The sequence below is a fragment of the Urocitellus parryii genome, chromosome 3 (genome assembly GCF_045843805.1).
Source record: "Urocitellus parryii isolate mUroPar1 chromosome 3, mUroPar1.hap1, whole genome shotgun sequence".
In the NCBI taxonomy this organism is placed as follows: Eukaryota; Metazoa; Chordata; class Mammalia; order Rodentia; family Sciuridae; genus Urocitellus; species Urocitellus parryii.
This window is the reverse complement of record NC_135533.1, coordinates 196,327,853-196,399,941: the sequence shown is the minus strand read 5'-3', so window position 1 is coordinate 196,399,941 and position 72,089 is coordinate 196,327,853. Positions and strand designations below refer to the sequence as shown.

Below are 72,089 nucleotides of genomic sequence, written 5' to 3'. Positions count from 1 at the left end.
AAGTAATCGCCTAACATTTCAAAATTGATATTCAGTACTGACTCACTCCCAAAACAAATCACAATTCCAGTTTCAACCAGAACACAAATATTGCAAAATCGTGAGGCACACACACAAAAAAAAAAATGTGAACAAACCAAGATCATTTACACAGATGAGGAAACTTGAGCTCAAAGTTACTCAGTAATTTGCTGTAGATCACAGAGCCCCTTGAGTATGGGTCCAGGATACAAACTCAGGTCATCTGTACCCAAATCCACTGACATTGCCACTCTTCCATGTTGCTATGTCACACAGAGTGGCTCAGTTCTTCAATGTAACTCCATTTTGTGGTGAAAACTGATTCTTGTAATGTGGAAAAATCAAGACTGTATCATGATTGCTGCAGCTGGGGAGAGCATCAAGTTTATTAAAACAAAGACTGAAAGAGGTAGGGGTATGTGTGTGTGTGTGTGTGTGTGTGTGTGTGTGTATTTGTGTGTGTAGGAGAGAGAGAGAGGTATCTCCACGTGAAAGGATCGCTGTCTGATTCATTCTCCTTATGGGGTTTTCCCCCTTCAGACCTATTAATCTCTGGTCCCCCGGCCAAAACACACACACAAACCTGAATAATTCAAGAACATTATGTCCTAAGAAAACCAGAGAGAAAAGTCATTGTAAAAAGAGACGCAGCAACCCAGGGGCGTGTTGCTCTGTCCTGAAGGCCATATGGGAGGGACAAAAGCCAGCTGAAGACTCTGTCCAGATAAGCCCAGGTGGCCTCCAGTCAAAGAACACACCTGTCCCCAGGGCTGTTCTGTTTTCACCGATCACTTAGGTAACAGCTTATCGAGAATCTGTTCCTTTCATTAGAATGAGCCAGGGATCAGGAAGCAAGAAGTCCCCTCTCAGCCCCATCTGCCACTGCCTGGCCAGGCTACAGTGTGTTTCTCCTCTCTTGTCCCTTCCCCAGCCCCTCACAGGAGGTCCAAGTGGCTCCCTGCTTGGCTCTCCTTGCAGGGCTGCAATCAGGCTTCCAATAACAACAGCTAGCTGCTGCTCTCACTGCACCAGAGGCTGAACAGGGTGATCTCACTCCACCAGCACCTTGTGCAGTAGTGACTATTCTCATGGCACAACACACAGCTGGCAGCAGGACGTTGGTCTGCACCTGGATCTACCTGCCTGCAAAACCATGCTGGCTGCTTGCTCAATGGTCTCTTCTCCAAAAAGCAATGGGCCTGTGGAAGACTGCAATTCATTACCACCTCTTCTGCCTTCTTGTTCCTTTCTCCATTCACCCCCACCCCAACTCCCAACCCCAGGGGGATGTTTAATGTGGAAATCTGGGAACTGAGACCGAAATTTGGGGAGCCAAGCCCATCAGGCCCTGGTTCATCCCATAGTGAGTTTCAGGGACCATGTGATTATTTATTTTTAAGTGATGCCCCTGTTTTCTGCTAAGGCATCAATTGGAAAGGATTCAGAAAAGGATTTCCAGAGCATGTTGGTCATGTTTTGTTGTTTCCACAGAGTGTTAGCTCTGTATCACTGTGACAAAAAAAACTGACCAGAATAACCTGAAGGGGAAAAGTTTGGTTTCAGAGGTTTAGTCCCTGGTTGGCTGACGCTCTAGCTCTGGGCCCAAGGTGAGGCAGAACATTATGGCAGAAGGAAGTGGTAGAGGAAAGTAGCTCAATTCATGACCACCAGGAAGAGAGAGAGAGAGAGAGAGAGAGAGCGCGCTCCACCCACCAGGGACAAAATATAAACCCCAAAGACATGCTCCCAGTGACTACCTCCTCTATCCACACCCTATCTGCCCAAGTTACCACCCAACACAGTAGTCTTTCAAAATGACTAATACATCCAATAAATTAATCCACGATTAGGTTACAGCTCTCACAATCTAATCACATCACCTCTGAACACTCTTGTGATGTCTCATACATGAGCTTTTGGGGACAACTCATATCCTAACCATTTCACATGGCATGCAGAATTAAGAAACCAGTCCCCATCTCAAAGTACTTTCATTTCTTTCTCCTCCCAGCTACAGGTTCCTATGACACAAAAGTGCCCTGCCAGAATACATGCTCCTTGGAATATTTGCAAAATAGGGTGATGGAGGAAGAACATCCTGGCCTCAGCAGCCATAAAGCACCAGAGTCTGGAATACCCAGCACAGCTGCAGGTTGCCACCCTCTTCTATGCTCTTTCTGGTACCAGATTGCTATGGAGATCTTCCTCACCTGCTCTTGGGATCTTCAAAAGTGAGTTATTTCATCTCAGTGATACCATTTGCATCAAACTCCCCATTCCCAGGACACACAAGAGCCTCCCATTTTTAAGTGTAAATTCTGTTAGGTTTCATGATACAAAGTGGCTCAAAACACTCTTACATTACCATCACACTTACCGGTTTGGGCCTGAATCAAACAAGCCCCTGAGTCCAGGGCAATTGGTGAACATAAATGGTACTTAGGAAAGGGCTAAGTATTTGCGGGACACAAACCGCAAAGATCTTCTCAAAGTCTGTGGCATCATGAAAAGATTTCTTTTTATGCTGCTCCTTGTACCCCCTGACTACCATGTGAACTCACCTATAAAGGAGAAAATTCTAGGAGTTACACTTATCTGGAGTTGAGGCCCTTCGTTGTCATTTAATACCAGAAATCTGTGTAGTGACTTATGACAAGCAGGGAGTGGGTGGTGAGAAGAAAAAAAGTCAGCATACTGATAAGAAATAGAATTTGTTTATGTGAGGAGTAGTCATTCATCCATGCAAAACCAAAGGAATTTGATTCTCATAATGATGTGTAATATTTAAATTGGTTTAGAATAAAACAAATGACAATAAAGCAAAAACAAGTTACAACCCATGCTGGAAGCCCTTGCCCACCAACATTCCATCATCAGGATTCTCCAGAGGAACAGAATGTATACTGTCACTCATGGCTTAACACATGGCAGTCTGGGAAACACGTCACGAGGTGGTTTTGTCAATGGGTAAACATCCTCGAGTGTACTTACACACACTCTTCTGTGGTATAGGGTCAGTCCCCCAGTGTGGCCTCTCAATTCAGTCAAGAGACAGTAAACACGAGATACAGGAGATTGCTGCCAGCAGAACAGGGTGACTATTTTATAGTCAACTTTTTTTTGTAAGTAGGAGTATATTCCAAAATACCAATTAAAAGTATAGTAAGTACACAAACCAATGACATAATCATTTATTATCAAGTATTATGTACTGTACATAATTATATGTGCTCTACCTTTAACACCTGGCAAGGCGTTCATCTACACCAGCATCACCACAAACACATGCTACACTACATGACAATGTAGTGGCTAGCATGTCCCTCAGCAAAAGAAATTTTTCAGCTCCATTATAATCTTAAAGGATCACCATTATACAAGTGACCCTTCATTGACATTGACTGAAATCTCACTATGCATTACATGATTATGTGCTTACATGTACATGCGTATATATAAATACACACACACACACACACACACACGTATACACACAACATACAGAGAGAGAATGAGATCTTAAGAAATTGTCTCACAGTGTTTGTGGAGGCTTACCAAGTACAAAATCAGGCTGTGTAAGCTGGCAGGCTGGAGACCCAGGAAGAGTTGTAGTTTTGAGTCCAAAGGGGGTTTTTCTGCCAGAATTTCCCCTTCTCCTGGGGAACATAAGTCTTTTCTAAGACCAACAAAACTACATTCATTCTCTCTCCCAGCCATGTCCTTCATGCAGAATCAGACTACATTTTCATCTTTGACAGAGCCAAAGGACCCCAGTAGAGAAAAGGACCCTGCTGATATGGAGCAGGTGCCTGAGACTGAAGTGCCCAGAATGTGATTAAAAAGGGGAAATTTGGGAATGAGGACGATCTGAGGAATAACAGAACATAGAGGTCAAATTGGGATATAGGGCCAACCAGAAACCTAGACAGTGAGAGCTCATGCCTTGAACTAGACAAAAAGTACATCATCCAATACACACCAGTGTTTTATATACATGGTGTCGTGTTATGTACATACCATTATAACCACAATCTAGATCAGTTGACACCCACAGATGTGCATGAACCCAGCTCACATCAGCAGAACCACCTCGCCAAGTATCCCACGTGCAACAGCAATAAATGCTCAGGACCACACACTTCTGCAGCTTTGCGACTGTTATGCAGCATTTTTTTGTGTGTGTGGCCATAGATAACTGATATACCTACCTTCCAAGCCAAGGACTGAGGTGACAAATTGAAATGCCAACAGGGAAAGGCAGGCAATGTAATCCAGTGAAGAGGCAGAGTGGAGTCTTTATTGCACTGGAAAAACACATGCCCAAACTCAGTTCCAACCATATGCCATATGGAAATGTTGGTTCAATGCTGCCAAATTAATTTTTCAAGAGAGATGGAAATCCCAGTTTTTATATGAAGTGTATTGTTGTACATATTGTCCTTACATTTTTTAATTTTCTTTGGAAAGTTGGGCAATAATAAAAGAAATACAAATTAAAACTACATTGGGATGCAATTTCTCACCCATCCAAAGATTAGAAGAATCCAGATGTTCAATAGTATATTCTGTTGGTGAAGCTGGAAAAAAAAAATAGGGCACTGTTGTGTTCATTGCTAGAAGGAATGAAAAATGGTATAATCCCTGTGAAGGAGAATTTGAAGGTATCTAGTAAAATTACATATTCATTAGTCTTTTAACTCAATGATCATACTTGTAGGAAGTGACCCTAAATATGTACTGGTAAAACCTCGAAGGAGATATATGTACAAGGTCCCTAGTTGCAGCACTAATTATTATGACAGCTAAGACAGAATCCAAGTGTCACAATTGGGACTGGTTAAATGAATTATGATACGTTCACGTGGAAGAGCTCTATACAACTATGGTAAGGAATGTAGCTAGGAGTGGTGGTGTACATTAATCCCAGCGACTCCGAAGGCTGAGATGGAAAGATCTCAAGTTCAAGGGCAGCAATTTAGTGATATCCTGCCCTGAAATACAATAAAAAGGGTTGGGAATATAGCTCAGTTGTAGAGTGCTTGCCTAATATACATGAAGCCCTGGGTTTGATGTCATTACTGCAAATCATAATAATAACAACAAGGAAGAATGAATATCTCCATCTTCTATGGAGCAATATCCAAGCACCATTGCTAAAATGATTTTTAAAATACAGCACATGTTAATGGGATTGTAAATTAGTACAACTCTATGGAAATCAGTAGGAGGTTCCTCAAAAGACTAGGCATGGAACCACCATATGATCCAGCTATCCCACTTTTTGTATTTATCCTGAAGAATTAAAGGCTTCTTACTACAGTGATACATGCCTACCCATGTTTATAGCAGCACAATTCATAGCAGCCAAACTACAGAACTAGCCGAAGTGTCATTCATTATTAAATGACTGTGTAATTTTACAAAAGATGAATTGGTAAAGAAAATGTGGTATGTATACACAATGGAGTTTTATTCAGCCATAAAGAAAAATTATGTTATTTTCAGGAATATGGATTGAACTTGAGACCATCATGTTAAGCAAAATAAGTCAAATTCAGAAGAACAAGAGTTGTATGTTTCTTCTCATATATAGAAGCTAGAGAGGAAAAAAGAAAAGAAATGTGAAGAGAGAGTCTCCATGAAAATCAAATGGAGAGTAAAGGGATTGGGAGAGGGAGGAGGAGAAGGAAAAGGAAAATATTGGGAAATTATATTGACCAAATTATATTGTTATATTATGTGCATGTATGAATACGCAACAACATACCCCACCATTATGTACAAGAATAATGCACCAATAAAAAATGGAAAAAATTTAAAACAAAAAATACAATGCAATTGTGTATTACATTCTACTTTTTATGATATAAAAGGGAAGATATAGATAGATAGATAGATACAGATTTAATTCTATTTTTTAATGGAAGAAAGAATCAAAGATTTTTAATGGCTATCTATATGGGAAAGGAAAGAATAGAATGGATGAGACAGGTCTAAAAGATAAACTTACTTAAATTTATTTTTTTAGATATGACTTTGATACCATGTAATTATTTTACATAATTTAAAGACAAAATTAAATATTAAAATATTAATCCCAAAATACACACACACATACACACACACAAGATTAACAAACTTCACAGCATATTCATTTTATGGTGCAATGACAGAAGTCATAGAAATTTGCACAACCCTAATGGAATGTGTCTTAAGTGTAAAAAGAACTGCAAAAATAATAACAACAAAACAATAGCTTTCAGTAATAATATGGCTGGTGGTAGTGGCTGGTTTTACTATTCTAAGATTGGCTGTATTGTAACATGAGAGAAAACTACCTGTAATTATGTGATATTCTATCATCCAGGTTGTTTTTGAGAACAAAGATTGGGGCTATGGGAAGAAGGAAATGCGATTAAGACAGAAGAGCTTAAATAAAAATTAGATAATCCTGAAAATGGAAAGGAAACCTTGATTCAAATTCATAATGTATTTTTATAAGACAAATATTTCCGAGTTGTATTCTCTCAAAATAACTAGGTACAGGGAAAAATGTCAATAACAGTGAGCATTTTAGCACTCATATTGGGATCTCCATGTACCATTTCATTAAAAGAAACCAAAACTTCTAGGAGAAATAGCTAATTCAAGGTCAGGTATAGGAAATACACAGAAGAGCTGGAAACATCTAATTGTATCAAGTGTGGGATTAAGCCAATTTGGAAAAACTCCTTTTAGCCAAAGATGGGACAATTTAAGCATCAGAAATAATATGAATTATATTAATAACAAATAATAATCATTATGATAAATTAGAATATATCACCTATGCCTAAGATATTCTATAAAACTAAGAAATCTAGGAATGAGAATGGCAATTGAGGTGTGTTTTGAAAAGAGTCCTTGTATTTTAGAGATGTACACAAGTAATCTTCATTACTCACAGATTCTGTATTAGTGAATTCACCAATTCACTAAAATTTATTTGTAATCTCAGAATCAGTGTTCATAGAACTTTCATGGTCATTTACAGTCACATGCAGAGTGGCAAAGTTTTTGAGTGGCGTGGTGTGCCCATTCCCACCTGAGGGTGAACAGGAGGCTCTCTGCCTCCTCCTTCCCAACTCCCATCACTGTAAGCAAGAATCCTTCTCACATTCTATTGACACTTTTTACATCTTTGCACTTTTTTGTTAGTGACCTCACTGTTTCAGAAAGCCCCAAGAGTAGTGCTGAGTGCTGTCTAGTATTCCCAACACCAAGAAAGCTGTGGTGTGCTCTACAGAGAAAAAATGCGTATTAGGTAAATTTCATAGAGGCATTAGTTACAGAGCTGTTGGCCCTGAGTTCAATGTTAATGAATCAATAATATAAATATACTATTGATTTATATTTATTATTGATTTATATATATATATATATATATATATAATAAGGTATCTTTAAATGGAAATAGACATCCAACAAGATAATGCATTGACTAATTGGTGAGATGTGACCAGGGGCCCCCAGGACTGTAATCCTATATTTTCCCTAGGATCAATGGTTCAGTATTTTCTAATCCATTGTTCCCAGTAACTTTACAGAACACATCTATCACAAATAACAAGATTCAACTGTGCCAAAATGGTTATAGAATACATGGGAGGAATACCATGCAAAGTGAATATAATACTTCTGCTGGCCTGGATTTGTCCCATAGGACCCAATTTTGTGTGTGTGTGTGTCTGGTCTACACCATTCCCTTAACTATTGCACAGCACAGAATTTTTTTTTTTTTCAGTTTTTCAGTCATTCCTCTGTTGATAGCCATTTGAGTTGCTTCTAGCTTTTTACTATCGTGATCCAGTGCAGAGTGAACCACTGCATACGTGCATACGTTTCTCTTGAGAAGATGTAGAGAAGGGTAATTGCTGAATCACAGGGTAGGCACTTTTACATTTTAATAGATGCTGCCAAATTGCCTTCAAAGTGGCTGAACCAATTAATACTCCCACGGCAGTGTGTTCACGTTTGGATTTCCCCACACTCTTGCCAACACTTAACAAGTATTTTTGGAATCTGAATCCTCTGGGTGAGAGACACTAATGAGGTGATAGGGGCAGAGAGGAGACAGTATAGGAAGGAAGCTCCATGGGGCAGGGCCCTGAGGCCCAGCACAAGACCACCAAGACCCACGGAACAGCATGCCAGAAACCAAAACAAAGCAAAAGACTTTCAAGTCTTATCCAGTGGCCAGCGTACCCTACACAAAAATCCATGGAAGGTAACTAATTCGCTTCAGAGCACTAATATGGGCTAAGATATAAACAACATTTCTCTCCTAAGACTGTGACAAGGCAAACCCTGTTTAATTTTCAAAATGAATCACACTTTTCCTTATTGTAGACAGATATATATTTGGCTACATGTATCCCAAAAAAGGTGTTAAAACATTCAGATAATAATAACGAAGCAATTCTTCTCTACATATATCCTAGGGAAACTTTTTAAAACTCAAATAAGTTTAAGCACATGGATGCCCATTTGTTGTCTAATATGTACACCCCAGATATGAACTGCCCAAGAAGCCAAAAGTTTGGGGAATGAGTTAAATGTATCAAACAATTGCAAACTGTTGATTCAATAAAGTATTAAATAAAGTGAACTATTAGGGACTATATGCAACAATCAGAAATTATTTCTTGTTATAGAAAGACATTTGGAAAGTAGTACTATTTAAAAAAATTTTAAAGAAAGCAAAAGCAAGAGGAAAAACAGAATCCAATATGTATCCATCCGGTCATTCACTCACTAAATATCTAGCACTCACTGTGTGTCAGGCCCTGTACTGGGCTCAGGGGTCAAAATCACAATATCACAATGTAGACTGTCTTCCCCCCCACACTTACCTGCTTTATAAACTGCATGGATGGGTGTTGCCAGCCTGGATCTGAGCAAACTACTAATTCATTTTTCATTAAATGTTTGTGATTTCACAACCACTGCTAGATTGCTTCTGATTCTTACACCTTGAATGATCATATACTCCACTTGGTTAAAGTGTCTTCTTTCCATTATCGTATTTAGACAAGTGGAAAGAAAGTTTACCTTATCCACAGAATCCGCAGAATTGATTACCCTTTCCCAACACAGTTCTCTGAAGGAAGGCATTTATAATAGTGGAAGTGCTGTGGGTGAGATCTCAAATGGTCCAAAATAGGCTGAGAGCCTGTTTTGCTTCCTCTGCACCTAACAAAACCACCCAGAATCAGTATGCCTCTCTATAAGATGAGCATTGCAGAGTTCATATCAAATGAAATCACAACTACACAGCACTAAGACAATGACTGGCACACAGCAGGAACTCTCTAGACATTACTTTTCTTCTGGCTTTCTGTCCTCTTGACAAATCTTAGTTTGGTTTCTTCTACAGAAATCACTGGTATGAAAGGAATGGAAACAGGACTTTGGCCGGGATGTTCCTTTTCTGTTTGCCTCATAACTTTGAGGAAAATAATGGTCTGACTCATGCAAAGAGTCTCTGAAAATGTTCGCCAATATTGTCTGATGGTTAACACATAATTCAATTTTAGAGCTAGAGATAAATTCAAGGTTTCTCCCTTTCAACAAATAGACAGATGCACAAGCACAAGCATCTGTCTTTATCTGCTTCCAAAACACAATTCCCTCATCCTTGCTTCCACTCTTTCTGGTATATGCAACCAGAGTGTGCAGGGGAAGTAGAATGGGAAGGTACAGAAGAGGATCTGAAAGAGAACCACAGGCACATGACAATCAGACCATTCTCTTCACCTGGATTCAGAGAATGCTCAGAGATGTGCAAGTCAGTCCAGTGACTTGCAATTCTAACACTTTCTTGAACTACCAACAAAAACAAGTTCTTTTCTTTTTGCTAGGTTGGTTCAGCTGGAAGAATATAAGCCCGGGAGCCACTGTGTTGAGTCTTTCGAAGGATAAAGCAGAACCAAGTAGTAGGAAAACATGGATCATCTAGTGATATTGTATGAGTCCTCTGACTTGGCCCACCCTACGTGAAACACTATGCCTGGACTCCAGTTATATGAGGCTAAAGCTAAATATCTGCCTAGAAAAATCTGTATACCTCTCTCACACACTGGAGGATCCCCCTAAAGAAGCATCTAAAATAAGGATTCATATGCATAGCGTTTAGTTGAGAAGTGATCCCACAGGGAATTCCCACAGGGGAATGGGAAAGGGAGACAGAGAGGAGAAGGCAGCCAATAAGAGATGCACTACTGAGCAGAGGACAGCTGAAGAGCAACTTGGGCTCCATACTACTTGGGAACTCCAGGAGACCTTGTGGAGCACCCATTTTGGAGTGATGTCATCCAAGGGGGAAAGGGAGCCAGGGTGCTAGGGTATTGACCACCTCTCCTGACTGTGGTTATATCAGGTTGCCCCCAGGGCTCACTGGTACCCCACTTCCTTTCTGGCTTGCCATGAGCATGGGTGAAGCAGGGTCCTGGGCAGAGTCACAGGAACTTGGCAATCTGTAGTCAAGCTGGTATGCACAGCATCCAGGGGAAAGGGGTGGGATACTCCTACTTTGTATTGTTTTAATTTTGTGTAGAAGATGGATGATTAGGCTAGGCTTTCTGCCATTTTCAAAGGAAAAAAACATCCTGACTAATATAAGTGAGACTTCCACCCAAGTGAGGGGTCAGACTAGGGAGCCTCAAACTATTTCTGGAATAAAATAGCCCTGGATTTCTTCCACAATCTAACCCATCCCAAACATGACACCATCTTGGCTTCGGGAAAAATCCTATCAAATGTCTTTTGTGCCTTGCACCCACCCTGGTCACAGTCGGTTGGATCATCCACGAGGCATCCCAGAGTGGGAGAGGTGGTCAGGCCTGGAGTCTCCCAGTGTTGGCTTGTTCTCCAGGAAATCAGCACCACTTTCTATGGTTCCCTGTCCCATTTAAGGCCGTGTGACCCAGGCTCTGCTCTGGGGTAGGATGACTGCTTGCAGAATCTCATAGGACTACCAGCAGATCCAACAGCCTCCTGGGAGCTGCCCAGAGCTTATATTTTCAATGGATCTTGGAAGAAGCATAAGATTCCCACCCAGTGAGCCAAGGAAACCCTGGTCCCAGTCCTCTCATGGCAAAGGTATGGGGCATAAGGGCCCAGAATCCACACTGCAGCCATAGTAATTCTTCTCCCCACCCCAGGAGGATGTCTGGACAGAGGAAAGAAAGGCCTCACATACGTCTTCTCCTAGGAGTTTGCTTCGAGGTGATAAATATCTTTCGTTTCTATTGTGAATGAGATCTTTCTTTTCCATTATTTTTTCTAAGTGGTTACTGTTGGAAATAGGAAAGGTATTGATTTTGGTACATTTATTTTGTAACTGACTGCCTTACTGAACTCTCATTATTTCTAATAGTTTTTCAGTTCAATTCTCCCAAAGGGTGGGGAGTTGGGGGGCTCAGGTGATGTGACAAAACTGACAAAAACCACATGAAATCATCTACCCCTGGTTCTGTGTGTTCTGAGAAGTATACAGAATCAAGACAGAGGTCAAATCCACCTGTGCTACATGCACATGTTCCCACTCCCCACCCCCCTAGCATTTTAATGCCCTTCCAGCTCACAACACACCCGGGCGGAAGACTACTCTCCAAAATTGTAAAGAAAGTATTTGAAGGGCTAGGGGTGCAGCTCAGCAGTAGAACACCTGCCTGGAATGTATGAAATCCTGGGTTCAACCCTCAACACAGGAAAAAAAAATAAAGTCTTTGAGACTCAGAATAGGACTGTTAGGGACCCATGGCCAAAACTCCAGCTGGACTATCAGGCCCAGGCAGGGTCCATGGCTATCAGAGCCTCTGAACAGTGGCTGTTCTCTAAATCTGACCCCAGCCTGTCATCCATAGCTCCAGTCCATCTCCCAATATCCAATGCCTCACTCTCCAAACAGCCCTCCAGCCTAACTGAGCACCTACAATGTGCAGGTCTGGAAATGGGAGAATACAAAAACAGTCCCTTCCTCAGATGACTTCTAAGCATAGAACATTCTTGCAGATATGCCGGACCTTGTTTTACCAGACTCAGCCTAGACTCTCTCCAGTATATGCTTTTCAGCCGACTCAGACTTTTCTTTGTGGAATGTAGCAGCAGTCAACTCTCTGCCCAGACACCTTCTAGTCCCTTTTATAGATGCTATGTGGCCTTCCCCTGGGCTTCTGTGTGATCTTGCTTCAGCCACCTGCACCTGCAGCTCCTGTTGGAGAATGATCCTCAGGGGCGAGAGCTGCTGTGCTCACACCTGCAGAGCCTGGAAATGCCTGAAAACCAGTGTCCCCTCAAGGCAGCCCTTGGCCAATGATTGATAGATGCAGGTGCATCAGACTCTGAGCTGTAACTTGCACTCCATAGCTCCCCTACAGGATCAGGATGAAGCCACCCACTGAGGGATTTTGCACTCTCATCCTGCCCTTACTGATGCCTCAAGGGAGCACATCTCAATGCATTCTCCTCCTTGCAGGTTTTGCTTCTGGGAAAACTGACCTAAGACACAGAAGGAACATCAACCCTCCCACCACCCTAGTTCCCCATTTGTCTGGTTGGCATAATGAGAAAGTCTCCTGAGAAAAGGATTCTGATTCTGTTATGGACTGAATCATGCCCCCTTCCACACAACTTGAATTCATATGTTGAAGCCTTAAATCCAATCGGCCTACAAGGAGGTGATCAAGGTTAAAGGACATCATAAGGGTGGGGCCCTGATCTGATGGGATTAGTGTCCTTGTAAGAGGTAGAGGATGCACATTCCCTCTCCCCCATTTCTCTCTCTGCTAGCACACAAAGAAGGTCATATGACCACACAGCAAGACTGTGGCATCTATAAGCTAAGGGTACCTTCATCATGGATCTCCAGTCTCCAGAACTGTGAGAAAATACATTTCTGTTGTTTAAACCACCCAGTCTGTGGTATCTGTATAGCCGCCCAAGCCGACTAGTACAGATTCCTCTACCTGCTCTCTGGCAGGAGTCCTGGAACTGCCTCCTCTGCAGCATTCAAGTGGCCACTCACCAGGATCCTGTTCCACAAAACAAAATGACCATGGCTCTGGGAACAACTCCATCTCACTCCACAGGAAATAAAATTGAAGGTCTAGCCCAGGGGTTGGCAAACTTTGCCTGTAAAGGGCCAGATCGTAAATATCTTAAACTTTGCAGGTCTTAGGTACAGTCTGTGTTGCAACTGCTCAACTCCACTGAGGACAGGCAGAGGCGGTCATAGACAATACCTAAATGAATGAATAAGCAGGGCCGGGCTACCGTAAAGCCCTGTTTTTTAAAAAAAGGTCTCTGTGGGCAATCAGTTGCTGACCCTTGCCACAGACTCTGAGCTGGAGGGGAGTTTAGCAAACCTCAGATCCTCTGCTGATGACAAGGACAAGTATGTCCTGCCCAGCCTCACAGGAAGTTGGTTGCAGTCAGACTGGAATGAATGAACCCCCCACCTCCCACCCCCGTTTCTAATCTGTTGTTCAAATCCAATGTGACTGTAGAGACAGGGCTTACAAGGAGGTGATTAAGGTTAAATGACATCATAAGGGTGGGGCCCTGATCTGGTGGGATTAGTGTCCTTTTAAGAGGTAGAGGACACAAGCTCATTCCCCCTCCCCCATTTCTCTCTCTGCTGAAGCCAAAGTGGGAGGGGCTGAATCCAAGAGGCTTCCTTGAATAATGAGAATAGAGGGTGACGTGATGCTCCAGGAGGAGAAGGGAAAGGCAGAGTCAGGGAGAAGCCAGGCAGCCATCAGCATTCCAACCTGAGGATCAGCCCCGAGTGGGCAGAGTGAGAGGCACAGCCCCCTCCTGGACATCTAGGGGGCAGGGAGATGACCCTGTTGCTCTTCAAAGGAAGGTGGGGGGCTGTCCCCTCCCGCTGCTGAAGACCAAGGGAAGGAACCCCCGGGGAATGAGTCCAGGAGCTGAGCTCTATGGGAGGATGGGAGGATGGGAGATGAGGGACCCTCAATCACACCAACACCGGGACTGTAACACTCACCTGCACAGGTGTGGTGGATTCACGCTCTCACAGGCCTTTGCTCCAGGCATGAAGCTGGGAGCCTATTTTGAGCCACCAGCTGCACAAACTCCAACCAGTGGCTTCATGTTCACAGACTCAGCTTAGGGCTTTCAGCCTCTGGCCCCAGGAGAGGATAAAGGAGACTTAGCAGTTGCCAGGACCTGTGATCTCTTCTCTCTCTCTCTCTCTCTCTCTCTCTCTCTCTCTCTCTCTCTCTCTCTCTTCCTCTCTCTCCATAGCTACAGACCACCAGGCTCAGACAAGAGCTACTCACAAATACCAGGAAGAGAACAGCTGTTCACAGCAGTGACTCTCCGAGAGCTTCCAGATTCCTCACCACCCCCACCCCCACCCCCAGGGATTCCCTAGCGTCCCTTCAGTCATCTGGGCTCACCCCCATTAAAATCTCCCAAGACCTAGTCTCACATTTTGCATTTTAAAGGAAGAAATTTGCAGATATGAAAAGAAAAACGGAAGGGGGACATTGGGACCCTAGTGGCACTGATAACCTGGGACTGATTCTATTAGGGCTTCTGTTTGACCACCTCAGTGCCAAGGAAAAAAAAAATGAACCAAACATATCATCAGCACCCTGGAAACAGACTTTAAAAAAAAAAAATCTTCATATCAACAAAATTTCGGTTTTCAATTAAACATTTCCAATTAAACAAAACCTCAGCAGCAGGAGTGATTGTAGATAAAGAAAGGAGAATGGGGAGGAGGGAAAGAGCTCCATATCACGTGACTTTTATGCTGCAGAAACTTAATGAGAAACACACCACATTTCCAGAACCCTCTTTCTAGTCAGGGCTCCTGCTGAGATAAAAGGTCACAAGAAGAGAAGAAGGGAGAGGGCAGGAGCTGCGTGGAGCTGGGAAGCACTTTTACTGGAAAGTCGGCCCAAATTTCACAGGAGCTGCTATCAGGCCTGATAGTCTAGACTGATTATTTTCTTTGAATGCCAGATGTGAAGGGCTTTCATAAAGGAACCTCAAACATCACCCATTTAAAAACAAATCGACCCAAGCTGCATTCACTGCGCCAAGGAGAACTTTCCATTCAGACTGCAGGGAGAGCCAAGCAGCTGGCCTGGATGGGCCTTGGCCCCCCGGCTGCACGTTTCACTGCTGCCCCCTGCAGGCCAAGAGCCCCAGGCAGCTGGAAAGCAAGCCAAGGTCCAGGCTGCACCATTGATCTCCTCCAAACCCCTGGAAACTTCCTGTCCATGTGGCCCAGGCTGTGAGAGAATGCTATTCTGCAAGGTGCTGGCTCATGGCTGTGGGGACAGAACTGGGTCTGGGCCTCAGCGCTACACAGTCTCATTCAATTTTTATCTCCGCCAGGTGGAGACCTCAATCCCTTTCACAGAAGAGAATCACAGGTCCTGAGAATTGAGTGATTGGTCTACTGGATGCAACTGGCCTGTCCAGGATTTGCATTTGACACCAATGCCCCTTCCATGGCCCTCTGTGCTCTGACCATCAACAACCAGGATTCCCATCTCAGGGAAGAAGGGATGGTGTAACTAGAGCTCCAATATCCAAACCTGACCAGAGCTGCAAGGAGGAAACAGCTAGTGAGGCTCATGGGGCAGGCTGGGAGGCCCTCTCTCTTGGACTGCGAATCTCCCTCTCGTCTCTAGCTGAGAGTTGTCCTGGACTGAGGATGTTACCTCTGCTATGGGGCTGGGGAGGATTGATTGACACAACCCAGGCTCCTCAGCTAGAGCTCAGGGAGGATTTGCAGAGCCATGAATGTCTTGGGCTCTCTCTGGCCTCTGGTACCTCCTGATGGCCCAGCATTTCTCCTCCTGCCCTGCAAGTTTGGGGCTGCACACCCTTCCCTAAGGACTGACTTTAAATGTTATGCCAACATGAGCCCTGGCCAGAAGAGGGGATAACCCCAGCCCTGCTCTGTGTCCTCTGGCCTGCCTGGTCCTGTTTGGTCCTCCAGAGAGCATTTGGTTTTCTGCCAGTGTTGTTGACTTAACTCTTGGGTGTTCCTTCCTAAGTGGCCCACTCACTTCGCTGACTTCCTCCCACCTCAGGGCTCCTTGCCCAGCAAGAAAAAGCAACTGCCCATTCTCGGTTGGTTGCCTCTGGGCCTTTACACAAGCTGCTTCTCTACCTGGAGGATCTTCTGCTGCTTCCTCACTTGGCTGACTGTGCCCTGTCAGCCAAGCATCAGCACTCCTCCAGACAACTCTCCTCCCTTCTCCCCACAGCCTGAGCCCCCACTGTGCCCCACCCATGCATTCCTCTGATGTCAACCTCCCCATGTAGTCATTTCACCACTGGCCTGTCTTCCTGCATAAAGTCCTTCTAGGAAGCACTTAGCAAATATTGGGCTGGTTCCTTTATCACTTTGCATCAGCACATGAAGGCCCCTGTGTTCAGGGACCACATCTGCTGCACTGGAAATGGGACTCGAGACCTGAATCATAGGACTAAATATTTGCCTTTCCAATAGGCCCAGGAGAAGAGGTTTCCCTTGGGACTCATTCCCTCCCCAGGGCACCCAGAGAGAGAAGCCCATTTTATCATTCCAATATAAGTTGGCCAGAATTGACTCTGGGGCCCAGGAGGGTGTGGCTGACCCAGGTTGGTGTCACCCAGTCATGGCTCCAGCTGCTACAGCAACCTCCTCCTGGAAGAGTTGGCTGAAGTCCACATGTACACCTGGAAGGTGGAGGAGGGCATTCCCTCTGCAGTTCTGCTCTGGTTTCTTTCTAGAACTGTCCTCTAGAGAATCAGGCTGAGGAAGGTCTTATTTACAGCTCCAGTGGAAAATGCAAGAAGAGCAGTCAATGAACATTATCAGTCACTATCTCCTTAATGAAAACAAACATAGAGAATCCCATCTTTGAATCTCCAAACCTTAGGACCAAAGGGGTCCTTAATTTCCAGAGCCCTTTCTTGTCCAGTTGGTTTCAATCCTTTCATTCAATGCTGGCACTAGAGCTTGCTACCTTCACAAAATACATCTACCCCTCTCCTTCTCACAACCTCCCTGCCCTTTCCTAAGCAATTCGGATTCCCAACACTAACCATGAACTTGTGAAAACACACATTGTACAAAAACTGGAAAGGTACCAGGTCCAGTGTCTCTGTAGTAGAGATTCTCCACCATCTCCTGGATGAAGCTCTCTGACCTGAGAGGCTCTGACTGCCTTAGGCTGTGTGAGAGAGGGGAAGGGAAGGAGGATGCACCAGGAGCCACCTCGCCAGCCCAAGGTGGGAGGTACTAGCTCTCAGATGGAAGAGGAGGCTGCCACCCCCAAGGAGTCTCCTGTTTTCTAATTCTGCATGCCCAGCATGGCTCCAGTCAACAGGGTGGGGATAAGTCAATGGCAAAATGTTACTATCCCTCACAGAATCAAATGGTGCCTGAGGTTGGCAGGAGATGTCTCTCACCTCTTCCTCATTCCTGCAAGGGCAACTCCTACCCTACAGCTGTGCAGCAGGACACAGAAAGTGGGGCACCCCCTTTCTGCTTTTCCAGCTCTCTCCATCCACCTAGCTCCTCTCTTCCGCTCCATTCCAGCAGAGAGGAGTAGAGGAGAGTGGGAACAGCTGAGCCCAAGGAAGAGCCTTGAGGCTGGAGGCAAGTATAAAAGAAAGTGAGACCCACAGGGAGAACTGCTTTTAAGCCTCCATCTGTTCATATATGAAAATGTGAAAAGCAAGGCACATGGTTTTCCATGGCAGCAATGAATGCATCTTTGATCGGGAGAGACCAACCAGGGTAGTAGTGAGGCCCCAGATTTCAAAGTTCTAAAGCCACAAGTCTGGGTTTGAAGCACCCTGTGCCTCTAACTAGCCTGGTGGGGATATAGATGCACATGGCTTACAGGGTCTGAGATTTTTGAATGATGAAGCACATAGACCCACACCTGGCACACAATCAACGCTATCTAGAAGGACACATAAATAGCATAACAAAAGTCTCGGCACCATAGGTATACCCTCAATAAGCACTTTATGGAGCACTTTACAATTTTCAAATATATTTGAGTTCTCTTCTCTTGTGTGATGCTCTCAGCAGCCCTTGGAGGTACAAGCTGTCCCCACATCACAGATGAGAAAAGTGAGGTTTTTAAGTGCCAAGAGGTTTGCTTGTCATCTACATGGAATTCCCAAGGGACATCAAACCAGGGCATCAGAACAAGAGATGATATCTGATGGACCAAATCAGAATTTAGCCATTAAAAAAAATCTAGAAAAAGACACTCCTTGACGGTTGGCATGTTGGGTCTTGTGGGCACAGTGATGTGTACTTATATATGGGGGAGGGTAACAGTACCATAATCTCTCCAAATCCACCTGTTACCATCCCCCCCCCCCCACATACACACAGGTAAATGCATTTATGGATCCAGGATGAGAGCCCGGGTTCCTACTTCCAACTTCTCTACAAGTTTCCAGTGCCCACAGACATCAGGGGACCAACAAGGATGTTCAGTCCAGAGTTTACAAATGAACCACCGCAGATCTTGGAGATAGTCATCCTGTGTGTGTCCAAAGCCACCTGACTCCATCACGGTGTTCCTCAGAGATACCAGGACATTCATCTACTCTGTGCAAGCTAGCCTCTGCCAAGTGCTCCACTGCTGGTTTATTCCTGTATCTGAGCGCCACCTATTGGCATATTTGAGGGTATGGCATCCAAATATGCATTTTCTTTCAGGACCAACTCCTTACATTTAGAGACATTCCACGTAAAATGGACACTTTTGACTCAGCACACATATGACCTTGACCCTTTGAGATCCTTTCCACATAACATTCTCCGAACCAGTCCCTTAGCTTTATCCATGCCATAAACCTGAAGGCACTAACCTGGCCAGTTGTAAACCTGGTCAGAAAACAACTTGGAACATGCGTCCTCTCTCCCTTAAAGCCCTTGGGGCTCTGATGTCCCAAATCCTTGTCCAAGACTGAGCTAGTAGCTCCATAGCACAGGGTAAAGAATACAAAAGTAGGTATAGAAGGACCTGAGGGTCCACTGGAGGCTTAGATGGACTTGGATCAATCCTCCAAGTGCTCCAAATACACCTGTCTCTCCCCTCCTGTAAAATAGAGAAAACAATACCCATCCCTGATGACATTGGATCATGTTTTGGTGACAGCAAATAAGCAATACTTCTTAGCAAAAATCCAGCATAAAAGCCAAGAGAATTTAAGAAATTGGTAGCAATCTGCCCTGGTCCTATTTGCCTTTGCATATGCTGTGGGTTTCTCTTCCCAGGATGCCCTCCTCTCCACTCATCCTGCTAACCTCAGTCATCATCCCCTCCCTCAACCCACCTCCAGTTGGGAACCCCCACCTCTGGACACCATGACATTTGTTTCGGGTCTCATCACACTTTGTTGTAATCATTTGCTCCTTGTCTGTTCCCCCAATTAAAATGAAAGCTCTTTGAGAACAAGGACTGTGTCGTTTTACTCTTGTATCCATGCTGCCCAGTACAGAACCCCGTATACAGTAGGCACTCAATCCCATTTGATGTTGAATGACTCAAAAATGAACTACATAAAAGAATATTCCAAGGACCTGAAATGTTCTCCTCTGTATTTTTCCAGAGACCTGCCTGTTTCTGATCTGCAGTCCACTGTGATTGATTCTTGCACGGGTGTGAGGCTTTTCCCATACAGTTGACCTTTTATTTAAAAGATGGGCCTTTCCCCCACTCCACTGCAGTGTCAACTTTGTCATATAGGTAAGTTTCTGCACTATGCATTCTGTCAGATTGGTCGCTTCATCACCCAGCTTCCTGAAGCACAGACCTTGTATGCTTACCTATGCACACAAATAACAAAACTTAAGCCAGCAATGATTCGGAGCAGTGCCGTACCCACTTGAGAGCCTGAGCCATGACAGTCAGAGGAGGTTTCCAGGCTGTGAGCTCAACGGGTGAGCCGGAATCCAAGGGTGCTAACCAGAAGGCTACCCAGGAAGGGCAAGTCACAGGCAGCTCTGAAAGTCTTTTCACCTCTTAGGACTGCACAAGGGGTGAACTGTCACAGGAATGAAGGTGGAAGCCGAAAGGCAAGCCAAAGAGTCAAATCAGGAGGAATTCAGGCATTGCCTGAAATCTGTGACTGGAGTCAAGGGGACTGTGCACATCCCGGAGCTATGTCCTCTGGTACCTACCTACCTCCACAGCACCTGGCTCTCAGCCCTACTGGCAGCTCTTCGGGGGAAGCTCCCCTGCTGAGCAATTCAGGGCATCAAGTGGCTTCTGACAGCTGGGGCAGGGAAATCAGGGAGAGGAAGATGCTGAGAAATGCCTCCCTCCGTTCCTCTGTGCCCCCGCTGGGAAGCACACGTGTGTAAAGGGGCCCCAGGTGGGGACTGTGAGATGTGGACAACACATGGCCCTCCTAAAAGGACAGCTGTTGCTCAGCACCAGCCAAGTGCTTCCACATAGGAATGGGGCCCAGAGTTGCCAGCTTCTAGTTTTCAGAGAGAAGCTGCAAATTCAAATGTGCATGCAAGATTTTCAATTATCATCGGTCAATTTATTTTTAATTCTAAGCACATGAAACCTATCTATAGAAATATCTGACCATATCCGATTTAATATAGGATTGGTATCTTTGAAATCAATAAAGGAAAGGGAAATTTTTCTATCCTTGAGTGTCCTGGGTGAATCTACAGCACTGTTCAGATATTACAAGAAGAATGTGGAGGGAGTGTCTGTCCCCTAGACCCTGAGAAAATCCATTGTGAAAATGATTGAGAAAATAAACACGGCCCCCTGTTGGGTTACTTTTCTGAATATAATTGCATTTTAATAATCTGGGGTTGATCCTGGAGGTAATAATTGTTTGATTTCTCACATTGGGTTTGTGTTGATTATTTTGGAAAATGTGTGGAAACTTATTTTATTTTCCAATCTTGTATGACTTTAATGGAAATTCATTACCAACAGAGCTTTCTGAACTGGAAAGGAAGAAATTGAAAATACACATCTATATAGAAATAAAAAGGCTAAATAAATACATTCTTTTTAGATGAGATATCTGGCTTATCCTGATGAAAAATAAATATGGTGTTATTTCAGCTTTAGAAATAGAACACAATACTATGGAAATAGTAAGTAAATGAAATTATCTGATTTGAAGGATCATTTGGAATAACTGTGGCATGGGATGAAAAGCATTAGGTTTAGAAATGTAAGATCTGTTTAAGTCTAGATTACTCCCTTTAGGGTAAGTGTGCTAACCTCCTCATGATAGCATCACATTTCCTGTCCATTGGGGTCATTGCTTTGGCCAATGAAAATGAGCAGAAGTGCATACATTACTCCCCAGGTGTAGCTTCCAGGGCTGTTGTAAGCCTTGCTGTGCTGTCTCTGCCTCCTGCCACAGAGATCAGCAGCATTCCAGGTGGTGGATACAGTTAGCCAGTAATGGAAACATGGATGCAGAACAGAGTACAGAAGAATCCTGAAATATGGTGGACCTTGTACTGCAGTATCGCCTAGCCCATCTCAACTGATAAGACTCCATCAATTCCAGATCCCTTTTTTTTTTTTTTTTTTGTACTGGAGAGTGAACCCAGAGGCACTTTAACATTGAGCTACATCCCAGCCCTATTTATTTACTTATTTACTTATTTATTATTTTTAATTTTGAGACAGGGCCTCACTAAGTTGCACAAGACTGGCCTCCAACTTGCAATCCTCCTGCTTCAGCTTCCTGAGTAGCTAGGATTACAGCCACGCACCACACCAGGCCAGATTTCTTATCTTAAAATGCAACTTACAAATACCTACCTTATAGCATAGTAGTACCTGTTATTTCACCTATCAATTATATATTGAATTACTCACTTATCTACATCTATCATGGACCTCATAACCTCTTTTCCTCATTTTAGATTTTTACATATAATAAAATATTGACGTTTATTCTATTCAGGATTTCTCTTAAGACAAGAACCTGTCTTTTCATCTATACATCTTAAATAACAGGAACAAACAAGCCAACAAACAAGATACGATTCTCTTGAAAGGAAAACAAAATTTGAACAGGTTGCGTAACTAGTTAAAACAGGTTTATCCCTCATTAGTCATCAAAGAAATGCAAATTAAAAACCACAATGAGACATAATTCCATGCCAATCAGAGAGGAAAACCAAAAAGACTGGAAATACGAAATGCTGTTGAGAATGCAGAGCGAGTGGAACCCTCGTGTACTGCTGGAGGGGGTGCAAACATACACCCACTTGAACAAGAGGTTGGCAGTTCCCACCCCAGTTATTCCACTCTTAGATCTTTATCCAAGAGAAATAAAAACATGTGCCCACTGTATTAGCTAACAGTTCTGAGTAATATCACCACACACTTCGCAGCTTTAAAGAGCACCCATGGATTACCTCAGTTTCTGTGGATGAGGATCCTCATGGCTGAGCTGGGTCCTGTGCTTCAGAATCTCTCATAAGACTTAGGTTTAGAATCATAAGATCTAACCTGGTCAGGGTGTTGGCCAAGGCTCAGGGCTCGTTTGAGGATCAATTAGGGAAGGAACCATTTCCTAACCCGTGTGGTTGTTGGCAGGATTCAGTTTCTCATAGACTCTCAACTGAGGAACATTCTAGGGCGATGACAATGTTCTATATCTTCTCAATTTCTTATTGGCTATTGACCGGAGGGTACCCCAGTTCCTTGCCATCTGCACCTCTTCATCAAAGTCTGCAAAAGAGTCTACAGCATCTGCCAACAAGACAGGAGGAACAAGCATTTGTAACATAATCATGCCTTTGCCATATTCTGTTGGTCAGAGGAAGTCTCCAGTCTCACCCTCACAATAGTGTAAATACCCAGAGGCAGGGATCACTGGGAGCCATTTAGAGTCTCTTGCCACACTTGTGCAAAGACCTGTACACAAATGTTCATTGCAACTTCATCCAGAATTGTCCCAAACTGGACACAACCCAAATGCCCATCAACAAGTAAGTGAATAAACAGATTGTATGACTATTCATCAGAATACTACTTGGCAATAAAAGGGAATGGACTATAGATACATATAACATGAATGAATCTCACAGACATGACGATAAGTTTAAAAAAAATTAGACCCCAAAACACTCCTACCGTAGCTATTTAATTTTCAAGAGCAGGCAGAGGGCTGGAGGTGCAGGTCTATGGTAAAGCATGTGTGCAGTCCTGAGTTCAGTCTCTAGCACTGTGGAAAAAATAAAATAAATAAAAATTTTAAAAGGCACGACTGTTTTATGGTGTTAGAATCAGAATACTGGCTATCTCAGAGAGGTGGGTATTGGCTGGAGGGGACAGGAAGAATATTTCAGAACCATGGAAGTGCTCTCTATCTTGTATGAGTGATGACACATGGGTGTACACAATTGTCAAAACTTCTCCATAGTTTAAGATATGTGTTCATTGTATGCCAATTATATTTCAATTAAGCTAGGCTTAGTCTCTTTCCATCGTAGTATCTTTGTTTTGTTTGTTGGTTTCTTTGTTTTGCTTGAGGAACATTTATTCTGTTCACCAGCTAGAACAATTCTAATTTAAAATTTTTCATTTCTATGGAGAGGGGATTGATAAAATTCATAACAACACAGGAGGGGAATATTAACAGAACAGAACATTCACGAAGACACTTAGCAATATAACCCACAGATCTTTCTGAATATTATTGAAAGATAATAGCCAAGGGGGAGGGTTTTGCTCAAAGATGGCTATAACACTGTAAGGGTTTTTTTTTTTTTTCCTATTATTATTATCATATTCAGATAGCATTTCAAGTTGGTATGGGTTTTTGCACCCAAAGCAAAATACATCATTCAAGACATGATAAGCAAGACATCCTAAGCTCACATTGCTGCTACAGAAAGAGACAGCATTTGGTGGGGGCTGGAGAGAGTCCAATCGCTGAACAGCCGTGCAGAACCACAGCCCAGCTTGAAGGGCCAGATGCGAAGGGGAGACCAAAATGAAAGCTATCAACAGAATAAAAGAACACACAGGCAGGAAAACAGCAGGAGGGCTGCAGAAATAGAGGAAAGCACAGGGAAATATACCAAGAACATGAAATGTGCTGTTACTGATTTGCATGCCAAGTTGTGTCAATACATACCATATTTTGGGATAGAAACCTAAAATGGAAAAGAATTTTTTTTTCTAATGAACAAGAAAAGACAGTAGGCAGGCATCTTCGCAGTAACCTTGGAATGAGACCAATCTCTTCTAGTCAAAATCAAATTTTTTTAAAAAAATGTTTAATTCCAACAGAAAGGGAATGGGGATGTGGATAAAGATGCATTGTAAATGAAGAGATGAAAAGGTATTTGGGGATCGAAAGATACTGTGTGTCCTAAGAATGGTCAGTTGGATATTTAATCATAATAAATACACTGAGAATAGAGGCTTCTTAAGGTGTGTGGCTCAGAGGCAGAAAACTAGTACCAAAGAGCAGAAGCAAGTAGAAAATGGTGCTTTTCCATCCAAGCCCCCCGCCCCCTGGTTGTTATCACTCCTTTGTTCCACATACTTTTAGAGTCCCAACTAAGTACTTTGGCATCTCTCCTCTCCCTCAGTCTCCATGCCTTTGCCTCCCCCAACACCTACCTGCTGCTTGGTCCTCAGCCACAGGCTGGCCCCAATCCTCAGTGTTCCTGACTTAACCCAGGCCAGAGTCCCCAACATCCATCCCCACTACACTAGGTCAGAGTTTTCATACTGATTCCTTTAATATGTAAGGATGTAGCATCTTTTAAAACTCCTTATCTTTTAGACTTACTTACCGAAATATTTATGAATGAAATGGCCTGCTGTCTGGGATTTGCTTCAAAATAACATTGGGGACCATTACACAACCACGAAAAAGTGTGTGACAATAAGGATGAATTCACAAACAGCATTGAGCAAAGACACTGGACGCTGAAAAGAATACATACATAGGATCCCAGTATTTGAAGATCAAAAATAGACACAAGTGTTTTTGAAATGCAAGTTATTGTTCAATAGCCACCTCACAGGAAAAGATGGTGACAGAAATCAGCAGTGGCCGTCTCTGCGTGGTATTGATGTGAAGGGGACAAGAGGGAACTTTCTAGGTCGGTGGGAATGCTCCATATCTTGTTTTGCTGGTGGTCAGTCCCTCATGTCCAAACTCATCAAATGCTCAAGATACGCACATCTCATTGTGTGTGTTTATTATATTTCAATTAAAACTAGGTTTAGTCTCTGGCCATCGTAGTAGTTATTTATCTTGAAGCACACTTAATATTGTTCATTGTATCCTTTATCACAAATGCTATGGAGACTTTCTGGGTACATAAATCTTTGTGTAAACCCACATGTATCAATTCTCTTTGCCACAATGTAGGTGAGTGAAAATAACTGTTCTGTTATTCACCTGTGAGAATAACTTCATCCTGCGGCCACAGATACTTAGAAAAGGCCGGTAGAACTTTGTTACTGACAAACTACTTAATTTTAGTACTTCTAAAATTGGAAGTCTTTTGAATCACCACTTCTTCATATGGGGTCTGTCAAGGAACCATACCACCCAGAACCAGTGAGTATAGAACACATGTTCCTTTTAGAAAGGAGACATACTATATGCATGAGCCAGAGGAAGCCCAAGTCCAGTCATGCCCGTGAAGCCAGAAGGCATGGGAGGGGCAGAGGGCACCTGTGACTTGTCTACCTTCTTCACAAGTCTAGGAATTCTTCATTGATAACAATGCTTCTCCCCTGGAAAGACTCATAGCCTCAGAAATCAAGTTTAATTAGTAAAGAAACAGTCAGTCACTCAACAGAGAAACGAAGGGATTTCCCAATCCTGAGAAGGGAGGAAGACTGTAGGGCCACCCTAGTCAAGGTCTACCTGGCTTTGAGGAGCAGGAGAATCTGGCCTGAGGACATATCAGGCTCTAGTCTCAGCTTGAATTTATTCTTCCTTTCTTTGATGTTGTTTATAACTATTTAAAATTGTCTGGCAGCTCTCACCCAACTGGTTTGTCAACTATAAAATAAGACATCACAACATTGCTTGTGTTGTACAGCTATCTCACCTGCTAAGGACAATTTAGTAGAATTACCACAACTTGATTCAGGTCTCACCCCATGCCCCCGTCTTTATTTTAGGTAGGTATATATCATCTGTATTTTTAAATTAGGGTGATGTTTCAGGAAAGAATAAGTTAAAGTTTGGTGAGAAACATATTTACGCACACTCAAAATGTCTCCCATAAAAATGCTTATTAATTACAAAAGAAGAAATGGTAATTTACTGATGGAGAAAGATGATAAGACATTACATTAGCCAAGGGATCATTATTCACATCATTGATAATGGAACATCTAAAGATATGATACATTAAGAAGGATACTACTTTAGCCCATTTTCTGTTGCTATAACAAAATACCCGAGACTGCGGATCTTATGAAGAAAAATGTATCATAAATAAATAAAATTTATTATAAATAAATAAAATTATAAATAAAAATTTATTATAGCTCACAGTTTGGGAGGCTGAAAGTCAAGATCAGTAGCTCCCTGAGGGCCCTCCTGGCTACATATCATGGCAAACGGCATCACAGTGAGAGTTCATGTAAGAAGAAGAGAACAATCACGTGGCAGGACAGAAAGCCAGGGTTGGGAGGTCGGTCTTGCCCTTTTTATAACTTGCTCTCATAATAACTCATTCCTTGAGGTCAGCGTTAATACCTTCAGAAAGTAGTGCGCCCCCCACCGCCCCGTGACCTAGCCACCTCTTACCAGGCCTCACCTCATAGAGCTTTCGCTACCTCCCAGGTCTCCACACTGGGAACCAAGCCTCCAACACGTGAAACAGGAGGGGTGCACTTAAACCATATCCAGGCCCCAGCACATACACGTTCCTTATGGCCAAAATGTGTAACCTCAACCCAGAAAAGAGAAAGCATCAGGCAAAACCAGTTAGATGATGTTAGAATCATGAAAAGACAAAATTAAAAAAAATCCTGAGGATGTGTTTCAAATTACAGGAAATTAAAGAGACGTGAAAGCCAGATGCCATGGGTGATCTGGATTATAAATAAAAACAGCTGTAAAGGACCTTAATGGGGCAACTGGTGAAATTGGAATATAGACTCTAAATTAGAAGACAGCATTTTGTTTAATGTTAAGTTTCCTGAACTTGATAACTATATTGAGGTACATAAATAAGAAAATGTTCCTGCTCTTTCAATAGTATTTAGGGGTGAAGGTATGTGATATGGGCAACCATTCTCAAAAGATTCAGGGGAAAGGGCTGGGGTTGTGGCTCAGTAGCAGAGCACTTGCCTAGCAAGTGTGAGGCACTGGGTTCAATCCTCAGCACCACATAAAAATAAATACATAAAATAAAGGTATTATATCCATCTACAACTAAAAAAAAAATTTTTAAAGATTCAGGGGGAAAATAACTTGTCAGTGTGTATGTAAAAAGAAAAAAGGAGAGAGGAAAAAAATTTGTGTGAATCTTGTTTCAAAGAAGGTGAAAATGAGGAAAGAGATCTAAAGGAGATTTAATCCTCTCTGGATTATTAACACCCCCAAAAAATCAGAAAAAAACTCTCAGTCAGTGTCTCAATAGGAACAAATTGAACTATTGGGAGGCTCTGTGTGTGTCTGGCTGGATGAATGGGAACGGCTCAGATCTTCTGTCTTTTCCCTTTGTTACCATGACGGATGCTGCACTGTCACATAACACCTGTCAATTTAAGAACAAAAGACACTCTAGCTCACCACCACTTTTCTTAGAAATGTTATTTTCTCAAAAATCTGGGCACTGGCAAAATAGAGCTATAAATAATGCCAAATTTTGCCCCCCTCTCCACTAATAAGGAAAAACTAAAGTTGCTGATTCTCAGATTATTCACTTTCCTTTTGCTAGTGACAAATATCTACCTACCAATATTGCATTTAATTTTTGAGATATTTTTGTGCATGTCCTTAAGTAATCCTATAATTGTGGGAGTAGTTTCTCCAATTTATTAAAAAAAAAAAACCTAGGTTCTGTAGAAATTATTTGTATTTTAATCAATAGTGAGGTCTGTTTTATAATTTATCACTCATGAATCTCTATTTATTTACTACTTAATCTTCTGGTGACATCAAGCTGCAGCCTGAATTATGAGAAAAGCAATAACTATTTATACAAAGATGCTTTTGTAATTTATTTAAAAGGCACTTATCGAAAGCCTTCAATATGCCAACCACTCCATTAGTTATCTGGAAATCAGATAGTTGTATAAATTAGATATGTCACCCAATCATAAATTATTTACTCTTTTTTTTTTTTTACAGTAAAAAACCCTCAATGCCTATAGGTTCAGATGAGAACTGACAGTTTATGCACCAAGATCACAGAGACCTATCTGGGAGTCATTTCAGTTTGAGTTTTCACAAGAAGCTAGAATTGAAGGGACAGAGAAATGTCCAACAGCCCACACTTGTGATCTAGACTGAATACATCAAATCCCAGCCTCAAACAATCCATATCCATATTCAAGATAACACAGTATCTGGTTCCAACTCTGATTCTAACTACCATCCCTCATACCAGGGCTCCTTAAAGAAATGGTTGATTCCAGGGCTGAGGTAAAGAAGGAATAGCTAAGCAAGGAACATCATGTTGTGCCAGAAAGCACAAAATGCTTAAAAACTACTGATGACAAGATGGAAGAACTCGGGATTTGAAATAAAAAGGATCCCAGTAACCCAATTGGGGCAACTTAAGAATATCAGGAGCCAAGGACTTGAACAGACACTTCTCAGAGGAGGACATACAATCAATCAACAAGTACACGGAAAATGTTCACCATCTCTAGCAGTCAGAGAAATGCAAATTAAAACCACCCTAAGATACCATCTCACTCCAGTAAGATTGGCAGCCATTATGAAGTCAAACAACAACAAGTGCTGGCGAGGATGTGGGGAAAAGGGTACACTTGTACACTGCTGGTGGGGCTGCAAATTGGTGTGGCCCATTTGGAAAGCAGTATGGAGATTTCTTGGAAAGCTGGGAATGGAACCACCATTTGACCCAGCTATTCCCCTTCTCGGACTATTCCCCAAAGACCTTAAAAGAGCGTATTATAGGGATACAGCTATATCGATGTTCATAGCAGCACAATTCACAATAGCTAGACTGTGGAACCAACCTAGATGCCCTTCAAGAGATGAATGGATTAAAAAATGTGGCATTTATACACAATGGAGTATTACTTAGCACTAAAATGACAAAATCATGGCATTTGCAGGGAAATGGATGGCATTAGAGCAGATTATGCTAAGTGAAGCTAGCCAATCCCTAAAAAAACAAATGCCAAATGTCTTCTTTGATATAAGGAGGGCAACTCAGAACAGAGCAGGGAGGAAGAGCATGAGAAGAAGATCACCATTAAACAGGGACGAGAGGTGGGAGGGAAAGGGAGAGAGAAGGGAAATTGCATGGAAATGGAAGGAGACCCTCATTGTTATACATAATTACATATAAGAGGAAGTGAGGGGAAAGGGAAAAAAAAACAAGGGGGAGAAATGAATTACAGTAGATGGGGTAGAGAGAGAAGACGGGAGGGGAGGGGAGGGGGGATAATAGAGGATAGGAAAGGCAACAGAACACAACAGACACTAGTATGACAAGTATGTAAAAACGTGGATGTGTAACTGATGTGATTCTGCAATCTGTATACGGGGTAAAAATGGGAGTTCATAACCCATTTGAATCAAATGTATGAAATATGATATGTCAAGAACTATGTAATGTTTTGAACAACTAATAATAAAAAAAAGAATATCAGGAAGCTGAGGCAGGAGAAACACGAGTTCAAAGCCAGCCTTAGCAACTTAGCAAGGTGCTAAGCAACTCAGTGAGACCTTGTCTCTAAATAAAATATAAAAAAGGGCTGGGGATGTGGTTCAGTGGTTAAGTGCCCCTGAGTTCAATCTCTGGTACCTCCCCCCTCAAAAAAATGAAAGAATAAGAATAATGACTGAAATGGATTATAACGTTGAATAATAATTTTTTTACAAACACGAGTTCACAGTGATACTCAAAGTGAAAGGGGATAAAAAGACTTTTACCAAAGAATATTGGTTAATAAAAGTAGAAGGAATAATAGAATTGGAAAATAATTCTTTCAACCTCCAAACATTGATTCAGACAAGGATCTGAAATGTCCTCCAAAGCCTTGTATTTAAAGACTTGGTTCCTCAATGCAGCAATGTTCAGAGGTAGGGCTTTTGGTAAATGACCTTGAGGGCTTTCACCTCATCAGTAGACTAATCCATTTTATGAATTAAGAGTTTGAATGAACTACTGGGAAGTGGTGGAAACTGTTGGCAGGTGGAGCACAACTGGAGGAAGTACATCACTGGGGACATGCCTTTGGGGACTATATCTTGTCCCTGACCCTTCCTTCCTCTCTCTCTCTGCCTCCTGGCTGCAATGAGCTGAGCGGCTTTCTTCCACCATGCCCTTCACCATGACGTTCTGCCCCACCTCAGGCTCAAAGCAATGAAGCCAGGCAACCATAGACTGAACCCTCTGAAAACATGAGCCAAAATAAATATGTCCTCCTGTTTATGTCAGGTATTTTGGTCACAGTGCTAAAATGCTAACACAATCATTGATGGATATAAAACCATTAGATGAAAGATTGTTGGGGAATAAGAAATTACCGTAATGTTAAACTGTTACACTATAAATCACATAATTTTAAAGAGGAAAAACCTTCCTTTACAGTGGAAAGATCTAGTGGCCACCATCTTAACCGAGTGACCAAATTTAGCATTAATGACAGTAGGACATCCTGGCATCAATTGAGTCCCCATAGGAAGCTACATAAATGATACAGCATCTGGGCTGGGTCTGGGACTCAGTGGCAGAGCACTTACCTAGCATGCATGAGGCACTGGGTTCCATCCTCAGCACCACATACAAATAAACAAATAAAATAAAGGCATTTTGTCCATCTACAACTACAAAAAAAATTTTTTTTTAATGATACAGCATCACCATGAAATGTTTTTACCAGAAATGTCTAAAAAGAACCTAATCAAATCTCAAGACACTCTTCAAGTGTATAGGAGACACAAAGAAGAAAGAAACAAGTTAACAAGATCCATCAGAAGTAACCATATAAGTCATAATAAAGGACTTTTTTTTTTTTTACAAGACATCTCTTTCCAAAGTCAATATAAGCAGAACTTTCAAGATGGTGGAGTGTGTACAACCATACATTCACACTTCTCCAGGAAAGCAATGAAGATACTGACACGATTATTAAAATCAACCAAAGGTTTACAACAATCTAAAGAGGAGCTATTCAAAACCCAGTAATGACAGTGAGGTTTGTGGAGGTTTTTAATATATTTTTATTTGTAATTAATACATGGTGATTTTGTACATTTGCGAGATACAGTGTGATGTGTCAATACTTGTATACAACGAGTAAATGATCAGATCTGCGTGATTAACAAATCTATCACCTCAGACATTTATTTGTGTTGGAAACGTTCCAACTCCTTTCTAATTTTGAATTATTCTGTGAACTGTTGTCAATCGTAGTGGTCCTTCTCTTCTACAGAACATTCTAAATTATTCCTCCTATCCAAATGTCTCTCATACCCCATTAACCAGCCTCCTTCCATTCCTCCCTTCCAATTTATAGTATTTTACCTTGACTTATTCCCATAGCCTTCTTCCTAGTTCTAAGGAAAAGTCGAAAACCAACAGCCTTTGGGTTTGAGCTCTTCAAGAAGGCCTGTCCCCAGAATATGGCTGCTATTTTATTCTCACAGCTCTCTAGAAAACCCCATTGACAGGGCATTGTCATTATTTGCCCCAACTCAGAACTCGGCTCACTCCACAGGAAATGCCCGATTCCCAGGGCACTGGCAAAAACAATAAGTAGCAACGTTCAACATCACAGTTGCCTAAGGCTGCCATGTCAATAGGGGAAAATAAGAACCCAGTCAAAAATTAATAGGGCGGGAAAGAGTAGAATGAATTGGACATAACCTTCCTATGATCATAGATGAATACGTGGCCAGTGTAACTCCACATCATGCACCATCACAAGAATGGGATCCAAATTAGAATAAGTTATGCTCCATGTATGTATAATATGTCAAAATACATTCTACTGTCATGTATATCTAAAAAGAACAAAAAAATTAATAGATCTAGGGAACAGACATTTATAGAATGTGGAAAACTCTGATATATTTCTGGAGATCGATAAGGCTATGTACACATGCTGAACTGTAAGCATGCCCAGGAAAGATCCGGAAGGGTTCTAACCACTTACCGCTGGGTGAGCTTCAGGCCCTATAAGAGGAGGAAGAGAAGGCAGACTTGTAAACATGAAAATATGGCCCAACCTGCACACAGGACACCCTCAGTCAAGAATGGAAGACTGACTAACTAAAACATTTGAGGAAATATTTGACCAGTAATTAGCTGACTTCTAGCCAACCACAGGGGCTTTGGTGACTGCAAACTATAGTCACTGCAGACTCTTATGTTAACAAAATTAACAAGAAAAGTCAGTAAACAAAGTCAGCAACAGTAATAAATCATGTGGATAGAATCTAATGTACAGAGTTGCTAAATTGTGTTTTCTAAAATGTTCAGTTTTCAGATACAAAAAAAAATTATAAGACATTGTAAGAGAAAGAAAGAATGACTCAAAGACAGGGGGAAAAAAATAATAGTCAGTACAACCAATCCCTTATTAGACTAAGATTATAAATTAGCTTTCATCGATATGTTCAAAGAGTTAAGGAAGGGGCTGGGGATGTGGCTCAAGCGGTAGCGTGCTCTCCTGGCATGCGTGCGGCCCGGGTTCGATCCTCGGCACCACATACCAACAAAGATGTTGTGTCCCCCGAGAACTAAAAAAATAAATATTAAAAATTCTCTCTCTCTCTCTCTCTCTCTCTCTCTCTCTCTCTCTCTCTCTCTCTCACTCTCCTCTCTCACTCTCTCTTAAAAAAAAAAAAAAAGAGTTAAGGAAACCACATCCAAAAAAAATTAAAGTATGACAATATTGCCAAACCAAATAAAGGATATCAATACATAGAAATATAAAAAAATAACCAAATAAAAATTGTGAGCTGGGCACAGTGGTGCACACCTGTAATCCCAGCAGCTCAGGAGGCTGAGGCAGGAGGATTGTGAGTCCCAAGCCAGCCTCAGCAATTTAATGAGGCCCTAGCAACTCAGAAAGACCCTGTTTCTAAATAAAATGTATTTTTAAAAAGGTTTGGGGATGTGGCTCAGTGTTTAAGAGTCCCTGGGATCAATCCCTAGTACCAAAAATAAATAAATAAATAATAAAAGTTTCAATAAGAGATCCAGGGCTGGGGATGTGGCTCAAGCGGTAGCGCGCTCTCCTGGCATGCATGCGGCCCGGGTTCGATCCTCAGCACCACATACCAACAAAGATGTTGTGTCTGCCGAGAACTAAAAAATAAATATTAAAAATTATCTCTCTCACTCTCTCTTTAAAAAAAAAAAAAAAAGAGATCCACAGCATATTGAGTGTAGCAGAAGACCAAATTGTTAAACTAGATAGAGGTTATTAGTCTTAGAAATAGAAAGACAAATTATTAAGAAATTATTAAGAAAAATAAACAAATAAACAGAGCCTTAAAGACCCATAAATATCACCAAACACACTAATATCTGCATGATGAAAATCTCAGTTGACAAGAAGAAAGAGAAAAGGGTAAAAGAGAATTTGAAGAAATAATGGCCAAAAACCCCAAATCTGTTGGAAACCATTAATCTACATACCTAAAAATTCAATGTACCCCATTGTGTTAGTCAGCTTTCCATTAATATCATAAATGTTTGAGGCAATCAACGTATAAAGAAAAAAAAAGGTTTATTTTGGCTTTGGAGGTCAATCATGATCATTTGGCCCAATGGTTTGAGGCTGGGGTAAGGCAGCACATCATGGCAAGAGCATGTGGAAGAGAAAAATCACTTACCTCATGGGCAAGGAGCAAAACAAAGCAAAGAGAGATCTGGGCTCTCACCATGTCCTCCAAAGGCATGTCCCCAGTGACCTAAAGACCTCTTCTTGCTAGGCCTAGCTCTTAAAAGTCCCACTTCCAATATTGCCATCACAGGGACCAAGCTTTTTTTTGAGTTGTAGTTAGACACAATACCTTTATTTATTTATTTTTATGTAGTGCTGAGGATCAAACTCAGGGACTCACACATGCTAGATAAGTGTCCTACCACTGAGCCACAACCCCAGCCCAGGAACCAAGCTTTTAACAGATGAGCTTTTGGTGGTCATTTAAGATGCAAACTATAGAACTCACACAAGATTAAAAAAAAAATGTACCTACACTTGTCATAGTCAAATTTCAAAAGCCAAAGAGTGAACCTTGAAAGGAATAAGAGGAATAAGAACGCTGCATGTACAAGGAATCCTTAGTAAAATTAATAGATGACTTATCAAAAGAAATCATGGAGTTAGAAGGTAGAAGGAATTATTAAAGTGCTGAAAGAAAAAGACTGATAAACAAGAATTATACCCAGCAAACTATCCTTCAAATGAAAAGGAGAAATTAAGGCACTCCCAGATAAACATAGAGAGAATTTGCTTCTAGCAGATACATTCTACAGAAATATTTAATAAAGTCAGGATGAAAACTATATGATAACTCAAAGCTTCACAAGAAATTAATAGAATTGCTAAAGCTGACTACATAAGTGAATGTATAAGGTAAAAAGAAGCAATTTGTATGATAATAATAGCACAACAGATAGGGAAAGAATGGACACTACTTGAGTAAAGTTTATATATACACTGAAATTAAGATAGAATTCATCTGAATTATATTGTTTCAAGTTGTTATTGTAAAACCCAGGGCACTCTCTAAGAAAACAATTCCAAAAAAATACAGTAAATAAACAACAAAGAAATGTGAATGGTACATAAAAATATTATACAACATAAAATAAGGTAACAATAGAAGAACATAGGAACAAGAAAGACAATACAGACAACAAAGGGCAAAGTTGTAGACTAAATCCTAGCATGCTAGCTATTACATTAAATGTAAATGGATTAAATCTAATCATAAGGCAAAGATTAACAATATGAATCTTTTAAATTATCACAAATTAGAATCAGAGGCACAATTAGACTAAAAGTATGCAGAATAATAATAGGAGCTAAAATAGCTATGTTAATGTCAGAAAGATTTTTAACTGCTACTTTAATTTTTTAATTTAAATATTTTAAAAACACAATTCAGCCTGAAGAATGAATATGGGCAGATATGCACCCAAAAAAAACTTTTTAAATTCTTAAAACTAAAACTGGCAGAATTTTATGAAGAAAGAGACTATGGTCATTGGAGACTACAATACTCTACCCTCAATCACTGATAGAAAATTAGACATTAAGTCAGCAAGGATATAGAAGAATTGAACAACTCTATCAACCAACTTGATTGACCTCAAAGGCACGTAGCAATCAGTTTAATCAACAACAGCACAGTTCACATTCTTTTAAAATACACATGGGACATTCTCCATAATATACCACATTCTAGACTGTAAAACAAGTCTTTCAAGTGCTTCCCAAAATTATAATAACTTGTTCAATTATCTGCTCCACTGTCTGTCTCCCACTCAAGATTATAAGATTCAAGAGGGTAAAGACTTATTCACCACTATATCTCTATCCCAGTTCAGCGCCTAGAGCATAATGAGAATCCCCATAAATATTTTTAGGAGAAAAAAATGAATATATTTATTTACTGATCCACCAATATGTTGTTAACTATCATGTGTATCATTAGTTATTAGAACATATCATGTGTTAGTCTATCTTCCATGGCTATTCTAAAACACTTGAAGCTGGATAACTTATTAAAAAAAAAAAAACAGGCTTATTTATCTCACAGTTTTGGAGCAGCATGGTGCTGGCTCTTATATGAGCCCCTTGGCTGTATCAAAACATGGTGGGTAGCATCATAGCAAAAGCATGTGCAATAGGGAGAGATCAGATGATGAAACAGAAAGCCAGAGAGAGAGACTATCTGAGAAGGCCTGCTCTTTTATAGTAACTCTAAAGAACTAATAAATGTGGTCCCATGAGAGCCACATTTATTCCTTCTGAGGGAAACTCCTAATGACCTAAAGACCTCCTCCTAGGTTCCATCCCTTAAAGGTCCCACCATGTCTTCATATTGCTGCACTAGAGACCAAGCTTCCAACATACAAACCATCAGGGGACACGCTGAAACCATATCCAAACCGTACATACATAGCACTTCATTTTAGAATAGGTTTGTCTCTAAGGCACAGTTATCATTTTAGATTCAGGTCTGCTAAGTTCCCTGGAAGTCTCTGCCAGCCTGTTTTCATTATCTCCACAGTTTTGAGGTGGGAGGAAAATCAAACAGAATTAGCATTAGTAGTCATTTGGGAGGGGAAATACGTTGCAAAGAACAGAGTAAATCAGTCAAGGGTGAGGCAGAAAACATCACAAAGAGGATCGTCTGTTGGGTTGTACCAGTGAGTACTATAGCATCTGGCATATCGTGGGCTGCTGGGTGGTTTAAAAAAAAAAACAAAAAGTGGCTTACGGTTTGTTTTCTTATCTTTGATTCTGTCAATCATCAAATGAGAGTTATTTTTGTTCTCTCCCTAGAGGACAGACAGATATCTCTCAAACACTGAATATCTAGATTTTTTCCCCCTCCACAGGAGCATTTAATAAGTGTTTGTGTTTATAAAAAGATAAACATCAACTCAGAATCTACTGACAAAAACAATCCCTCAACACAGACATTTGCTGTTAAAAGGATAAGTTTACTGAGAAAATAACTAGACTGGGGAGAAGATGCAACACAGTCTTCATGCTTCTCTGAGGAGAAGGATCTAGAATTTGGAAAGGTCATTGCCTCATAGTGGGGAGAGAAAGGGAGAAAGGGGAATGTGTGTTATGGTGTTCAGAGGGGCTGAGGTGGCAGGACTGCAGGGGCATATCTTCTAGTCCTTGGGAAGACTGAGTTATACTTCCTGCAGTGTGGAAATTCCGTGAATGAGACCTAGTTATCTGTGTTTAAGAAGCCATTCAGACAACTCTTAAGCACATTCAAGCTTAAAGAGCCCTGGTCAATAGAATGAGCCCCATTAGTGTTTTTAAAAATTGTTTGTATATACATACAAATATATATCACATAATATCCCATTTGCTTTTCCATCTAACAAACTCCTTTGTTCTAAATTAAGTCCATGGCCTACATCAAATCCTGTCACTTCTATAAGAGTTTCAGATTTTGCTTCATGCAAATCATTCCTTCTACTATGTTCTAATAATGTTTGGTGAAACCTACATTATCTTTGACAGTTTAGCTATTAATCTTGAAGTCTCTACTTCCTAGGATTGCACTTGGCATAGAGTAGATACTAATAAATGCTGATGAGGGGATTGTTGGCCATGTGAGAGATTTTTTTTAGAACATTCTATCAAATTTAGCATTTTGATAGCGATCTATTGTGTCTATATATTACTTTTGTTTTTTTCAAATGTTTAATTCATATAAGTTAAATCTTTAAAATAAACATTTTAACTAAAAATGAATATTCTATGAAAATATATACATTGAAGTACTTATGGATAAAGGGCCATGATGCAGCAAGTAACTCTTAAATATTTTAGAAAAAAAATCTAACACTATCATCTGTTCATCTCTGAGAGAGTGAGAAAGAGACAGAAAGAGAGGAAGAAAAAGCAGATGTTAGAATAGTTCAAAATGTTAACAAGTGAATTAGGCTATATGCTCTTTCTATTCTTTTTTTTTTGCGGGGGGGGGGGGGGGGAGGGGCAGAGTACCAGAGATTGAACTCAAGGGCACTCAACCACTGAGGCACACCCCCAGCCCTATTTTGTATTTTATTTAGAGACAGGGTCTCACTGAGTTGCTGAGGCTGGCTTTGAACTTGTGATCCTCCCGCCTCAGTCTTCCAAGCCGCTGGGATTACAGGAGTGCATCATGGCTCCTGACGGCTATTTCTATTCCTACAACTCTTCTATAAAGTATAAATCACTTCCACATTAAAAAAGCAACATCACGGTATTTTAGGTATTCAGGAACTAAATAATTTAAATGTACAAGAATATAAGAGTGGGCATGCTTCAGAAAAATAAGGAAATAACCAAGAAAAACAGTCCAGGAGATCCAGAATCTGGAGACCCAGCACAGGAGGAGGATGTCTCCTTTTAGAAAGCAATTGTATCTCGGGGTTAGGCAGAAACCAGTCCAGATTATAGTGGAAGGATAAAAGGACTGTAGGAGGGAGAGCTCCTCAAGGAAAACAACAACAACAAAACCCTGATGGATTGCTCGGGGTGTGTGAGTGCATGAAACAAGACATACTGTTGTCTAACAGGGCGGTGGAAGAAGGCGGTAATAAAGAATAAGACAAGTTAAAACAAATCTCCAGGCAACTATGAAAGAAAGAAAATGAAACCATAACTTATAACTTAGCTTAGAAAATAGTATTCACACAGTCATGACCATGTAAATGCTATATTTTGTTATGATCAAACCTTATGATATAATAAGTTATAATAAATATTGGGAGAATAGTAAAGTGGGTGGAACTGCCAAAAAGCAAAATCCTTAACAATCGCAGGAGCTCAACAGATTCTATCTAAAATGAATAACTCCCTCTGTGAAGAGCAGCACAAACCTATGTGGCAGCTACAGTCAGCGTCCCCAGTTCTTCCTTCTACCTGGGTTTTGTTCTCATTCCCTTCTTCCAATAGTCATGCACAGCAAGAGACATCTTCAGGGGGTAAACATGTCTCATTTCAAGTCAATGGTTCTACAGCCCTTTCTGATCAGCTAGGGCGTGGCAGTGTGCTGCAGTTGTGCCCAGTAGCACCCAAAGGAGGGCTTGTGAGGGGCTTCAAGGAGTAGATCTTTTGCTTACAGAAGACACACTTAATGAAGTGGACTTTAGGTATTGTCACGTCTGTATGTGGCATTTGTGCTGATGCAGACTTCTAGTGAGTTGAGGGGAGCCAACCAATGAGGCAGAGGTTCAGAGAAGTGGAGACCTGATCACACTGTGCCTTATATTTTCTTTTGGAAATACTTTTAAAAAATAAAATCCATAAGAAAGGAGAAGAGAGGGGAGGGGAGGAGAATGAAGGAGACAGAAAAGGAGAGGTGAGGAGAAAGAAAGAAAATCGAAGTTCTTCACCTAGATGTAGCTATGAATACTTAGGGTGCATATTGGTCAAGTAATTTTGCATATCTAAGTGTGTGTGTAATATATATATATATATATATATATATATATATATATCATATATATCACATATGATAGAAAAAAAGCAAAAGGGGGTTGTCCAATCCCATCAGGTAACGCCCAGGTTCAGAGCTGAAGCAAACTTCTTTGAAGGTGAAGGCCACTTACTTTACTCAAGGCTGAGAGGGGATGCTTAGTTCATGGACAGTGCGGCCCCCCACAATGGGTGCATCCTTGTGGTTAGATTCAGATAGTTCATCTCTGGCTAGAATACTCAGAAGTGATGCGCTTCCTCAGGTTATCCTGATGGAAGAAGCAATTTCCATCTGCCCTTCATTGATGGTGTGAATTTTAGTCATCAGTCAAGGTTTGACTAGATAGATTTCTAGATAGTTACTGAGCTTTCTCTTGCAAAAAAAAAAAAAATTCCATGAGTAGATATTTAAGACAGTGCAAATATTCTGCTCTTTGTTCAATTTCTGCCTAGATTGAATATCCACTTGATTCTCACCTATACAGATCTTCATCTAATAGTTGCAAAATGATGATTCTACAATTCTAGCAGTTCTAGAACATTTATCACTGAGTGTCAGGAGCTGCCCTGGATGCAGATGCCTTTAAGTCTATAAATAATCTACCAATTATTACCTTCAGCCAGGCATGGCAGTGCCAGGTCGCAGTAACCTGGGCGTTACCCCAACTCGGATAATAAGGCATGGTTCCAGCTGTAGGCGTCACCCCACTGGAGTTGAGTTACACTCACATAGTCCTTTGTCATCCTACCTACCCCTTGCCTATTTGAACGGCTTCTCTCTGATTAAAGGATTCAGCACGTGCTCCTCACTCTTTTTCTTGCCTGCCTTCCCCCCCACACACCCTTGTGGAAGCTGCAGCTGAGGAGCGGTCACTGAACTCAAAGAAAAGGTACTTTCTGTGTCTGTGTCTTTATTTATCTCCCAAATTCACTTGGAGTGACCCTGACTGGTTTAGTCATGAAACGCAACAACTCAGTACATGGCATTAATAGAATAGTCTGAGTAGGGATGGAATTTTAGATTGAAAGTCGTTTTCTTCAGAATTTTGAAGGCACTGTTCCACTATCTTTCAGCATCCCACATTGCTGTTGAGAAGTCTGGTGCTGTTCTGATTCCAGTTCCTTGATGTGTGACCTGTTCCCTATCCCACCCACCCCAGAAATTCTTGGTCTAGTTTCTTGATCTTGGTACCCTGGCACTGTGTAATGATGTGCTGGAATTTAAAATGTTTTGTCCTTTTCTTCCTCCAGTTTCCATCATCCTGCTCCAATTTGAATTGGTTATTGTTTAGGACAAGTACACAGCTATCCTTCTTTCCCTTCACTAGTCTATAAATATTGGCTTTTCCATTTCCTGGACACCAAATCTTTCTCTTTTTTGGTATGTGCCCTCCTTCTGCTGAACCATATTCTCTAATACTGTATCTCCAGCATTAATGTCACTAGAAAAAGAAAAACCAAACGCAGCTGGATGTGATGTTGAACAACTGTAGTCTGAGCTTCTCAGAAGGCCAAGGTGGGAGGGTTGTTTAATATCAGGAGTTCAAACCCATCCTGGGTAATGTCAAAGCTCTATCTGGAAGTGATAAATGGGACAAATACAGAATCATTGTACATAGTTGTTCATGGCATAATCATCTCTAGTATCCCTGGTTCAATAGCATCTATTAACTTGTCTAAATGTACAAAGCAGTATTATATAACTTATAAACTAACTCTGGAAAAATAATAGAGGCTAACAGGAAAGAGAACAAAAGAGACTTTGAGGTTATTGAATATACTTCATTTTTTATTTTAAAAAATTTACAAACTAGGTGTTCACAGCCACCGCACCGCCTCTAGCTCACTGAGCTCCAGCCACAGGAGAAGGGGAGTAAGCAAGGAGGTCTTTCTACCATGGCTGGTAAAGCACCCAGAAAACAACTGGCTACAAGAGCTGCTCACAAGAGTGCGCCCTCTACTGGCGGGGTGAAGAAACCTCATCCTTACAGGCCTGGTACTGTGGCACTCCGAGAAATTAGACGTTATCAGAAGTCCACTGAACTTGATTCACAAACTCCCCTTCCAGCACCTGGTGCGAGTATTGCTCAAGACTTCAAAACAGATCTGTGCTTCCAGAGCGCAGCTATTGGTGCTTTGCAGGAGGCAAGTGAGGCCTATCTGGTTGGCCTTTTTGAAGACACCAACCTGTGTGCTCTCCATGCAAAACGTGTAACAACTGTGCCAAAAGACATTCAATTAGCACGCCACCGCATCTGTGGAGAACTTTCTTAAGAATTCACTATGATGGGAAATATTTCATTCTCAAAAAAAAAAAAAAATTCTCTTCTTCCTATTATTGGTAGTTCTGAACGTTAGATTTTTTTTTTCCCCCAAGGGGTCAAAATGAACCTAAGTATATGATTGCAAGTGGAAAAATAGAGGACAGAAATCAGGTATTGGCTGTTTTTCCATTTTTATTTGTGTGTGAATTTTTAATATAAATGCAGGGATGTAAAGCATTAATGCAAATCAAAATGTTTCAGTGAACAAGTTTCAGCAGTTCAACTTTATAACAATTATAAATAAAACTGTTAAATTTTTCTGGACAATGCCAGCATTTGGATCTTTTAAAACAAGTAAATTTCTTATTGACAGCCACTAAGATGTGTTTGTAGCATTTTTGTCATAGAGTAGATTCCATCCATTCACTATGCTTTTCTGAGTTGTCCTACATGCAAGTACATGTTTTTAATGTTGTCTCTCTTCTGTGCTGTTCCTGTAAGTTAGCTATTAAAATACATTAAACTATAAAAAATTTACAAACTTTAAAAATCATGAATGCATCATTTATGTATACATAAGGTATTCATCAAAGTATTAAAGAGTTTCAAAATTGAAATATTGTGCTCAATAATAAGAGACAGACTGATTACATGAAGGACATAAATCCCTACAATGTAATACTATGTAACACCCTCCAGCTATTTAACATATCAGAGATGACCTGCTGCCTGGGACATGTGCATGATATTCTACTAAATGAAAAAAAGAGAGAATTTGTAAGAGGATAATTCATGTATGTGTGCCTGTGTATGTAATTGTATTAGTGTGTACATGGGTATGTTCACCAAAGTGTCAAATGATAAAGTCAGGCATAGATATTTTTCTAGGTAAGTCTTTTGCTCTCAGCATGTATTCCTTTTCTAATTAGAAAACTATTTTGATTTAAATTTAAAAGTCACTTTACATAACTAAAAGGTTAAAAATGGATAATCTATGCAAATGGTGTACTATCTCTTCTAAGCTGTTTGTAAAACAATTAAGTACCTTGTTTATGGAACATGAGAGAACCAAGGAGTACAAGAAAATAACACTGCCTCCAAACACAGCAGTGTATAGAGAACCTCCCTTCTCAGAAACAGGCACAATTTGGCTTCAGATTTCTGCTACCTCTATATTTAATACTAATTTACACTCTTACAATTTAATGGACATCACTCCTTCCATAATTAACCAATTTGCTGGTAGTCACTTAAGAACAAATTACAGATCTGCTGTAGCTCAGTGGCAGAGCGCTTGCATAGCATATGTGAGGCACTGGGTTTGATCCTTAGCACCGCATAAAAATAAATAAAGGCATTCTGTCCATCTACAACTGCAAAAGAAAAATTAAAAAAAAAAAAAACAGAACAAATTACAACTAAAGTGCTAATGTTGCCTGCAAAATAACAGCAAGCACAACAACAACAACAAAAACTTGCTTATTTAATTCATTACTTGATACACTGAAAACTCCTGCTATCCTTGAGACTGGTAACATTAGAGTTGAGATTGAGCAACAAAATACTCCAGCTCTGTTCCCAACCACTGAAAACACAAATAAGGTTATTTACTATCTCTGAAGTCTCATATCTTTTTTATACAAATCTGAGATTTTTATATCAGGAAGGAAAAAAAGAAATTAAAAAAAAAAAAAAACTTTCAATGCCCTGTGCTGAAATATCGAGTAGGAAAGGACACCAGCAAAGTTTGTATTTTTATTATTAAAATCCTAGGTGTTAGCCTAGCAACTAAGGAGGCTGAGGCAGGCAGATCACAAGTTTGAGGCCAGCCTCAGCAATTTAGTGAGGTTCTAAGCAACCTAGCAAGACCCTGTGTCAAAATAAAACATGAAAAGGGCTGGGGCTATACCTCAGTGGGAAAACCCTGGATTGAATCTCTAGCGGAAAAAAAAAAAAAAAATGTAAGGTGTCCTATGGAAGTAGCAAAATGGAATAGAAAGAAATTTGGGGGCCAATTGAAATTTCCTATAACACCATAAATACCTTACAACTGGTAAGTAGACAGTGGAAATAATAAAACATTGATTATTGACTCATTTTAGTGGAAGATGAGCCATCTTCCAATCAGGCTTTATTTAGCAAAATTGCCAAAATGTCTCCTTTAGGCAATCTGTTTAGTCATCTGGCTTTTAAAATGATGCAACTTTAAAAATTCATTTATTTATATTTGCATTGCTGGGGATTAAACCCAGAGCCTTGCACTTGCTATGCTAGGCAAGTGCTATACCACTGAGCTCCCCCCACCCCTAAAATATGATTTTTATATTAAAGCAATGTTTATAACTTCTTTCTGGACAACCATGAAGTAAATTATTAATACTAATCTACTTTGTAGGCACATTAAGAGACCACACTTTGTAGTACTTATGAGAGTAATATGAGGTATTTGAGAAACAAATGACCTATTTTCAGACAAGAAATAGGTGGCAAATATGAGTGCTGGACAACGGGCAGCTCTTGGGACAACTTCCTGGGATTTGGGAGAGGTTGACAGAAAGAGGCAGAAGAACAAAGGACATAAGAAAGAGGCAGAAAGACCTCGTATTTTTTTTTTTTTTTTTTTTGCCTGTGCCACTAATACTCGATCCCTCTAAACTTTCTCTGTAACTTTACATAAAATATATATTTCTACATAGTACATTGTTATAGATTTTTTTAAATTATACTCATCTTTTGTATTCTAATTTGTTATATATGACAGCAGAATGTGTTACAATTCATATTACACATATAGAGCACAATATTTCATATCCCTGGTTGTACACAAAGTGGAGTCACACCATTTGTGTCTTCATGCATGTACTCAGGGTAATGATGTCTGTCTCGTTCCACCATCTTTCCTACCCCATGCCCTCTCCTTTCCCCTCCCTCCCCTTTCCTCTATCTAAAGTTCATCTAATCCTCCCTTGTTCCCGCCAACCCCATTTTGAATTGTTGCGGGCCAGCCATAGGCTGTGTGTGTGAACTGTGAGCATTTTGAGCGCTTAATGGACTGGACTGACGTTGCTGCTCTGTCTGGACTGTGCACATCTGTGTCCTTTTCGCCCCCTCTGCCTTTTGATCCCACACAGCACCTGAGATGGGTGTGCCAATCAATCTACTGACCACAAGACATCACAAGCAAGACTCCACCCCCTGAAACCTGACCCTTTGCTTTATTTGGCAAGAACAGTCCATCAAACCTTCATTTGTGTGTTCCCCTTATATAAGAATAAAGAATTCAGGTGGCTCTCTCTCTCTCTTCCAATGGATTCCTAAGGTTGTGAGCTGTCCCGGATTTTGAAAAGGCATTTCTGTGTTCTTATGTGTTTTCTTCGCCGTTTTCGTAACTTACTGGTGCAGCCAGCTTTTGGGAACCCAGCATAGGTCGCCAGCCCAGTTAGTTGGTGATAATGAATCAGCATCTTGTATCAGAGAAAACATCCTTATATCAGAGAAAGCATTTGGTTTTTTGGGATTGCGTAACTTCAATTTACCTGTAAATGCCACAATTTTATTCTCTTTTAGTGCTAAATACTATTCCATTCAACCAATACATATATGAAAAAAATGGTCAACATCTCTAGCAATTAGAGAAATGCAAATCAAAACTACTCTAAGATTTCATCTCACTCCAGACAGAGTGGCAGCTATTAAGAATACAAACAACAATAAGTGTTGGCAAGGATGTGGGGGGAAAGGCACACTCATACATTGCTGGTGGGACTGCAAATTGGTGCAGCCAATATAAAGAGCAGTTTGGAGATTCCTTGGAAAACTGGGAATAGAATCATCATTTGGCCCAGCTACCCCACTCCTCAGTCTATACCCAAAGGACTTCAAAACAGCAGACTCCAGGAACACAGCCACATCAATGTTTATAGCAGCACAATTCACAAACCTAAACTGTGGAACCAACCTAGATGCCCTTCAGTTGATGAATGGATAAAGATAATGTGGTATATATACACAATGGAATACTATTCAGCATTAAAAGAGAATAAAATCATGGCATTTGCAGGTAAATGGATGGAGTTGTAATAGATTTTTAAAATTTCCTACAAATCATATATTATAGTATATGTGGGTTTTTTGCAACTTGAGCTTTTTTGTTTTATTTTGTTTATTGGGTATTCTAGTATTTGTTACTTTGGTTTTATTTTATTTTTATTTGTTCAGTTTTCTATGAACATGATCTGTAACATCTGGGAGCACAAATGATATTCAGAATTTTCTAGCTATTCTTTGTCCTTTTCCCTTCTACATAAACTTTAGAATTAGGCTGTCTAGTCACATACATATAACCACTTTGGAATTTTGACAGTTTTAATTTCCTAAATTCATTTGACAAAAACTTAAATCTCAGTGTTGTCCTTCCCTACCCATGAGTGCATCCTCATTTAGAGTCATTTTTAATGCCTGTAACGGACATTTTTTATAGCTGCCCCAAACATTTTGAGAATCATTTCCCATTTTAAGATTTCCCTATACTATGATTCTCATGTTCCCAGGAAGAATCCAAAAACTGTTATTTCCCAAAATCCCCTGCTACTTAGAAGCACACAGATAACCATTTCCACTGAGCAGGTACATCCTTGCAGAAGATGAAAGTAAAGATCTAAGATTCTACAATCTACCAAAGTGACTGTGAGGCTATTTTTTTTTCTCCAGAATGCAAAGCAAAACTTGTGGGCCAGCCTCTGTCTTCTGTGGGTGTGGCAGTCCAACAGCAGGCCCTGGAAGCTTCTAGGTTTCCACTGGAACTGTTTGGTACCGTGGTTGGTGGTTTTTCCTGTATTCTCTTTGTGTGGCATCCCATCTTATGCCTTGTTTAGAAATTCTGTGAGCTGGCTGGGCATGGTGGTGCATGACTGTAATCCCGTGGTTCAGGAGGCCGAGGCAGGAGGATTGCAAGTTCAAAGCCAGCCCCAGCAACTTAGTGAGGCACTAATCAACTTGGCAACAACTTGTTGCTAAATAAAACATAAAGGCTTGGGATGTGGCTCAGTGTTTTGCCCCTAGGTTCAATTCCTGATACAAAGAAAGGAAGAGGAAGGAGGGAGGGAGAAAGGGAGGGAGGGAGGGATAAAATTAATTCTGTGAACTAACTAACAGTATATAGCAAATCCCCTCTGCTTAAAGTGGATTCTGTTGTCCACAATTGAACACTGCCTTCTACGGAACTGGGGACCAGAAGTGGGTTACTAAATGTGATAGACCCTTAAAAATGGCAGAACTGCTTATTGGAAGTGACTAAGAACATGGTGGTGTAGGATTAGATATGGCCAATAAAAAGTAGGTAGGCCAGACAAGATGGGACCAAACTGGATGCATGTGTCTTCTCATTCTGGCAGTAGGATGAAGACAGAGCCATTCTCTGGAGCTTTCTGTTCTTTAGCAAAGGAAGACACACAAATATCAAGGTAATGCCAAGACTGTGAAGATGAAAGTTTAAGAGAAAAAAGTATAAAGTTAACTAGTCTAGGAAACTAGAGCTGTCCCGGATTCCAGAAATGTAGTGACTGAGAAGAAGCATCAAGGACCTACTTGAGGTTACTGGTCATGATTTCAAGTGAGACAAATTCAGCATGGCAGCGTAGTTTTTCCAGATCACTTTTGGTAGCAAATGCGCAGGACCAGAGAAGGCAAAGAACTGTACTTAGAGCCAGGGTTTTGTCAATCAAATGTGACAAAGCAAGAGAAGGGCAAGGACAAGACTGCAGAGGAATTACTTTAAGATTCGACCTTGGAATCAAAGCTAGGTGAAGAAAGAATGGGCAAGAAAGAGGTAAAGGACAAGTCTAAGGGAAGTAAAAGACAGTGAGAAATAGGAAATAATGGAAGTTGAAGGATTATCAGCATCAGAACCCTAAAGGATTAAACTTGAAAGGTGATAGAGCAAGATATTTAAAGTGCTGAGATCACAGAGTGGGTGACATTTTGGGTGATAACAAGATCCACATATTGACCAAAGGAGTGAGTGGTGGAGGTCAAACAGAAACAGAAATTAAATGATTATCAGAAGGGTTATTCATTGAATCACCAAAAATTAAGACAAGAATATTTTGAGATATTATGCACCTTGAATATATGCAATTTTTACTTGTTAATTATACCTCAATAAAGAGGAGGGAAAAATAATGAGGGGGGGGGCGGGGGAAAAGAATGACAGTTGGCCAGGAACTAAAATTGCCAAAAAATGAGGGGCTGTGACTCAGAGACTAGGGAGTACAGCCAGATGATATAAGGATTCAAAACTGGAGGATCTTAGAAAAGGAGAGGGGTGAAAAATGATCTGGAACTAGCGAAGGGAAACAAAGAGGATCCAGATCTGGTGTTAGGTATGTGTAAGAAATACAACCACCATTTGGGAATTCTGCCATTTCAGAGCAAGGTAGGAAAGCAATATCCTCAAAGTTCTTTTTAGAGGAAGAAGGTAAAGACAATGTTCAGGGCTGAGACAAAATACAGGGAATTTTGCTAATAATGAGTGCCAATTGTAGAGAATAGAATGAAAGGATTTCAGAAGTTAGAGAGAGGTAACAAATGACAGAGGGGATAGAGATAATAGATTCAGAGATGTGCAGAGATAATAGACTCAACTTGCTGGAGTTCAGGGCTACCTTGAGATGACCAATATAAGCACAAAGGACATGATGAAATAACGGTGAACAGACAGATAATTGGAGGATAATTAGAGGGTCTGGAGTCCCCCTCTTTATTTCTGCCAGTGGAGGCATAGAGGCCTGAGGAGGGATAACTTTTCTCTGGGTGTTAAAGGTTTAACAAGTACAAATGAAGGCCTGGAGCCCCCCGCCCCCAGTTCTGGGGATTGGTTGAATTAATACCTTCTTCCTTTGCAACCTCTCCATCTCCTACTCTTTAGTGCCTGTTTAACTGTTAGAGCACATATACTGGACATCTTTTTACTATTTTCCCCTCCTTTTGTCAAATACCTTCTAGGGAAGTTTTCTTTTTCAGTGCTTATACTGAGTATCTCATTTCTGATATGCATTTTGAGTTTTTCAGAAGTTTCTGTTTTTCCTCTGAATTCTTTTTTATAGCATGCTCTTATCTCATGGGTGTGAACATGATATTTTCTTCTTACATAGTATGTTTCCTTTAAGTGGGCTTTGTTGCCCACCCCCACCCCTACCTCTTGCTTATTTCAGCCTTTCATACTCTTGGCTATTTATTTATATCTAAGAAAGGAACTGTGCATGGTTATAACTTTCCTGTAGAGCCATTTCATTGGGGAATCTGAGATGTCAGTGTCATTGGTCTTTTCTTTTGACCTGACCAAAGTGGTTTTAGCTTAGCAGGTGCCAGAGTCTAGTTGGCAGCATTTTGAATAGAAATCACCTAGAGAGTAGAGAGTAGAATGAAAGATTTTCAGAAGTTAGAGAGGTAACAAATGACAGAGAGGGGATAGAGTTGAGGGGTGACAGAGAAGGACCAAACATTGAGTGTGGCACCCATCCTCCAAAATTCCTGAGAATGAAAGAATGGGGAGGTGACCAGACAATCGAAGTGGTTTCTAAAGACTTTCAGCCAGTTTTCCTGTTTCTAGCCCCACTTGCGTCCCCTGCTTTCTTAAGCCCCTTGGGAATTCTGCCATATAGCCTGGCTGCTCCACTTTGCCAATATGTCTTAGGATTCATCTTTCTGGGGTCTGCTAAAAGTCAGCACTCTTGGACTGGCTTTCTTAGTGCTATCTATCATCATCAGTTTTCTTGTCCTTGTGAGTTTGTAATTCCTTTTTATCTTTTAACCCTCAACTGTTTTAGTGGCGTGCCAGGAAGGTGTGGACGCTAACATTCATGTTCAATTAACTACAACTTTCCCTCATGTATCTTATATCTGCTAAATATACTTTAGGGTTGGGGTTTGTTTTTTGTTCTCCGTTAATTTTGTTATTGTTTCCCACCACTAAGCATCCACCCAAACTATGGGCTTCCAAACTTATTTTCTCAAGAAAACACGTAAAACTCAATACTGCTCTGAGTATCATCTCTTATATCCCATAGACTGATCTGTCCTATTCTTTTTTTAAATATTTTTTTAGTTATAGGTGGACACATACCTTTATTTTTATGTGGTTCTGAGGATCGAACCCAGTGCCTCATGCATGCTAGGCATTCTACCACTGAGCCACAACCCCAGCCCTGATATGTCCTATTCTTATTGTTACTCAATCTAAATCATCTCTAGAATCTACTGTGTTCTTTAATCCAAAGCTATTTTGAAGTGTATTAGTTCTATAAGAAGAAAAAAATATTTTCCTCTTTACTTCAGCCAATAAGCAAATAAGTAGCAAGAGAGCGCCAATGTCAACCCCGACAAGCCTTCCCACAGTGGAGACTCGAGAACTCTTCATATTCTCTCCTATGTGGAAACTAGAGAGAAAAGAAGCAGAAAAGAAAGACGTGTCTCATGAAACAGAAAGGAGACCAGTAGAATAGAGGAAGGAGATCAAGGGAAGGGAGTGATAGGAAAAGGAAATTAATGAGGAATGAACTTGACCAAATTATGTTGTATACATGAATGAATATATAACAATGATATCTAATATGCATAATTACAATGCACCCATAAAAAATTTTAGGTTTACCATGCATGTATGAGTTGTCAGATGAATCTATTATGTTTAACTATAAAGCTCTAATAAAATAAAATTTTTGTTTAAAAACAAACAACAAAAAAAGATTCAATTTAATAAATAAAACTCATGGCCATGGGGGAGGGGGCTCTTCATAATTACATAAGATTTCTTTGCCTCTCTTCCCAGCAGGACATGTTTCACTTGCTGTTCAATGTTCTAACTGACACCACCTGAACTAATTTTAGAAGTCTCCCTAAAGATCCACTGTGAACTAAGGCAGTCCCTCCCAAATCTCTTATGAATGGATGTTTCAAAATAGCCCACAGGCATTTTCTAAGTCTCTCTCCAAAGAATGGTCCACACCTAAAGATCTGGCCAATACCACAGGTACCCAAAATCGGAATTTCAGGTAGTTAGGTCAGAAAATTACTTTGTTGTTTTTTCCCAAGCACACAGGTAAATTCAGACTAAGTTTAAACACAAGAATGTAAATACTTTTTTATTACTTGCTATGGATAAATATATAGATAGCAAACAACACTAAAGGAAAAAAGTGTATGGCCTGTCCATCCGTGTTCAGGACTTATGTTTACATTAATGTTAATAATGCATAACTCAAGTTCTTTTCCCTTATTCACTTCCACAGCCTTTTGCACAGCTGTAATAAAAGAACCTCCTCAAGGGATCAACCAACAAGACCAACTAAGCTTGGTGTGGTGGTGCATACCTGTAATCCCAGCAGCTCAGGAGGCTGAGGCAGGAGGATTTCAAGTTCCAGGCCAATCTCAGCAAATCAGCAAGGCCCTAAGCAACTTGGCAAGATGCTGTCTCAAAGTAAAAAATGAATTAAAAAAAAAAAAAAAAAGGCTGGGGATGTGGTTCAGTGGTAAAGTGCTCCTGGGTTCAATTCCCAGCACTGGGGGAAAAAATATCAACTGAAAATTCCACTTCATTAACCTACAACAGAAGCCTAGTCATTGATCTACTATGCAGCCCTCTTTGTTTCTAAAAAACAATTTGGGAAGCTTATTCAGATTTAACCTGAGTTGGATTCATATCACCACTTCTATTTCTTTGGTAATTCATCAAATTCAAACTTAGAACTCATGAAACCTGGAGAAAAGAAAATGGAGAAATCAGTGCTTGCAAAGAGAAAAACAGAATTCTCACCAGGAAAAACTTATACAACAGATGCAACATGGATAAAAGCCTTTGTGTATATTTATTTATTTTGTTTGGTGTATATATGAGTCTATTTATATAGGAAACAACAGTTAAAAAGAAACATCTACATATCAAGAGCTAAACTAAAGGGGAAGCTGGGAGCAACAGCACATATCTATAATCCCAGCAGCTCAGGAAGCTGAGGCAGGAGGATCACAAGATAGAAGCCAACCTCAGCAACTTACTGAGGCCCTAAGCAACTCAGTGAGATCCTGTCTTAAAATTAAAAAAGAAAAAAAATTAAAAGGACTAGAGATATGGCTCAGTGGTAAAGTATCTCTGGGTTTAAGCCCCGTACTCAAAAAAAAAAAAAAAAAAAAAAACCCTAAAGGTGAAAAATCCTCCTTTACACATAAAAAAATGATTGTGCATAAATGCTATCTCCATTATCAATGCATAAGTTTTATTATTTCATATTAACTTGTGCATAGAGTATTGGATCCTCAATGATCCATAACAAAGGCAACACAATTTCAAAAGTATCAATACCTACCTAGTGAATGGCCTGGTAAATAATCTGCATTGATTTTCAAAGTCTATAAATGGAAATTTATTCTAATTCTCTACTTCCACAGATTTTTCATGCCTCCTCCTATTTCTCTGAGGTTGCTTCTCTCTAATTACATCAGCCTAATACAGGGATGTCCTCTTTCCCAACCTTCCTTAATGTACCTAAGTAACCCCTCAGTTCTTCTAACACTGGTAACCCTAGGATGCAGTCACAGTCACTGTTGTTCAAGTCTGAAAGGGACCAATGCAAATGTTCAGTATTTCCATTTTCTACCCAGAAAAGAATATATTATATGAACACAGTCTTTAAATGTATACAAATTACAATAGAGTTTATATAGAAACAGTAGTAACCCATGAAAGGGAAAGGGAAAAAAATACAAATAAAATCAAATTAAAGTGGAGATCTGTTGGTCATAAGAGCCATAGGAATGTCAAGATAAAGCTCATGAAGGCTGGGAGTGGTGGTGCACACTTGTAATGGCTTGGGAGGCTGAGATAGGAGGATTACAAGTTCAAAGCCAACCTCAGCAAAAATTGAGGGGCTAAGCAACTCAAGTGAGACCCTGTCTCTAAATAAAATAAAAAAAAATAGGGCTGAGAATGTGGCTCAGTGGTCAAGTGCCCCTGAGTTCAATCCCCAGTACCAAAAAAAAAAAAAAAAGCTCAAGAGGAGTGAGATGGGATCAGAATAATTGGGGTGGGCTTCACAGAAGGAGTAAAACTCTGAAAAACATGGACTATTTGGGTAGATGAAGAAGGTATTCCAGATATAGGCAGCAGCATGAACAAAGGCCCAGAGGTAGGAATGAGAACAGCATTTGGAAAGGTGAGTGAAGGCACAACCACAGCGGGAGCAGGGCATGACCCCTGGACAGGAACTGGTACTAAGGCTGGTGCTAAGGCTGGAGAAGGGCACTGGGGTTTGCTCAGGCTTGGCTCAAGAGCCTTGACAGGCTTCTCCTCGACTGGGTGTAACTTCTGATGCTGAACAGAACTTGCGTACCATTTGAAAGCTTTTCCACACACTTTACATTCATAAGGCTTCTCCCTGGTGTGAACTGTCTGATGCCGAATGGAGGTTATTTTCTGAGTGAAGGCTTTACCACACTCCTTACACTGGTAGGGTTTCTCCCCGGTATGAATTCTCTGATGGACAATAAAAAGTGACCTACACCCAAAAGCTTTCCAGCACTCCTTACATTTATAGAGCTTCTCCCCTGTGTGCAACCTCTGGTGCTGAACAAAGGCCGCGCTACGACGGAAGGCCTTGCCACACTCCTTGCACTCATAGGGCTTCTCTCCAGTGTGGATCCTCTGGTGCAGAGTCAAAGCCGTGCTGGAGCTCAGACCTTTGCCACACTCCTTACATTCATAGGGCCCCTCTCCAATGTGGTTTTTCTCATGGACAATACAGTCATAGCTAGACTTGAAAGCTTTGCCACATTCCTTACATTTGAAGGGCTTTTCTTCAGTGTGACTCATCTGATGCCGAAGAAGCTTTGAGTTGAATCTGAAGATCTTCCCACATTCTTTACATTTATAGAACTTCATTCCACCTCGAAGTATCAGATTTGGATTTAGACTGAAAGTCTGTCTTAGTGCCTTGCTTTTAAAACCAAAATGCTGAGTATTGTTTCTGGGCCCTTCTCCCTTGGGCATGCTGTGTAGCTCTGTCTCTTCAGAGGCTTCCTGCTTTATAAGTGGCTCTTCACTCTTGATCCAGGATTTACCACCTGCCCAGAGAAAGCACAAGTGTTACTAGTTACTGAGCCAAAAGGAAAACGGTCAGGTGATGCCAATTTCCCCTTGAAGAATGATCTTTAGAAAAATACCCTTGAAATGGCTATAAGTACCCACAAAGGAGAATGAGAGACACAAAGATAAATATTGACATACAAGTGGAGAAGTGGAGATGCTCAAAAACAGACCAGGAAAGACAACCAGGAAATGGCCCCCATGAGGAAGCCTGAAGAATGAACTAAGGCAGGGAAAATGGAAAGGAGAACCTCAGGAATGGGAAGGAAAGGAGGCAATGGGAAAAGCAGAAACCAAAAAAGATAAAAAGAGATAAGAGGGATTGGCAGTAAATTAAAAAAAAAAAAATTAAGACAGACCCGAGACCTAGGAGAGGAAAAAAAGATGCAAGAATGGGAAGAACAGAAAAACAGCTCAGCAGGTCTCACAGGCTGAGAAACAGAAAGCAGAAAAACATGCCCCACCTATAACCCAGGAAACCACCCAAAATTCTAAATAATACCCTAATAATCTTTAAAATATTCTATATAATGTTCTGGATGGGATAAAAGAAAATTCTTTCAGAAAGGCAGCTGGAACAGAAGTTGGACTAGAGAGCGGTGGACCACCATGGCATCACTGCTCAAGGACCTACATACATCAACTCCTAGAGTGCATGAGAAGCAAGACTGGGAATTCTCCTACAAAAGAAAGCAAACCTGGGTAATCAAAACCTTCCAGGACTGGTAAGCCAGCTCAGAGAACTTCAGGTATTCTGGGCGTGTGTGTTGGGGATATGCTAGGAAAATATTCCTGGCCAAATATTCCAGTCCCATCTTTGACAAATACAATATGGACCTAAAGATTATGGGAAATGGAACTTTTAGATGAATCAGATACAAAAAAGACAAAGCCATTCTTGTCATTGCTGAAGGCCTAAAAATAAAATTTGTAGCTCTAATACAAATCAGTTTGGCCCACAGGATCACATAATCCTTAAAGTTGGCTGAGACTTCACTTCTTTGCAATGAAAAATTACATTAAAAAAATCAAGAATTCCCACTGCTAAGTGAGATAAGTAGTAGTTTTGGAGCTACTGGGTCATAGCTTTACTGCTTAGAAAAACAGCCACATGAATGGGCCGACAGTGTGGGGCTGTGCACTCCTAGGGGCTGGTTTTTCCAGGCTGGGGGTCAGAACTCAGTGAGGACAGAGGTGCACAGGGTATGACCTTAGCAATGACTGGGAGCTTTGATCCCTGCAGCAGAAGAAACATTTCTCACACAGTAAACCAGGAAGGCACGGTAAGAAACATTACAACTAGGTTCTCTTACTCACCAGGACTGAGGTTGCGCAAAACCTCTGTCTCCCAGGGATCTGCACCCCATGGCGCTTCCCCTCTCTCCAGCTGGGAGATGAGAACAGGTTTGTGGAATGGAAATGCTACTTTAGGAAGAAAACAAGAAAGAAAGCTAAGAGGAGACATCCAGCACTGTTCCTGAGACCTCTTCAACCTACCTTCCACTGGGCTTATTAGGGAGGGAAATGAAACACCCAGAAGGTCAAGTGAGCTACAGAAGAGTTCCAAGGAGGGGGTCCAACTGTGCTCCACAATGAACCAGGGGGATATAATCCTCCTCAGGAAGAAACTTTTCCATCTGGTCCTGACTTAGAAGAAAACTCCCTCTGGAAGCATGTATGTACTGCTTTCCTGGGAGACTTCACAGAGAAGTACCAACATCCCTAAAACTGCAAGGATGGAGAAACAAAGCACTCACCTGGGTTAGGAGCCAGGAAGGGCCTTTGCCCTCAGGTCCTAGAACCACACCCTTCCCTGAGTGTAAGGAACTTCAGTTTTAAAACCAAGGGAATCAGGGATTTCCCCACCCAGCATCTCTGGAGGATGGTGATAGCATCCCTCTGGAGTCACCAGGCCTAAGGGATACTAGAATCTCCAAAGCATAGGAGGCACTAACAGATCTCACAAAGGGCCCCTGGGAAACATCTTACCCAAGGAAGCCACATTCTCATAATTCTCCAGCATCACTTCCCTGTACAGAGCCCTCTGCGCAGGCTCCAGGCTGGCCCACTGATTCTGGGTGAAGTACACAGCCACATCCTCAAAAGTCACTGGCTCCTGAAACAACAGATTCCTGCTCAAGCTCTGAGTAAGGGGAAGAAGAGGGCAGTCTAACCTGCAGGGAAGAAATAGGGTGCCACCCTAAGCCCCAGAGAAGGTTTCCTTAGGAAGAAAAGCACCCAGCACCCCAGCCAGGAGTTGGCTGTCGGCCACGTTTCCTAAAATGGGGAGCACCAGCAATGTCCCATCTATACAACTCTGGAGCCCCAAATTGCTATCCCAATCACATAACCTGGCCTCCAGCACTCTCTCCCTGGTAACCAGGTCAACCCTTGTGTTCCTGGCTTTACAGATCTGTTCCTCTGGCACTTCCCATTTTCATGTACTCCATAATCCATCACTGTATTTTTTATATATTACCATTAAACACAGCTGCCACTCACCCTGTCTCTACCCATCCAAAGCACATATGCAGCCCCAACTGCCTCTTCCTCAAGATCATTTCTGTGTCAGAGCAGCCACTACTTACAAATGTTCTGCATTTTCTACCTATCTGCTTATCAGAAAGCTGGCTTTCTTGAAAGAAACCTGTACCCTGCCTATTCTGGATGTCTTCTCTGAACCACCTATCTTCAGAGACAGGTTGGAAGTGCCCTGTCCCTGGACACAGATCCATCTCCCAGTCTTCTGAGCTCCATTCCACCTACCCAGGCTGTCCTCCTTGCTGAGGGCCATTGCCAAGTAGGAATGACGCATCGATATTTCCTTGCCAGCGTACCCCATGTTAAATGGACTTGCTTTGGACATTGCATGTGTCTTTGAGAAAGGTGACCCTGCTCAAGGACCCTGCTCAAGGACCTAATCCAGGATTAGGGTGTATCCTGCAGGTTTTAGGAAGTATCCGGGTTTAAGACAATTTGGGTTTAGGGTGTTCCTGGTTTAAGATAATCCGGGTTTAGGGAAGTTGCAGGTTGAAGGTTATTCCTGCTGGGAGTAGGGCGTGCCTGCTGCCTGAGTTCCCGCTGAGTTCTCCTGGAGAGAAAGTTTTTGGGACGTGAATTGTGCGGGAGAACTTGGATTTCCCCAGAACATGTTTGTACAGGGCCGGTGTGAGTTCGGGAATAAGAATTGCTGTTTGAATCTACAAGGTGTGTGGTGGCTCTCTCCAGGAGAACTCAGCGGGAACTCAGGCAGCAGGCACGCCCTACTCCCAGCAGGAATAACCTTCAACCTGCAACTTCCCTAAACCCAGATTATCTTAAACCGGGAACCCAAATTGTCTTAAACCCGGATACTTCCTAAAACCTGCAGGATACACCCTAATCCTGGATCCACCCTGGTCCTTGAGCAGGGTCACCTTTCTCAAAGACACATGCAATGTCCAAGGCAAGTCCATTTAACATGGGGTACGCTGGCAAGGAAATATCGCTGGCAAGGAAATATCGATGCGTCATTCCTACTTGGCAATGGCCCTCAGCACCTCCTCACTGAGTATGCCTATCTCTGCCTTCCCAAGGGCCATCTCCATCTTCCCAAGAGTGGAGAGAACTAATGTTTGTTGATTAGCCTCTGAGGTGAGTGACTTTAAATCTTGTATTTCACTTAATCCTTACAATACATATATTGTAAGGAATTAACATTCCCATTTTTCAAATGATAAAAGTAAAGTGCAGAAAGATAATTACTTTAGCCAAGATCATACAGCCAGAAAAATAGTAGAGCTCTAACTTCAACCCATATCTATCAAATATCAAAATGGGCTCTTTCAGCATACCAGTCCCCCACTCTGGGCTCATAAACTTCTCTAAAAACATAGCTAAACCCTGAACTTCATCAAAATCTGGTACTACCTCCCCTTTGGAGACTAGTTTCTTGAACTCCCCAACTCCTCAAACCATCACTCAATCCATATTTACATATATCCTCCTGGCCTCCTGGCCCCTCCTCCCAATCTGGATTAAAGGTCAGTTATTTCAAAACCACACATAACATACTGGGAGCAAGAGCTTCTGAACCCTTCCATGACGCCCTGTGAAGACCCAGATAGTTTCAATCTGACTCTCAGAGTCTCTAAAGTAGCCTGTGCCCTGGAGTCTGCATGGGGGAATAGGGAGAAAGGAAAGCTACTAGAACTGCTTTTGGAGGAAGCAAGGAAAAAACACACCAAGGATAAATTCTGGCAATTCAAATTGCTCGCAGCAGCTCTACTGACTCTACATGTAGGTCCTTATGAGAGGTCCTTTTAAAACAAGAGCAATGAAAAGTACTCAGTTTAAAGGAGATACTGATTGAAAAAGAACAAACGTAGACACTTCTCAAAGGGAAGCTAGCCTTTTAACTGAGCAATGATGAGGTGCAAAGCACGCCCCAAAAATCCAAACAGCAGACTAAATCAAGTTGTCCTGTGAGTTATCATCGCTTCAACAACTGGGCATCAAAAGCTTCTAAGGATGACAAACACAGGCTTGCAGGTAAAACCAAACCTTACTCCCAACACCTCCAAAGCTTCATGAACACCTTTTTCCTTCCAGCCTAATGCTACCAATCTCTTCCTCCCCAAATTGACCTTCCCATCTGCCATCAAATATCCCAAGTTTCATGAGTTCTAAAAATATGCTTAACATTAAAGGGAAAATGTACTGTCTTAAGACAGTTGGGTTTAGGATGTCTTTTTTCCCTCTTATGTATTTTGAAGGTCCCTCTGAACTTCACCTTGTTATTCTCCACAGTATTTTTCATCATCTGACTTACTACATTATTCGCTGTTTATCTGCCCCACCAGAAGTAAGTCCCTCAGGCAGGGATTCTATTTTGTTCATGATTGGATTATTAGCACACACAATAGTGTTTGTCTTATACTGGATGCTTAATAACATTTGCTGAAAGAAGTAATTTTAAAATTGGTTTGGCCATAGATGGAAAAAATTTTTTTCAACTTGTGAGAAGGGTGGAGAAGCTATTATGAACATCACTGTAACAGTAAAATGTCATAACAATATATCTGTTAAATCTGAGGGATGAATATTTACCATGAGCTGAGGTCCTATGTTCTGCAATCAGGCAAAAGAGCATAAATATAGAAAAGTAATGAACATAAATATCTTTGCTTGAAGATAAAATAACTATCTGTCTGAAAGTATCTAAAGACCCAAGAGAATAAACTGAAACACTTAGAACTGACAAAAAGTTCATTAACTTATTTAGATACAGGATAAGTAAACTATAATTATTAGATTTCCTAAATATCATTGATACCACTGGTTATCAGTCACAAGTTCTGCTCCCTCACATGTTGAAGTATGACATTAGAGAAGCAACAAAGCAAGCATATAAACCGGGGTTTATTTAAAAGGGGTAACATAGACTTCTCCCAGGAGGGAGAAGGGGGCCATAGCTGGTATCCTGGTATCCCAAGAAGTGAGGGTGTTTTGCCTTTTTATATGTCCTAGGCTTCCTTTGTTCTCCTGCTCTCTTCTCCTTATCTCTCTCCTTCCTGCTACTAGGCTTAGGAGATGCTTGAAGGGATGGCAAAAAGGTAAGAAGCAGATGGATGGGAAAGGGCCAGATGAAGGAGCCCAGAACACATTAATTAACAACTTTATAACTCCGTATAGCAACAGGTTGGAGCAGGAGCAGATTATCTTGACAGGGTAGAAGAAGGGCTCTGAAGGAATTAATATTTCAATTCCTCCATTCTCTGGATCCAACCCTTGCCTATCTGCCTGTTTAATTCTGGCTTCATCATCACAAACAATTGGAAAATATAATGGGAGAAAATAAGATGCCTTTTATATAAAAATAAATAAGAACAGACCTAACAAATTTTCATGCAAGATCAAGATGAGGAAAACTAAATGTTCACTTACTTGAAGAACTGAGTAAATTGGAATATAGAATTTCTGAATAGAATCAAATTTGTTTAAAAAAAAAAAAAGGTCAGTTATTTCCAGACTCACCTATGAATTCAACAAAATTCACTTTCCCACCCCAAAAATAATAATGAGATTCATGTAGGGCTGGGAAATTACTTAAAGACTTCTGAAAAAAAAAATACATGTGAAAGACTAGTCAACAATATTTTAGGAGAAAAATTTGAAAGAAAGAAGAGGGATAACTAAACCATATTTTAAAAGGACAATATGTTAGCTGGGCACAGTGATACGTGCCTGTAATCCGAGATATTTGGGAGGCTGCCGTGAGAGCGTGAGAATTTGAGACAGCATAAGCAACACAGCAAGATCCCAGCTCAAAAAAAAAAAAAAAAAAGGCATAATATGTCAAGAAAATGAGAAGATAAACCACAGACAACAAGCAAATATTTGGCTGAGCACAGTGGCACACACCTGTAATCCCAGCAGCTTGGGAGGCTGGCAGGAGGATCACGAGTTCAAAGCCAGCCTCACTTCTTGGGTTACCAGGATACCATAGTAAGTCCTTGGAGGAACCTTAATGTACATTACTAAGTGAAGAAAACCAATCTGAAAAAGCTATATACATACAGCTCCAACTCTGACATTCTAGATTAGACAAAACTATGGAGAGAGTAAAAAGATCAATCAATTGTTGTCAGAGGTTAAGGTGAAGAGGGGGATGAACAGGAAGTGCAGAGAAGATTTTTAGGGCAGTAAAGCTATCCTGTATGATACCATAATAATGGATACACATCATTATACATTTGTCCAAACCCAAACTCTAATGTAAACTCTGGCCTTTAGGGGACAATGATGTGTCGACATAGATTCATCCCTTGTAACAAATGTACCTCTCTGTGGCAAGATGTACATATGTAGAAACCTCTGTTTAATGTAATGGTAGGAAGCATATGGGAACTCTGTGCTTTCTGCCCAATTTTGCTGTGAACCTAAAACTTCAACAAAATATCAAGACTGTTTTCAAAATAAGTAAATAAAAGAAAGTACACTACTTAATCTCTTACCTGAACTTCAATATTCTCTTCATTAACTCACTTGGCGAATTCACCACTAAGGACTGGAATTTTTTTTAATATGTAATTCTAACCATGTCACCTCCCCCTGTTTAAAATTCTCCTGTGGACTCCCCCTGGACTCTTCTAAGAGAAATAAAAGTCCTCACCATGATTCACACAATACCTGTGCCTACTTCTCCCACCACATATTGAACCACTGTCTCTGGCCTCTTCCTATTTCTGGAGAATACCCAGCTTTCTCTCCCACATCAGAGCCTTTGCATCTAGCATTTAAAAAATGCATACTGGAAAAACAATACTGGTCTTTCTGGGATACATCCACAATTTGTTGGATATATCAATTCTTCAGTGAAGAATTTCTCTGATTTCAGCAGATAACTTTTGTTGGCAGAATGTGACCGGGACTTTCACTGGCAGAATGTGATCAGGACTTCCATTTTTGCTGGAGAATATTTGGGTTCCCTCACGTCTACTTTAAAGCTACACATTCAAGTTCACCACTGTACACACAAAACACTTATTTCCCCCTCCATATATCTTACATTGCCATATCCCTGGTGACAAAATCAAAGAGGAAACCACAGCCTAGCCAAATGAGGCCCTCTTCATCCTTGCCTGATTACCTGATAGCTAATGTGAGTGAAAAGACTTAAAGAAAACAGCTCACCTGAGGCGGAGCTGTTTGGGTCATGGCTGATAGTACGTCTCCTGGCTCCATGTACTGTCTTCTGGGTTGGGAAAGCAGAACCTTAGAAGTTAAAAGAAGAGCCATGAGTACTGTGAACCCTGTCCTAAGCACCACACCCACCCTCTCACTGGAGAAACTCTCGGGCTGTTCTCACACGATGACCCCATTTCCTTCACTGCTCTGCTTAGCTGGACAATCCTCCAGCTGCCTGCTCAGTCCGAAAAGCATTCTTGAGTCCATTCACATGCAGTGGATTGAGGGATCAAAGAAGCACCAGACAAGTCTCCTCATTGGAGAAGTGCCGGTTTATGGAGGACCAGCTCTGCACATTTATAGAGCTGGGGCGGGTTTAACAGTTTAATGGTTTAACAGTTGGCACAGGACGCTTTCTGATTGGTGGGTAAGGATCATGAGTCAGCAGGGCTCACCATTGGGGGACTCTTCCTGCTGCTGTCTTGGGGGATGGGGAAGTTAACACCGGAAGAGAAGCGCGCCAGGTCTCTACAAACGTGGTTTTACAGACTGCTTACAGGGACCTTGGCATTGAGCAGGGGTCTCTCTGGAGACAGGGGGCAGGCGTGGCTGAATGCGGACAAAGGGACTGATGCTGACCCGAGACTCAACAGGGATTTGAACACCCCACCCAGGGAAGGAGGAAACCACAATATCAGAAACGTAAATACCGGACGAGGGAGGCTGCCAAGACAAGATTTTTTTTTTTTTTGGGGGGGGGGCAGAAATGAGGCTCACACCTCGGTGGGGCAGCCGGGGGCTGGGCGCCGGCTCTAGAAGGTCGCGCTGCTACCTCGGGCGGCTTCTGCGAGGCTCAAACGCTCGAGCGCAGGTGACTGAGGGGCAGGCCACCATTGGGACCCAGTTCAAGGGAGGAGGCTGATGAGCCGCCAGGGGCAGCGAAGAATCTGGCAACCCAAGACCTGGCCCGGTGGAACTTGCTAACAGACACGATCTTCCTCCGCAAACATCTAGAAGCTGGAAACTAAAAGCCCATCCGGAAGCAAGCAAGCGCCCAAGGGCCCTCTAGGCCGCCTGGAGGCCGCACATCTCGGTGGTCCCCGCCGCCGGACCCACGTGACTCGGCGCCCAGCGCAGTACTGGTTGCAGCGGCCGTCTGCTGATCTGTGGCAGATGACACATCCTATATATTAGCATGTGTCTCTGAGACAGCAGCCTTTGGACAAAAGTGACACCCGTCTAACCAACTACCTCTCAGCCGTCGGCCCACTTTACTGCGTGGATCCCGAAGCCCCTGCTGTGCAGGTGTGGGGAGAATGTCACTTGTTATGTCATCTCCAGGAGGCCAGAGCCAGGGATCCTGCTGGAGGCCACGGTTGGCAAGGAAAACCACGGTTCCACTTACCCTTTTAGTCTTCGTCCTTCCTGGGACTTAGACCAGGGTGGGACAGACTCATCTAACAATGAAAATAAATGTGACTGTTCCCAGACATCCTGTATATATACAGGGTATTTCCTGTATTAAATGTTTTTGTTCTGTACTGACGTGGGTAGGATACCCAAAATGTTCCATATTTAGCTTTTTCTAATAATTACAAAAACTCATTAGTGTATGTTTCTGCCCAGCAACTGGCACTTATATCATTTACATGGTAATATTGGGGGGTGGGCTGAATCATACCTTCACAAATAAAGATCTGGACAATCCCTGATGGTCTCTCTGAAGGAAGGGGGTGGGGGAGATGGAGGGTGAGAATTTGAAGTTCTTATTTTTCATAGTCAAGAAAGGAAATAGCTGGCACTGTGGTGCGCGCCTGAAGTCCCAGCTACCTGGGAGGTTGAGGTAGCGGGATCGCTTGAACCCTGGAGTTTGAGACCTGTCTGGACAACCTAGCAAGGCCTCTGCTCAATTTTTTTTTTTTTAAGAGAGAGAGAGAATTTTTTAATATTTATTTTTTAGTTCTCGGCGGACACAACATCTTTGTTTGTATGTGGTGCTGAGGATCGAACCCGGGCCGCACGCATGCCAGGCGAGCGTGCTACCGCTTGAGCCACATCCCCAGCCCTCTGCTCAAAATTTTTAAAGGAAAAACAAAAGTGAGAAAGAAAAACAGAAAAAGCTATTGTTTGGCCAAAATCCCAAGTCCCAAATTGCTGTTAATTTACATAACTTAAGGTCGGTCAGCACACATGGCTCTGAAAATAAAAACAAGAAGCAAAGGCCTCACCTGGGTGCCCACCTCCTCCCCTCCATGCCACACCTCCGTAAATGTCATTCTGAAAGTTAGCAAGTACTTTGCAACCTTCTGAACATCAACCAATCAGTGATAAGTACCCCCTCAAACCAGCCAATCAGTGGTGGCTTTACCTGCTGGACAACAATCAATCAGCACGTACCTCACTACAATAACCATGCTTCCAAAAATCAATGGATCAACAAGTAGCTTTACTCCATGACCTCTTGGGAGTAATGTAGGAAGACAGGCAGGCTTCACTTACTTATTTTTCACCTCTCTGGTAATTCTACTGAACATAGTTCAGGTACATAGCTCCTACCCACCAAGCATTTGGTGCTACAAAAGAAAATTAGCCTCCTACCACAAAAAGCTGGAAGTGACCCTGGGTGTCTAAATATATTATTTTGTTATAGGAATCCAACTTCTTAGAGTTTTGTCTTTCTTTTTGCTTGTTTTGTTTTTAATTACTTTCACATGGACTAACAACAATAGCACAAAGAAGTCCTATCATGGAGACTATTAGGAATCTACAGCATGACAAATCACTCTAAAACTTTGTAGTTGAAAGCAATACATTACATTTATTATCTCATAAAATGTCTGTGGATCAACAGTTTCGGAGTGGCTCAGGCACTGGTTTGTAATCTCATGAGATTCCACTTAGGTGTCACCTGGGACTGCCATGATCTCCACCTTGATGGAGACTGGAGGATTTCTCCATAAGGCAGCTCACTCACATGACTAGCAAATTGGTTCTGGTTATTGGTGCGAAACTTCAGTCCTCCCCAGAGGGAGTACTCTCCCAACATGGTAGCAGGCTTCTACCTTAGGTGAGCAATCTAAGAGGTTGAGACTGAAGCTGTGGTGTCATTTATGACCTAACTTTGAAAGTCACACCCTGTCATTCCCTCAGTATATATCATTGTAGGTCAGTCATGATGCAATGTTAGGCAAAATAAAAAAGGTTATGAATGCCAGGGGGGACTGTTGTGTAGGCTGACTATGCAGAGATTTTACCTAACATAGAAACAGCCCTATTCGTAATATCCATAGTATTTTCATTATAAAGTTTGTATGAGCAATTGTTTTAAATAAATTGGACTTCCAGGAACAACAGCATGATAAGGACATATATTTGGATACTGTCCCTATGGAAATGAACATTCGCATGCATGTGTATGTATGTTGGCACACATATGAGTGTACATGCACACAAATACAAACAACCTTTAAAAGGTATCTGTCAATTGTTATAATATTTTTAACTTGAAAGGGAAGAAGATTGGACACATTACTCCTCTGTTTGGTATCAGCACGCAGGGAGATAAATGAGAGCTTTGATAGGCCCAACTGAAACCTTAGGTTGGGAGCAAGCTACATAAGCACATTCTTTCCCAGACAGCCACATCAAAGAAACAGAATACAGGCAAAGCTGACCTAAATACATCTAAAGGGTAAAGGAACCAAAAGAGTTTGCACTTGTCAGAGTCTGCTCACATTTCAGGAAAGTAGTCCCTGGAGCTAGGTGGCTCCCCAGACCAATGCTAGAGAGATTGGCTCTTCCTAAAAACACTCTCTCCCACCCATTAGCCACTGCATAAGGCAAGAAAAAGAAATGTAAAAGTCACCTGGAGTTGGAAAGGAAAAGGTGAAACTGTTATTATTTGCAAACATGAGCCTTAATATTAGAAAATCCTATGGAATCTTATAAAATTATAAAATGCTACTAAATCTTATAAAATTATACAATGCTACTAGAACTAATATGTGAATGGTGCAAGGTTACAGGATAGAAGATCAATACTCAAAAACCAATTATAATTTATATACCAGCAATGATCAATGGGAAATCTACTCTATGAAAAAGTATGAAAGATATGTTCAATAAAAAATACAAGACTGTGAGATAAATTAACAAAGATCTAAATGAATGGACACCCATGTCCCTGGGTCAAAAGATTCTATATAAAGATGTCAATACCACCCCCAACCCCACCCCACCCCCACATATGAATCTACACATTCAGTGCAATCAAAACTCCAGGAGGTGTTTTATAGAAATTGACAAGCTAATTCTAAAATTTCTATGGAAGTACAAATGGCCAAATCATCTCAGACAAAAAAATGAAGTTGAAGAACTAACACTATATGACCTCAATACTTTTACTAGAAAACTATAGGAATTAAGATGATGCTTTAATGAGGTCAAACAGGTGCCCTAAGAAAGACAAACGGATCAATGGAACAGAATAAAATCTAGAAATAGACCCACATGTAAATGGGCAGTTAATATGCAACAACAGTGCAAGGGCAAGTCAGTGGGGAAGCAATCATCCTTCCAAAAAGTGACACTGCAATCATGATCCATAAATCACCAAGCTAATAAATTTTCCTTCATCAATACTAACATTTTCTGTTCTTTAAAACACCATTGAAAAATAATAAAGAGCATTAAAAAAGAACAAAACACCTACAATGAAAATCATTAATGATGAAAGCCTGAATGCCTTCATCTAACGGTCATGAATAACACAAGGATATCTGCTTTCACCACTTCCACTCAACATTGAAATGAATGTTCTAGACAGTGCAATGAGGTAAGAAAAAGAAATAAAAGGCTTCCAGACTGGAAAGAAGGAAGTTAAACTGTCTGTACTCAAGATGACCTATCTGTGTAGAAAATTCACTAGAATCTGCAAAAACAGTTACTGATATTGCTTGTCCAAGGAAAAACTTCTCCAGTCTTGAGGACAGAGTGAAAGGGGTCTTCTTTGTATGCATTGATGAAGATTTCTGCTTTTCAGGAGAATTTTTTTTTTTTTTTTTTTGGCTGGCCCCAGTTGCCAAACCTACCCCAATCAATCTCCTATTCACTACGTTTTCTTCATCCAGTCATGTCTTTTCTTTTTTTTTTTCCGGGGGGCGGGGTTCTCACCTGTCTACTCCATCACAGTAAACGATGCACAATGGAGGCCACAAGGCTGGACAATTTAGGATCTGGATACAGAGCTGATACCTGCTCCCTCTGGACATCAAAAGGGTAAAACTGGCAGGAAAGTGGGGCTGTATAGGCTAAGAGGATGCTCGCTCCCCTGGCACCAAGTGGTCTGGGGCATGGCCAGCCTCCCTGCTTCACGCACTCCTTCGGGTTTTGGAGAAGTTATGCTGAAGAGAAATAAGGAGGTACAGGTGAGACTTCTGCTGCCTCGCACGGAGACGACACGTGTCCCGTTACGTCTAGCCACCTCTGTATCCCAAAGACATGGTTTGGAGAATGAGAGAATACACGTCCACATCAGCAATCAGTCACCAAGACCGCAAAACGAGCTTTGCTTTACAAGGACCACAAGCCCAGCTAGGCGCCAGTGCCCAGAGAGCGTGGGAACCGCACCTGCCCGAGGCTCCGGGAGAGCTGCCGAGTTCCACCGCAAGTTCCACCTCCTCTCCAGGAGCCTCGGAAGCACCGAGTCTCCGAGATCCCCTACCTCGATCACCATTGACTACCACTCCAGGGACAGACTGGCAAGCCTAGGCTGGGGTACAGGCAACGACCCTGCTACCGGCAGTTCCTCCTGGGGATGTCGTCAGGCCAGCTCGGCCCGCTGAATGATTGGTCTGGAGTATTAGGGAGGGTTCTCTCCCGTTTGCCACTCTGGCTGCACTTACAGGTACTGAGGGGACTACTGCTCCACATGTGCCACATTGCTTGGGTTCTGGGGCTGTGATGCACCCGGAATAATGAGACCCATCTCGGCAACTTGGAGAAACTTGCAGCAGCTTTACAAGACACTGTCTTAAATTTAAAATAAAATAAAATAAAATAAAAAGGACTGGGGAGATAGCTCAATGGGATTCAATCTTCAGTACTTCTCCCCATCCCCCAAAAAAGGCTGAATATGTATTCATTGAGAGCATTGACTAGGCTAGGTCCAGAAACCTAGCTGCACCACTTACTAGCTGTGTGACCTGGGCCAGTTTTTCTGCCTGCTAAATGAGTACAGAAGGTAGCACCGACCTCAAAGGACTGTTGAGGGTTAAGTCATTAATGAGTTAATGGATTGGCAAAGTATTTACAGTAGTGCCTAGCACATAATAGGTGTTCATGAGTTTGTTATGCTTTTTAATTGTGTTCTTTGTTTTTGATGATACAAAATAGGAGCTGCTGGGGCTCCAGTAGATGTCATTGTTTACCAAAAAAAAAAAAAAAAAAAAAAGCTATTAACATTTGGCCTTACAATCCTTTCCCACCCTATACCAGATGTGTGTTCAGGCCAAACCTTGGTTAATGGCTCAGTAGCCTGTGAATAATGGGGCCTTCAATAGATCTGTCAATGGGACAAGCATCATGATTCTCCCACATTACCTATTTTCAATCCAAGCAAATTTCTCCTTCCTTACCCAAGAAGCTCTCGTTGGAGGAAGAAACAGAATGGAAGACTGTTTTACTTTGACAGTCCAGTACTTCTGAAAAAAGCTTCAGAGACATGGATTACTCACCAAGCACTGCTATATAGAAAAACTATCCTCCCCGCCTCTCCAAGAACAGGAATACTAACATCTGAACATCTGGATATACTCCTCTATTATCAAGGGTCTCACTACTTGGAGCTTTGTATTCCTTCCATAGGAAACTAGACTTGTGTTCCAGCTACAACACAAGTTGTGCTGTGGAGATTATATTAAGTATCTACCGATGTTTAATTCATCCCTATAGTACTTCTTGGCTGAAAACACCAATAAACATTTTTATTTTTCACAGTTTCTGTGGAACAAAAATTTAGGAAGGGCTTGGTTAAGTTTTACTGGCTAAGGGTGTCTCCTGAGTTTTCAATCAGATGTCACTGGGGCTTAAGTCATCTCAGGGTTTGACTGACACTAGAGGATCTGCCTTCAAGGTAGTTCACTCATATGGCTAGGAACTGTTACCAGGAAGTCTCAGTTCTTTCCCAAGTGAGTGTTTTTACAGCATGGCATCTGGCTTCCCTGAAAAGTGAGCTCTCCAAGAGACTGCTGAGGGCCATTGCCAGGTAGGAATGACACATCGAAATTTCCTTGCCAGCGTACCCCATGTTAAATGGACTTGCCTTGGAAATCCGCTGGGACCTTGCATGTGTGTTTGAGAAAGGTGACCCTGCTCAAGGACGAGGGTGGATCCAGGTTTAAGGTGTATCCTGCCGGTTTGAGGAAGTATCCCGCTCCTTGAGTTTAGAGCGTTCCCGGTTTAAGACAAGTTTAAGGTGTTCCCGGTTTAAGATAATCTGGGTTTAAGGAAGTTCCAGGTTTAAGGTTATTGCTGCTGGGAATAGGGCGTTCCTGTTGCCTGAGTTCCCGTTGAGTTCTCATGGAATTCAGAAAGTATTTGGGATGTGAATTGTGCGGGCAGATTTTAGATTTCCCCTGAACGTGTGTAGAGGCCGGTGTGAGTTCGGGAATAAAGAATTGCTGTTTGAATCTACAGAGCTGTGAGTGGCTCGTGATTCTGTGCCCAGCCAAGACTGCGGCAAGAGACCAAGAATGAAGCTACAATATCATTTGCAATTTAGTTTTGAAAGTCACACATCATCATTTTCTCAATACATTATCATCAGAAGCTAGTCATGATTCAGTGTGGGACAAGATACACATGGACTTAAATTATGAGGACAGACCATTGGGGGTGGGGGGATGGTAGAGGCTATCTAATTCAGAGACTACCTATCACAAAAATAGTCCATTTTATAAAATCTATACTATATTTTCATCATAAATTTATTGAAAGCAACTGTCTTAAATGAGTTAGATTTCCAGAAATAACATGAAAAACACATATTTGCAATACTGAACCTTTGTTCATCCTATCAAAAAAGTCTTTAGCAGATTAGTTCTGAAGAGTCTCAAAAATTAAATATAAACCTACTTTATGACCTACTCAATGCACTCCTGGTATTCACCCCAGAGACATGAAAGCATATGTCCTTACAAAGACTTGCACAGGGGCTGGGGTTGTGGCTCAGTGGTAGAGTGCTCACCTAGCATGCTTAAGGCACTGAGTTCGATCCTCAGCACCACATAAATGTAAAATAAAGATATTGACTTCACTTAAAACTAAAACATAAAAAAAGACTTCCACAGATATGTTCATAGTAGCTTTAGTCGTAACAGCCCCAAACTGAAACAACCTAAATGGTTATCATCAGGTGAAACAAATGGATAAACAAATTAGATAAACAAACTCTGGTCTATCCATACAGTGGAATACTATTCAGCCAAAACAAGGAATGAACTATTGATAAACAATAACAGGGTGAATCTCAAAGTAATTATATTGTATGAAAGAAACCAAACTAAAAACAAACAACAAAAGCACATACAGAATTACTGCATTTGTATAAAACCCTAGAAAAGGAAAACAAATCTATAGTGAAAGAAAAGAGTTCAGTGGTTTCCTGGAACAGAGGGGGAACAGGTTGGGAGAGAATGATTATAAAAGGGCATGAGGAAACTTTGGGGGTAAGAATATGTTCCTTATCTTGGTTGTGATTATTTGACAGGTGTACAGATGTCCCTTGATATGCACTTGATGCACGTGGAAGTGGTTCCAGGACTATCCATTCCCCCAGGATAACAAGCCCCTTATATAAAATAGCATTGTATTTGCATATAACCTAGGCACATCCTTCCATATACTTTAAATCATCTCTATATTACTTTTTTTAAGCCTTTATGTTTTTAAGTTTTTGGTAGACCTTTATTTATTTATATGTGGTGTTGAGAATTGAACCCAGTGCCTCACACGGGCCAGGCAAGTGCGCTGTTACTGAGCCACAATCCCAGCCCCTCTAAATTACTTAAAATACCTAATACATTAAAACTGCCATGCAAATAGTTGTTATACTGTATTATTTTTATGGTTTTATTGCTATTTTCATTGTTTTTTCCCCTATATATTTTCAATCTGAGATTGATTGGATCTGCAAGTACACAATCTATGGATACAGAAGGCCAACAGTATTGATCTAGAGATTTATTTTTTTTTTAAATCTTATTCAAATATTTTCTTTTAAATGAAGAAAGCTAATGTCCATCCCTGTTATAATTGTGACTTCCTCAAAAAGTTTATTTTAGGTCAATATTCAGAAACATTATTTTTTCTTACAGAAACTACAGATGATAAAGATATGAACATTTTCAGACTAGCTCACAGAAGCCTATCTTCCTGTAATTGTAACTGAAATCCATCCAAAAAATGGGTTAGAAAATTAAATTCTCCCATTAAATGAAAAAACTGGGGGAAGGCTCTCCGCAATTCTGAAACTCTCTGTTTAAAAGTAACCATTTTCATCCCCCACATGAGCCATATGAGAGAGGAAAATCTTTTGCCTATAAATTATTATAATGAAGGGAGAGGCAAGGCAGGATAAGTTCCCAGGTTCTCTCTCTCACCTGGACAGGCACCTCTCAGGTTTCCTCTGTCAAACAGTGCCCAGTGGCCCTCACAGTATTTCCCTTCACTCCAGCAGGGTATCAGGACTGGTTTAGGGAATGGAATGCTGTTAAAAGAGAAAGAAGAAGAACCGGAAAATAAGAGGAATTAGAGTGAATTGTGGAACTCTTTTAAGTTCATATTCTGCTTTTAGGAAGGGGAAGCTAGAACACACAAGTGAGGTGGGTCCAAAGGGAAGGAACCAAATTATCTCAGGAAGAAATGAAACACATCTGGCCCTATCTGAGTTTGGGCTGAAATACTGGGAGTATCCTAACCACATCGTTAGGGGGCCAATACCTCAAGAAAATAGGGATGGTCTACGAAAACAGGGCTCAATTAGGGAATCAAAAAACTTCTCATTTCCCATTCTTCCCAGAGCAGAGCCTTTATTAAGGAACCTGGGACATATATTTTAATATTACAAGAGACCCCAGGCCTCTCCCCAAACACTAGTCCCTGAGGCTGGTGAATTGGAGAACTCAACTCATAGAGTTATAAAAACTGAGATTATGAGAAATATCTCAGCCTATAAGGGGAAAGAAAACAAAAAGTTCCAAAATACAGAGGCTAAGTAATAGAGGAAAGAGAGCCTTATTCAAAAATTACAGCCCTATAAATCTCCAACACAGCATCTCTGTATAGGTCTTGTGGGTAGGCACCTGGCTGGCCCATTACTTCTGGGTTAAATACAGGGTCACACACTCAAAGGTTACTGGCTCCTGGAACAAAATATTCCCCCTCAAATCCTGAATGAGGACAGGAGTGTGGGCACCAGCAGCAGATAATTAGATTGTCTGATTAAAATCAACATAGCAAATTAAAATTCCATTGGGAAATGGAAAGACATACAGTATAGTATATGTGTACACAGACACACACAGACACACACACACACAC

General features: G+C 41.2%; 2 protein-coding genes across 2 annotated transcripts; one reads left to right on the top strand and one right to left on the bottom strand.

Annotated features, from left to right (window-relative positions):
- Positions 1 to 41,321: 41,321 nt before the first annotated feature.
- LOC113191782 (histone H3.3-like) lies at positions 41,322 to 41,699 on the top strand. Its single transcript, XM_077796478.1, has one exon. The coding sequence runs from the start codon at positions 41,322 to 41,324 to the stop codon at positions 41,697 to 41,699; it is 378 nt and encodes a 125-aa protein (XP_077652604.1).
- Positions 41,700 to 52,730: 11,031 nt separating this feature from the next.
- LOC113191781 (zinc finger protein 621-like) lies at positions 52,731 to 63,904 on the bottom strand. The gene is made up of 6 exons (XM_077796477.1): positions 63,859 to 63,904; positions 62,545 to 62,654; positions 62,270 to 62,318; positions 61,497 to 61,577; positions 55,140 to 55,244; positions 52,731 to 53,800 (listed from the first exon to the last, which is right to left on the bottom strand). The coding sequence occupies exons 1-6, from the start codon at positions 63,902 to 63,904 to the stop codon at positions 52,731 to 52,733; spliced, it is 1,461 nt and encodes a 486-aa protein (XP_077652603.1).
- Between the last annotated feature and the right edge of the window lie 8,185 nt (positions 63,905 to 72,089).

Bases quoted from the DNA above. Each gene is read 5' to 3' on its own strand.
- LOC113191781 (XM_077796477.1), bottom strand. From the start codon at position 63,904: ATGGTTATTGTAGTGAGGTACGTGCTGATTGATTGTTGTCCAGCAG. The intron at 62,655-63,858 runs GTAAAGCCACCA...CATCTGCCACAG, and splicing joins GATTGATTGTTGTCCAGCAG to ATCAGCAGACGGCCGCTGCA. The intron at 55,245-61,496 runs GTGAGCTGTTTT...TTCCTAAAGTAG, and splicing joins CCCAAACAGCTCCGCCTCAG to CATTTCCATTCCACAAACCT.
- LOC113191782 (XM_077796478.1), top strand. From the start codon at position 41,322: ATGGCTGGTAAAGCACCCAGAAAACAACTGGCTACAAGAGCTGCTCAC.